Source organism: Anolis carolinensis, chromosome 3 (assembly GCF_035594765.1).
Source record: "Anolis carolinensis isolate JA03-04 chromosome 3, rAnoCar3.1.pri, whole genome shotgun sequence".
Classification (NCBI taxonomy): domain Eukaryota; kingdom Metazoa; phylum Chordata; class Lepidosauria; order Squamata; family Dactyloidae; genus Anolis; species Anolis carolinensis.
In genome coordinates this window covers 276,637,428-276,689,422 of record NC_085843.1, presented here as the reverse complement: position 1 = coordinate 276,689,422, position 51,995 = coordinate 276,637,428, and the positions used below count along the sequence as shown (strand labels likewise).

The 51,995-nt window shown below is 41.0% G+C and overlaps 2 protein-coding genes across 2 annotated transcripts; both read left to right on the top strand.

The window, feature by feature from the left end:
• Positions 1 to 22,431: 22,431 nt before the first annotated feature.
• On the top strand, positions 22,432 to 30,386 carry ahsg (alpha 2-HS glycoprotein). Its single transcript, XM_003225699.4, has 7 exons — positions 22,432 to 22,715; positions 24,283 to 24,393; positions 24,734 to 24,818; positions 26,545 to 26,711; positions 27,005 to 27,112; positions 27,966 to 28,073; positions 29,440 to 30,386. The coding sequence occupies exons 1-7, from the start codon at positions 22,500 to 22,502 to the stop codon at positions 29,695 to 29,697; spliced, it is 1,053 nt and encodes a 350-aa protein (XP_003225747.1). The 5' UTR covers positions 22,432 to 22,499; the 3' UTR covers positions 29,698 to 30,386.
• Positions 30,387 to 37,414: 7,028 nt separating this feature from the next.
• On the top strand, positions 37,415 to 49,770 carry fetub (fetuin B). The gene is made up of 7 exons (XM_003225700.4): positions 37,415 to 37,662; positions 41,228 to 41,341; positions 41,853 to 41,940; positions 43,286 to 43,452; positions 45,262 to 45,375; positions 45,818 to 45,907; positions 47,047 to 49,770. The coding sequence occupies exons 1-7, from the start codon at positions 37,453 to 37,455 to the stop codon at positions 47,761 to 47,763; spliced, it is 1,500 nt and encodes a 499-aa protein (XP_003225748.1). The 5' UTR covers positions 37,415 to 37,452; the 3' UTR covers positions 47,764 to 49,770.
• Positions 49,771 to 51,995: the final 2,225 nt, after the last annotated feature.

Genomic DNA, 51,995 nt, shown 5'->3' with positions numbered 1-51,995 from the left:
ATATGTTCTGTTCTTTGAGAAAGGAGGATTCTCTGGAGGCCACAATATTTGGGGACCTGGGAGACTTAAAATTAATTAATTTCATTTTGTTTTTTGATCTCAAAGCAATAGGGATTCACTAAAGGGTGGCACCCATCACTTTTATAAGATAAGCATGGTTGTTGTATGCTGTTATTATTTGCTTTCAACTTTAACTTATGGTGATTCTATGAATGAGAGACATTCGAGAGCCCTGGTCAATAGCCATGCTCAGATCTTGCAAGCTCAAGGTCGTGGCTTCCTCAATAGAATCAATCCACCTGTCATTCAGTATCTCTTCTACTACTACTTTCCACTTTACTGAGCATTATTATCTTTCCCAATGAGTCATGTCATTTCAAAGTACAACAGCCTCAGTTTAGTCCTCTTGGTGTCTAGTAACAGTTCATGCTCAATTTGTCCTTGGACCTTCTCATTTGTCTTTTTGGATGTCTGTGATATTTATAGCTCTCAGGCACCACATTTCAAACAAGTTGATTTTCTTCACTGTACAGTTTTCCCTCCCATACAAAGAAATGGTTTTGATATTTAAGAATATATCATAAAATCATAGAAAACACTGAGTTGGAAGAGATCCCAACGACCATCCAATACAACCTCATTCTGCCATGCAGGAAAACAGTCAAACCACTCGGACAAATGGCCATCCAACCTCTGCTTAAAAACATCCAGAGAAGGAGACTCCATCAGGCTCCACGGCAGCATATTCCATTGTCAAACACCTCTTACTGTCGGGAAGTTCTTCCTAATGTTTAATTGGAATATTTTTTCCTGTAATTTAAATCCATTGTTCCATAGTGTCCTGATCTCGGTCAACAGAAAACCCACTTGCTCCAATGATCAAGGGTCTGAAGAACAAGCTCTATGAGGAGCGGCTTAAAGAGCTAGATATGTTTAGCCTGCAGAAGAGAAGGCTGAGAAGAGACATGATAGCCATGTATAATTATGTGAGGGGAGCAAGCTTGTTTTCTGCTGCCCTGGAGACTGGAACACGAAACAACGGCTTCAAACTATAGGAAAGGAGATTTCACCTGAACATTAGGAGGAACTTCCTAACTGTGAGAGCTGTTCAGCAGTGGAACTCTCTGCTCCATAGTGTGGTGGAGGCTCCTTCTTTGGAGGCTTTTAAGCAGAGGCTGGATGACCATCTGTTAGGGGTGCTTTGAATGCGATTTTCCTGCCTCTTGGCAGAACGAGGTTTGACTGGATCGCCCACGAGGTCTCTTCCAATTCTAGGATTCTATCTTCAATATTAAACAAGGCTATTGTGTCTCTTCTTAACTTTCTCTTCTCCAGGCTATACATACTCAGCTCCCAAAGCCAAAGTTTATGGTTTCCATACTTCTCACCATTTTGGTTGTTCTCCAAGTATATAGCTTTGCATTTAAGGATTTTGTCTCATTTCTTCATAGTTAACCATCAAAATCTTCGTCTACTTCTAATTTCTGGACAATAGTGTCCATTTGGATGGATGATTGAGCTAAGGATGATCAGTTTTAATCACTACATGTTAGAGCAAGTGGTTTACCAAGTAGGAAGAATCACAGCACCCGCCCCCCCCCCCCCTCTCAATAAGTGGAACAAAAAACAAACTTACCTAAAGAGTATGAGCCCTTTCGCATTACATATTTAAAGCACTACATTTGCTTCTTTTAAAAAAAGCTGCTTGCTTTTCTAAAGTAGCTTTCCAAGCTTTGGAAAGCCTAGTATGTTTTTGATGTAGGAGACCAAAAAAAAAAAAAGACAAGTCACACATGCTAATTGCTGGTCAGTTATTTATTCCTTTAAACATCCCGCCAGAAAAGGAAACTCACAATTGAAGAGGCTGTTCTGAAAAACATCAGTCTTGCTTGTTGCTCAAACCATTTGGCTGCCTTTCTGTTTCTTCCTCTGTTCACCTCTTTAACCTTCCCTTCTTCATCATTTATCTGTGCCAGACCGAAAAAGTAGAAGTTGAAAAGCCTTAATACATAGACTCTGGGTTCTTTCTCTGCAATGACAGTAAAGCATCTATGAGATGAGAAGTCGCAGATCTTTCACAGCAAAATGATGAATGCTCCCAGAGCTGAAAGTCTAATGAAAGTCCAGGGCCTCATTTGTTTTAAAAATATCATGGAGAGAAAGGGGAGAAGACTGCAAGTGGGTAATGTGAGGGGGAAATAGACAATCTTCATTACAAGATGGAAGGGATTGCTGGTGCTTACCAGGTCATTCTTCCGTCAACTTTAATGCTTGGCCTCTGAATGCTTTTAGTTTGTAGGCATCATCCATAATGGCATCATCATGTAGCAGGAGGAGGATACTATTTCTGTTTAGAGAATAACAGAGAGAGTTAGAGTTCATCTACACTGTAGAATTAATGTATTTGACACCACCTTCACTTCCATGGCTCAATACTATGGAATCAGGGAAACTGTCGTTTTACAAGGTTTTTAGTCTTTTCTACCTAAGAGTCCTGGTACCTCACCAAGCTACAAATCCCAGGTTTCTATTGCAGTTGCACCATGGCATCAAAGCAATGCCAAACTGCATTAATTCTACAATGTAGTACAATACACAGGGCTCATGCAATTTGATATCGGGTCTAGAAGTCATCTACGGTTCATGCAACTCATGTTTCCTCCTATTTAGCCTTAAGAGCCCAGTTCATATGACAGTAGTGGAACAGTGACTACTGGAAGACTCTTCTTTGTAGACCCAAGGCTTACATGGTTTTTTGATACACACCTGTAGTTTGACACCACTTTAACTACCATGATTCAATTCTATGGATTTATGGGCTTTGTGGTTTGATGAGGAATCCAAACTCTAGTAGAAAAGGCTTGTAAAACTACAACTCCCGTTGATGAATTATTTAAGCTCTGCAAGACCTGTGGTTTCAGAAGCCGGCATATCAAGCTCCCCAAAGACAGAATAAGATAGGATGAAGGTAAAGAACAGAGGCGTTTATTTACCTTAGCCAAAGTGCATGTCAGGAGAATCTGCACTTCAAATATATATATAACTTTATGTAAATATACAGAAATGTTTATAAATCTCTGACAGCAGTTTGAAACAAAGGACTTTGCTTCCCTGATTACTAATTGGTCCATGCATTAGTTACATCCAGAATGGACTACTGTAATGCACTCTATGTGAGGCTGCCTTTGAAGACAGTTCGGAAACTGCAGCTAGTGCAAAGGTCGGCTGCCAGATTACTAACTGGGGCTAGATATAAGGAACATACCACACCCCTACTAAAGCAACTCCACTCTGTTTTTTCCTATAAAGTCCTATATGCTTCTGGTCCAACCTAACTTCAAGACCGCATCTCTTTCTATGAACCGGCATGGGCTTTGAGATGGGCAGGGGAGAACCATCTCTCAGTCCCACCACCACCCCAAGCGTGGTTGGTGGGGATGAGAGAAAGGGACTTCTCAGTGGTGGCTCCCCGGCTCTAGAATAACCTTCCAAAGTGATTAGATTAACCCCCACCCTTCAGTCCTTCCAATTCAGCCTTATAATGTTGTTTTATACTCATGTATCATTTGATATTATATGCCACACCTGGAGTGCCTTTGTAAGCCGGCCTGAGTCCCTTTGGGGAGATGACGGCTGGCTATAAATAGCATTTATTATTATTATTATTATTATTATTATTATTATTATTATTATTATTATTATTATTGCCTGAAGGGACGATTGGGTTTTCCTATGTTTCATCCTGTTGAGTGCTTTTGAAACTAAGAGTAATCTGTGGGGATTGGCTCAAATTAAGTCCTGGGTGAAAGGTTGCTTTGGGCTTGACTATTGAGACCTTTCCATGGCCATGTTTTGAAGTCCTCCTTGGGGTCCCAGGGTTTCAATAACACAATGATTCCATTCCATTGAGTTATGGTGGTTAAAGTGATGTCAAACTGCATTTATTCTATAGTATAGATGCACCCATCTGGGTGGATAGAAGCCCAACTTCTTCACAACTTACTGTATTCTAGGTCCCCAAAGCACACAGGACTGAGCCCAATAATACCTCTGTCTGCTCTGATACCAGTTTCCTCTTTTGCTGTTAGGCAATAACCAAGAATCCACTTAATGTTCCAAGCTTATAAAGTAGGGCCCTGCTTTCTAGAATCTTTTGGTTGTTACTGGAAGGGTCAATGTCATTTCCCCAAAGCCTCGGTTCTCTAACAAAATGACATTTCAAGCTCTGAATCAGCCCGCTCAAATCCTAAACATCAAGAAAAAAGGACAGCAAGAGACACACTACTCTCGTTTTACCTTCTTCTTCCATTTACCACATTAATCGAAGTGGCAGTCAATTAATCTGGGTTTCTCCTCCCATTTGTTCCTGCAAGTGTAACAAACTCATCCAGGCTTGCTTTGACAAGGGCTTCCTGAGCCATATCTAGTCTTCACATATCAATGAGGCTGACAAAGAGAAACAAAGTAAAATTAATTGCAATGGAAGCGGCATATATTACAGTATAGGCCAAAATTCATAGGTGTTAACAAGCCTCAATGAGAGCCATGATGAATATTCTAGACAAATGCCCAGCAGCTATGATCTATTGCATCACTTCTGCTGAATGGCACTCCATGTATCTTTCATGGGAATCAAAAGTCTGTAGCCAAAATGCAGAGAACAGAAGAGTTCAGCACAAGAGCTGGAGTTAATCTTATGGAAGAAGTCATCCTTCCTCATATATTGGTTACTTCTATAAATTTATGGGTGTTGAAGTCCAACATAAAGGTAGAAGATACAATGCTTGGAAAGTTTTTAATAAAGCAATTAATTGCAGCTATCTTTCCAAGCCCATTCCCCCTTACTAATAGTGTTACTTACGCTTATGTGTGTGTGTGCTTTTTCAAGTCGCCCATGGAGTTATGTGACCCCATGAACTCAGAGGTGATTTTGCCAGTTTCTTTCTCTGAAATAAAGCCTACATCACCTTTGTCTCAGGTGCTGTACTAATGAGGGCTGATCCTGTTTAGCTTCCAGGATCAAACAGAATCTGCTGCCATTAGGGTATTACGGTCTTTGCCTTAAAAACTTTCAAGATCTGACAGAATCTGACAATTTGCTAGGCTAGATGATGATGATGAGAACTAGAATTCAACAACATCTGGACGGTGACCTATTCCCTTCAAACAGCCCTGCACACTACACAATTGTGGCTTTTTAATGCAGCTTTAACTGTCATGATTCCATTCTGAGCCTTCCTCTTTATGGTGGGGCATTTAGAGTTCTTCACTAGTGAGCCATAGTCCCTCCCCAAACTCAAATCCTTGTATTCCATAGGTTGTTACCACCTATAGCATCACAGTGCTATATTTAAAATGATATGCACCAGGACTATTTGTGGTGATAGTCTACCACTAAATCGACTTCAAGATATGGCAAGTTATGAATGAGCATTCTGCAGGAGCTCAGGCCATCAGATGCCTTGTTCAGATCATGGCTTTCTACCTGGGTGTAGCACCAGCCTCCCGTTGTTTCTACTGCCTCTTGTTTTCCCAAACTTTCTTGTCTTGATTTTTGTAAAGAACACTACCACAGAAAGGTAGGACTAGAAGGGGACTAGGCATTTACATTGTAGAATTAATACAGTTTGACACCACTTCGACCGCCATGACTCAATACTATGGAATCATGATATTTGTAGTTTGATGAGGCACTGGTAGTCTTTGACAGGGAAGATCTTGTAAAACTACAACTCCCATGATTCCATAGCATTAAGCTGTGGCAGTTAAAGTGATTTTATACTACATTAATTCTGCAGTATAGATGTACCCATAGGTAGCTGTTTTCTTTCCCCTGTCAGAAATTTAAGTTTAGGCTTCTTAGCTTTGCTGAGGCTATTACAGATTTGAATCTGTGCTATCCATCAGAGCCTAAACAACTTGAATTCAGAAACTGGATCATTCCCAAATCTGAACATTACTTTCACCACAAGGCTTTCTCCATCAAGGAAAAAAAAACCCTGTAGGACAGTTGATTAAAAAAATAAACATGTCTTGCCTCTGGGAAAATATTTTTGGCCTTGAATTATGCATTGAAAAATAAGGAAGATAATAAATAACACTCTTTTTTTCTCCCTTTGTGTTGGCTCACCCACATTAGACTGATGAATAGGTCTTGGTAAAAGAGCAAATGGAAGGCAACAGAGTCTCTTTTTACTTTTAAAATATCAGTTTCGGTAGTAAATCTAAACAAGCCAGAACATATGCAGATGCTCTTTGCTAGGTAGAAAACACTCATAAATAAATGGAAGGAAAAAGCCAAGAAAAGAGATCTTGATAAGGAATGCATCATTACTGGTGACATTTTTTCTTTTGTTGTTTTTTCGATAACTCCCGAGTTATCAGAATCGCATTAGGCTTTGGATTAATATGACAAAGTGTCTCTATTTTTAAAATTGAGTTTGTGTCTTTATATCAGTCTCACCAATCCCACTGGGTGTGTGTGTGTTGGCAACTTCAACTGTGGTAAGAATCATAAAAAGTAAATCTATTAGCTTATGCGGCCATTTATCTTGACATTTGTTTCTTCCTTTCTTCTCGGTCTCCCTGGGGACCACCTGAGAGACCTGGGGGTCATCTATATTGTAGATTTAATGCATTTTGACACCACTTTAACTGCTGTGGCCTCATGCTATGGAATATGGGGAGTTGTAGTTTTACAAGGTCTTTAGCCTTCTCTGTCAAAGATGTTGTTGGATTACAAGTCTCAACAACTCTAGCCAATATGGACAATATTCAAGAATATCTGGGGGTTAACATGATTTTTATACTAGAAGTACTGTCAAGGAACATCTTCTGTTAGGGTGGGATGAATGGCCATTTTAGCCATGGCAGCTTAAAATTATGTAAATCACCAGCAGTAATAAGATCTACCAGCTGAAAGGTGACCAGTTCGAAGCCCGGTCGGGGTGAGCACTTGATCGTCAAGCCCAGCTCACTGTTTACCTAAGCAGTTCGAAAACAGCTTAGAGCTGTAAGTAGAGAAATTAGGTACGCTAATTAGCAGGGAAGATATTTTACGACACCACAAAGAACAAGACCAGAAATGTGATGACCAAAAGGAAGGTGGAAGGAGGAAGTCCTGATGGCTCTTTGTCATAGAGAACGGAGCAACAGCACCCCCATGACTGAATCCGAACTCAACCTCCAAGGCATCGAAACTGGACTTTGAGACAACATACCTCCTTTCTTTCTGTTCTGTTCTGTTCTGTCTGTCCAAATGGCACTGAATGTTTGTCATGTATGTGTACTGTGATCCTCCCTGAGACCCCTTGGGGAGACAGGGTGGAATATAAATAAAGTGTTGTTGTTGTTGTTGTTGTTGTTGTTGTTATGTCAAAATGTGTTAACTCTACACAGTGTAGCTACACCCTAGATCTTCAATATGTCTGAATCCAGTCTGATATGGGTTCTACTTTGCTTATCCATCTCTTGGAGGGCTTTGATCCACTAACAATTTGTGTCTCCCACAACAGTGGCATGATGAATCCACATCAGGTTATAATCTGAACTTTGAAGGAGCTCTCCAATGTGTGGAAGCTTTTTGGAGGAGAAGCCTCAGGGCCTTGGACAGCTCCATTCAAGCTTGGACTAAAACCCAGAACGGACTCAGAACCTCACTGACATGGAAGCCAGCAGTTGATGAGCCAAATTGATACAAATCTGCTCTCAAACCCATCATTCTTTTGACTGTAGATCTGAACTGGAATGATAGTTGTACAGGTCGCTTTGGGAATCTTTCTCCCCAAACAACATGGCACAATTTGATTCATTTTCTGGGTGGAACATCTAGTAAGGGCTCTGATAGAAATAATAATGAAATTCAGATTTATTCTGACAAGCTCCTGCTATTTTAAATGGATTAATGTGAATCGCTCCTCTGTGCACCGAATAGGAGGAAGAAATCTCTCACTTTAGTGGATAACTAACATGCTAATGGAATATATTCCAAGGGTCAACTGCTCTAACAGCTATAATGGACTCCAGGTCAATAAACCCAAAGGGACAGACCACGGACTGAGGGAAAAATTACTCTGAGCTCTCTAGGCTGATCTAATTCACGCCAAGCAATCTGAGCCAATTTGTTTCTATATCCTCTGATCTAGTTTGATGCATACATTGATCAACCTTCAACAAGGTGTCTTCCAGTTTAACGGCACTCGTTTCCTATATTTATTATGGCAGCTGAGCTTGCAAGAAATCCAGCAGACCATTGCTAGCGTTGTTATTCAAAGAAGCAAATATATATATTGGCAGAGAGGTCTTTTTAAATGCATCTGTTGGAGCCAGATCACAAACATTGCAGCAAAGATGACCAGATCGTATCCTTTCTGCAATAAGCAGGCTCAATCTGATCTGGGTCTCACCACCCCCCCAAATCTGTGTGATACGTACCCCAATTTATTAGTAGATATTATTATTGTCCATTTATGTTTGGATTTTTTCAGTTAGCATCACTAGGAGGGTGAACTACACATCAGTGGTGGATGACACCAAAATGACTGTCTATAAAATTGTATGCAGTAGTTCATCAGAAATCTATGATTTTAAAAAAATAAAAATGACCCTGTAGCTAGCTATAACCACAAACACATTTTTGTAAACCTATCTATGTACTGTATTAACAGAAATAGAGCTACAGCTGAACATTAAGGATTCAAGAATTATGACCACAGATCATTTACATAACATTATAATGAATGATGACTAGATAAGAGCTTCAAGTACAAAGATGTATCACTGAATGGCAAACTCGGGATCATACATGCTGTAGTATTTATGATTTCTTTGTACGTATGATTCTGAAAGCTGGACAGTGAAAAAAAGCTGTCAGAAAGATAAATCGATTCATTTGAAGTATGGTGCTTGAAGAAGGTCTACAGATATCATTCACTAAAAAAATATCCAATAAATGAGTCCTAGAGCAAATCAAGTCTGAACTTTGCCTAGAAGCCAAACTGGCTAGATTAAGGCTTTTGTATTTTGACCACATCATGAGATGACATGACTCATTAGAAAATACATTAATGCTTGATGAAGTGGGAGGTAACAGAAAAAGATAAAGCCTACATTGCTGTGGTCCTGTCAGCGGTTGCCTTTATTGCTTCGATGGCTAAAGAAGGATGCCTGGAGAAAAACCCCAGATCTGACATGTCTTTTGTTTAAAGACATCAGTGTTTTATAGACATTTAAGATACAGTAGAATCTCACTTATCCAACATTCACTTATCCAACGTTCTGGATTATCCAATGCATTTTTGTAGTCAATGTTTTCAATACATCATGATATTTTCGTGCTAAATTCGTAAATACAGTAATTACTACATAGCATTACTGAGTATTGAACTACCTTTTCTGTCAAATTTGTTGTATAACATGATGTTTTGGTGCTTAATTTGTAAAATCATAACCTAAATTGATGTTCAATAGGCTTTTCCTTAATCCCTCCTTATTATCCAACATATTTGCTTATCCAACATTCTGCCGGCCTGTTTATGTTGTATAAGTGAGATTCTACTGTAATAGGAATTGTATGGTTGAAGTCTTTCGTGGCCAAAATCATTAGGTTGCTGTGTGTCTTTCAGGCTGTATGGCCATTTCCCAGAAGCTTTCTCTCCTGACATTTTGTCTACATCTGTTGCAGGCATCCTCCACAGATGCCTGCCATGGATGTGCCGAAACGTCAGGAGCGAAAGCTTCTGGAACATGGCCATACATCGTGAAAGACTCACAGCAACCTAGTGATTCACAGCAACCTAGTGATTCTTTAGCTATCAAAGCAATAAAGGCAACCTCTGACATCCCGAAAGACTCAAAGCAACCCAATAATAGGCATTGTTCTGATTGGTACAAATTATGATCCACTGTCTCATTGGCTTGATGTACATAAATTGTTATCATGTTTTACAACTTGTGATTGGCAGATTATATATGGTAAGAACTTTAGCAAAGTTTTTATTGGAAAAAAACCTGAGTCGGATGCCATGTTTAGGTTCATACTCTTTCTGCAGGTAGGGTCTTTCCAGGTGTAGAAATGGGAGTTTGTCCATGACAGTGGGGATGTGGTTGCTGATGGGGTGAAATTACTCTGGGTGAAATGTCTCTTAGAGGATGGGATTTCCTGATGGGAAATGGGACAACAGGGGGCTGGTTATGGTGATCACCTAATGAGATTTATTATGTCTCTGAATGATCAGCTACAGGTTGACATCCCAACCTATTGTTCTCAGCCTGGGTGTTTGCCTAGCGGTTGGCTGATGGAGAAATTCCTGTGACCCACTTGTGACCTGTGCCCATTGTGATGATAGTGAAAAGGAGAAAAAACAAGTGAGGTTGAGCAGCAGGGAGTTTTCTGCTTCAAGCTGAGAGGTCATCCATCTGAGCCTTGATCTCAGGGCTCTGACATTTCAGTGTCCGTGTTTTGGATACCAGTCCTGAGTTTGCAGGGCTAATGATGGCAGAGTGTTTTGAGCCATAGGGTTGCCATAAGCTGAAATCAACTGGATGGAAAGTAACAACAACAAATACCACAGTGAACTTTTCTCCCAAAATATTGAAAACATGTAGATCTGTGGGACCTGGAAAATGCTGGTTTATTCAGAGACTAGCAAAGCAGCTTCTCAGCCAGACACATTAGTCTTTACACACATATGAAAATAAATATGCTTCACCAATGCTGTCCAAAATGCAAATTAATCCTCATGAATCAAGTCTGTGTCTGCAGCAAGAATGACGAACCTAGAAAATAAGACCGAAAAAGAAGCCAGCATGGGCAGGCTGAGCGAGAGAGGCTGAAAGAGCAAAGGGGAAATTAAAAATGTATTCTGAAGGAAGAAAGCACAGTGCTATTCCAGAAATAGCCTAACCCTATGTTTTCTCTTCTTAGCAGGGGGGCAGTTCTAAGCGCATCTCCTTTGCCATGCAAGCTAGAGAGAATTTTTGATAGCTATCTGCAAACGGATCTAAAATTCACAAAGTCCGCCCTGCATTTCTTTATTGCACTCATCTTCTGTCCCTCCAGAAGCAATGCAGGATGGGGGATTAAAGTGATTCCCAGAGGACTGGCCAGGTATAAAATTGTAATGGCTCTTCTCAACATCATATGAGGAAAAAAAAATGATGTGCAATTGTATAGCCTTGAAGCACACAGCCGAAGGAAATGAAATTTGCCAAAAACTCCATTAACTGCTTTAGAAGGGAGTATGGTGAGAAATACTACCACCATCTCCTGGTAACAAATCAATACTGCAACTTACTTTTGAGTGCATCCAGACTGATTTAAAAGATCAGAAAGTCCAAGGTTTTGTTCCTGTTCTTTCTGATTTTATTTTGGGGCTCCAAATGTACTTTATTTGCCCCATAAAATATTTTCTGCCATCTCCCAATGAAATCAGGGGGCTTATCCAGGCAGGAAAAGAAGTCCTTGGAAGTATTGAGACTTTCCATTTCTTTTTGTTATTATTTCACCTGTATATTTATGGTTTTTCATTCAAACTCTTCAGTGCCTCACCAAAATACTAAGCCACTAAGCCAGGGGTCCCCAAACTTTTTAAACAGGGGGCCAGTTCACGATCCTTTGGACCGTTGGAGGGCCGGACTATAGTTGGCCACCGAGCAATAATAATAATAATAATAATAATAATAATAATAATAATAATAATAATAACAACAACAACAACAACAACAACAACACCACCACCACCACTTGGGAAGTGTTCGACTTGTGATTTTGTGATATGAAATCCAGCATATCTATCTTGTTTGCTGTGTCATAATAATAATAATAATAATAATAATAATAATAAATAAATAAATAAAGAGGGTTGAAAGAGACTCCTTGGGCCATTTAGTCCAATCCCCTTCTGCCTTTGTGCACCGAAAGCACAAGCAAAGCACCCCTGACAGATGGCCACCCAGCCTCAGTGCTAATAATAATAATAATAATAATAATAATAATAATAATAATAATAATGTGATTTTGTGATGCGAAATCCAGCATATCTATCTTGTTTGCTGTGTCATACAATATAATAATAATAACAATAATAATAAGGGTTGTAAGAGAAGAAGAGACTCCTTGGGTCATTTAGTCCAACCCCCTTCTGCCCTTGTGCTATGGGGGCCATATAAATAGCTTCGATGGGCCGCATCTGGCCCCCGGGCCTTAGTTTGGGGACCCCTGCACTAAGCCATGCGAGTTAAAGTGGCATCAAACTGTGTTGATTCTACAGTGTAGAATCCTATAGTCATGTCTTAAGCCGACCACATCCGATGGAGCCTGGGGGGAGGGGGGAAACATAGAGAACCCGGCGCCCCACACCGTCCCTCACCTTATCCCATGGGAGGGGAGCATTGCCTCCTGGCTTCTCCCTGTTGTTTTATATGCAACAAGGGAATCTTCCCATGTTGCCCATGCTGCCTCCTGCGATGCTTGGACCTCTCCTTAGGTATGAAACCCTACTGGAAGCAGATCAACGTCATGTGATAGAATTCAATGTGCTCCGTTCCTGGAGAGAGGTCCAAGTGCCATCTGATGAAGTTCTTAGACAGACTTGCAGTGGGGAGATTGTCACTCTTACCTACTCGGGCAATCCTTTTCTGGCAACTTGTTTAAGCCAAGAAGGGCATAGGTCCAACAGGTATGATGGCCTTCAACTTTCCAAGAATTCAATCTACATTATTAGATTCACAGTGATAAGGGGCAATCAGGGACAATGATAAGGGACAGTCAGAAGCCAAATTTATATGCACTGTACTCAGGGTTGTAGCCAAGGGGAGGGTTAGGGGTTCAACCGCCCCCCCTGAAATTTTTCAGGATTTAAAAAAAACTGGTTTACTCATGAATTTTAACTGGTTAACCAAAGCCCCATGAATGTCCACTGAAGTTTATTGATAGAGCCTGATTTCTAAATTATTTTGCATTATGGAACTACTCTTCATGATTCGCTAAATAAAATTGAAATTTTTTTTCTGGCTATGACCCTGACTGTACCTGTATCATCTATAGCATCCATGTGAGAGTGAACTTGAGCAATTTTGTCTGCTATGTGTTGTGCAAATTCTTCACAGCAAGCTGATTATTTATTTATTTATTTATTTACAGCATTTATATTCCACCCTTCTCAGGATCACATTACACATATAGGCAAACATTCAATGCCTTTTAACATAGAACAAAGACAAGACAAACATAGGCTTCGAGCGGGCCTCAAACTCATGACCTCCTGGTCAGAGTGATTCATAGCAGCTGGTTGCAGCTGGCTTGCTCTCCAGCCTGCGCCACAGCCCGGGCCCTGTTGGGTGGTCTCTAGTTTCTTCTTCTAGGGCAGAATGTAGATGGACCCAAACTATGAGGGATATTTACTACATTTACTATATTTACTGGGAAAATGCATGGGGGTTAAGAAATAAGCTTTCATTGCTGCTACTTTCACCTTCCAAGACTTAGCCTTTCTTGTTCTGGTTTGTTCTGAATTTTTCACCATCGATGCTCTAGTCTCCAGCCTAATAGTTTTGTCACTGCAAACCCCATAGTAAACAAGTGGACTAATAGGCCTCTACTAGACACATGGGGCAATTCAAGGTTTTTATAGAAACCATAAAAATGCCATATTATTCTAAATTCATCAGCCTTATGGTCTAATATCTTAATGAGTACCGCTCAGCCTTATGGACTAACATATCGATGAGTCCCCCACACCTCCAGTCTTCAATCACAAATACATCTAAACCTCACCAAGTAATGATTAGCCCATGGCAACAGAACTACAGAAATCCCTCTACGTCCACATCACCAGCTTGGAAAATTAGGTCTAACAGCATAGGTGGGACCAGCTGCTACTTATGACCTCATCAAATAGGCAAAATTTCCCAACCTATGACAGTTAGACCCCACTTCAGGCACAGATTCCACTGGAGCCTATCACACGACATTGATCCATAGAGAAGAATGGGGAGAAGCTGGGCAGTGATGCCCCCCCAATGGGATGAGATAAGGGATGATGTGAGTGATGCGGGCAATGGGTTCCTCCCACCGGATTCACCACGACCCATGGCGAATCCCCCTGCTATCGCCTGGCTTAGTGATGGGGTCCTTAGGCAATCCCTCTGGTTATCATGGAGGATAGGAGGTCTTGAGTTGCTCTTGAGAGAACTGCCTCAACATGGATATTGCAACTCTCCAGCACATCAAGTTGGGAGGACTCTCCATTATACCATTAACAAGAAAGCCCCAAAAGCTTAGCAATATACAACAGAATCCATCTTTTGTTCTGACCTATATGCATATTCCCCCAAGTTGGGGGGAAACCCTAAGCTGGACCATGATTTGGTCTTTTTCCTAGTTAATCTAGGGCTAAAGTGGCCTTGCCCAAGGTTAACCAGGATCAGACCCCTGCGGCATTTAGCCTCCAGAAGGCTGATCCATTTCCACATTGACCTAAGCAGTCAGTGTAGAAATGCCTTCTATCTTTCCATCTCCAGGCTTTGTCTGCTGTTGAAGGGAGAACCCAGAGCGAGAAAGGTGGACGAGAATGACCAAATCCAAGGCTCCTTCAGCCAGGTCTACATATAAACAGGACTCTTGTATATTTTGGTTACATGCACTGGTAGGTTTGGTTTCTATTATATGTAGGGATTGTTTTTAGTTTGCACTAGCTGTGCCCAGCCACACGTTGCTGTGGCAAAGTGGTGGTGGTATTGGTTAAAAGTTGTTGTGGAATTTTTATTTGACGTCATTTGTATTTTTAAATTAATTTTATTGTAACTTATCTTTTTATTTATTATATTTTACTATTTTGTTGTATTATTTTTAGTTATTTTGTTATAGTATGTTATTGTATTAATTTTTTAGTGTTTTTAATTATTTGTATTGTATTATTTGTATTTATTTTATTTTTTATTCTTTTATTAACACTGGGCTGAGTGGGTTGCTAGGAGACCAAGTGGGCGGAGCTTAGCCTTCTAAATGGCAGCAATTGGATCAAAACAATTATTGCTCTCCCTCTAAGTAGGACTTTATTTTTCTTTTCTTTTTGTTGTATCAACCTAGAGGCATGGATGATGGGTTGTGTTGTCAAATTTCGAGGTTGGGGGGCCTGTAGTTTTGTTGTTTTGTGGGTCGCCGTGATGCCATCACTCATTTATATATATAGATTTTGTTTGGGTGATTTGTTTTGCAGTTATATGGCACAGTATCGTGTGTTATTTCTCCTTCCCTGTGCAAATGTGTATATACATATACTTTAGCCTGAATACCTTTCACAAGATCAGCTGGTTTTGGTTGGACTTTTTATTGTTGATATTATTGTTATGGATCAGGTCCTGATTCTCCCCGCCCCCCATTTACTGCCCTTACATTGAATTGTAGCATTTTCAGCACAGGAGTCTGTTGCCTGGAATATGCAGGACCCTTTGATTCTCCCCTCTCCCACGGTGATATAATCCAGAATTATTCCAGAATGACAATCCAGCAAGATGACAATCCAGGAAGATAACCTCCTGGCCTTGGGCAGTCCAGAGTTCTTAAGTTCATTATATGTGGGCCTTGGCCCCATTTCAAAAACACACTGCGGATGATTACTTTGGACCTCTGGCAAGCACTCTCTGTCCCTCTCTTGGTATAGGGCCAAATGTGGAAGAAGTGGAAAGAGCAATGGGAAAGAGAAGAGACCTAAAATGAGAAATACAGAACAAAAAGAGGTGGAAGAGAGAGAGGATGTGTGAAAGAGAAAGACAGGGAGAAAAAGTGGGGAAAAGGGGGTGATGAGAAGAGAAAGAAGGATTGGCAGAGTGAAAGACAATGAGAAAAGAAGTGGGGAAAAGAGAGAAAAGGGGTGATGGCAAAAGAGACAGAAAGGGTGTCAAAAGAATGAGATAGAAAGATATGGAATGAAAAGAAAGAGGAATGAGTTGCTGTGAGTTTTCCAGAATGTATGGCTATATTCCAGAAGCATTCTCCCCTGACTTTTCGCCCACATCTATGGCAGGCATCCTCAGAGGTTGTGAGGTCTGTTGGAAACTAGGCAAGTGGGGCTTGTATATCTGTGGAATACTGTCCAGGGTGGGAGAAAGAACTCTTGTCTGTTTGAGGCAAATGAGAATGTTGCAATTGGCCACCTTGATTAGCATTGAATGGCCTTGCAGCTTCGTAGCCTATCTGCTTCCTGCCTGGGGGAATCCTTTGTTAGGAAGTGTTAGCTGGTCCTGATTGTTTCCTGTCTTTAATTCCCCTACTTTTTTTTATCGTGTTCTTTATTTATGTCCTGATTTTAGAAGTTTTTTAAATATTGGTAGCCAGATTTTGTTCATTTTCATGGTTTCCTTCTTTCTATTGAAATTGTCCACATGCCTGTGGATTTCAGTGGCTTCTCTGTGTAGTCTGACATGGTGGTTGTGAGAGTGGTCCAGCATTTCTGTGTTCTCAAATAACATGCTGTGTCCAGGTTGATTCATCAAGTGCTCTGCTATGGCTGACTTCTCTGGCTGAATTAGTCTGCAGTGCCTTTCATGTTCCTTGGTTCATGTTTCCAACAGACCTCACAACCTTTGAAGATGGCTGCCATAGATGTGGGTGAAACGTCAGGAGAGAATGCTTCTAGAACATAGTCATACAGTCAACAACACAAAGAGGAGTGACATCGAAAATGGAGCTATGCAGATAGTGAAAGAGAAAAAGACTGACCCAAATTATGGGAGAAAAGTATTAGCAGGAAGAGAAGGAAAAGGTTGCAGTGCAGAGAGAGAGAAAGAGAAAAGGGAAAGTCCCCATTGCTTTGGGTTCTGGCTTCATTCACAGCTGGATTTCAGGCACTTCTTGACACATTAAAATGCAATAAAAACAATAGTAGTTTGAATTGTAGTTTAATTTCACCATGACATCCAGCAGAAGTTGACCATAAGATAATTCCAGAAAACCTAGAGATTCCTAGAGAGAACATGGTAATCAAATAATGAACTACATCAAAGTTAAATCTTTTTTCCCTTGACATTAAAGAAGTTGGAACTCCAATGGTGCAGCGGATTAAACTGCTGAGCTGCTGAACTTGCTGACCGAAAGGTCAGAGGTTCGAATTCGGGGAGCGGGGTGAGTTCTCATTGTTAGCCCCAGCTTCTGCCAACCTAGCAGTTCGAAAACATGCAAATGTGAGTAGATCAATAGGTACCACTCCAGCAGGAAGTTAACGGAACTCCATGCAATCATGCTGACCACGTGACCTTGGAGGTGTCTATGGAAAAGACTGGTTCTTCGGCTTAGAAATGGAGATGAGCACCAACCCCCAGAGTCAGACACGACTGGACTTAATGTCAGAGGAAAACCTTTACCTTTACCTTTAAATAAAAAAGTTAATTTTTAAAAATTAAAAAAATATTCAGAATATGTGCAGAAATTCTCAACCTAATACGAAGGAAATGTCTCCGATTATATTATAAGTGAACGAATCCAAAGGGTGCTCACCAATGATTCTTCATCACCCTGGAAAGAAATAATAAGTGCCATAAGCAGGGTTCAGTCCTGGGCCCGGTTCTGTTCAACATCTTTATTAATGACTTAGATGAAGGGTTACAAGGCATGTTCATCAAGTTTGCAGATGACACCAAATTGGGAGGGAGAGCTAATACTCCAGAAGGCAGGAGCAGATTGACAGATTAGAGAGATGGGCCAAAGCTAACACAATGTTCAATAGGGGCAAATGCAAGATTCTCTTCTTAGGCAGAAAAAATGGAATGCAAATATACAGAATGGGGGACGCCTGGCTCGACAGTAGTACGTGTGAAAAAGATCTTGGAGTCCTCATGGGGAACAAGGTGAACATGAGCCAACAATGTCATGCAGCAGCTAAAAAAACAAATGGGATTTGGGCCTGCATAAATAGGAGTATAGTGCCTAGATCCAGGGAAGTCATGCCCCCCATCTATTGTGCCTTGGTCAGACTACACCTAAAATACTGTGTCCAATTATGGGCACCGCAATTGAAGGGAGATGTTGACAAGCTGGAATGTGTCCAGAGGAGGATGACTGAAATAATCAAGGGTCTGGAGAACAAGCCCTATGAAGGGCGGCTTCAAGAGCTGGGCATGTTTAGCCTGCAGAAGAGAAGGCTGAGGAGACATGATGAGGGCCATGTATCAAGATGTGAGGGGAAGTCATAGGGAGGAGGGAGCAGGTCTGGAGAATAAGATACGGAACCATGGCTTCAAACTATAGGAAAGGAGTTTCCATCTGAACATTAGGAATAATTTCCTAACTGCGAGAGCAGTTCAGCAGTGGAACTCTCTGCCCTGGAGTGTAGTGGAGGCTCCTTCTTGGTAGGCTTTTCAGCAGAGACTGGATGGCCATCTGTTGGGGGTGCTTTGAATGCAATTTTCCTGCTTTTTGGCAGGGGTTTGGACTCAATGGCCCATGAGGTCTCTTCAAATTCCATGATTCTATGATTCTGTACCATGCCTGTGTAGAGGAATGACAAAAAGCAAAGATTTACAACTCTACAGATTTTTACAGAGGGACTGCAGTCATCAACAGAATTTTCTTAACTTTTTGCTGATGGAAAAAAGTGTGTCCCTATTGAAGAGGACAGTGCCTGATAGTGAAGGGAGTGTCTAGTTCCATAGTTTTGTTCTCAGGACATACAGTTGTTGACTGTGCCACATCTATGTGTTAGATCGTAGTCCATGGTCAATAGATGCATCCTCAGTGGAAAAATTTGAGACCTTTTCCTATTTTGTACACAGACACACTCCACTCGTCCACCTACACGCTAAGTTAAACTGTCACTCAAGGTGATGAGATAAGATAATGCTAGTAGGAGGAAAACATCCTAATTTCTTCACTAAAGTTCAACAGGTTGCTTGTAGACTAAGCTTTTTGTGTAGCAATGTTCATTCATGGAATTTTACAGAAGGTGCAATTCTGTTGATTTATTGTGTCACCTTCTTCCTCATACCACCTTCTTCCCAAAACTGGGACTTGAGGCAAATTACAATTTTTTAAAAAAAAATACAGCTAAAACTTTCCAACAATAATAATGTTAATGGGATGAAGCCATTTGCAATATTAAAATGATTCAAAACTATATTTAAAAAAAGAAAATGCGCAAAAGCCTTCTGGTTTTCCCACTACTTCTCCCATCTTTTGTTTCTACTGCAAAATTCCCCTAAAACAGACTAGCTGCTCTGTTGTTCTGGGTGCTTTCCATTTGCAATCATCCATATGGCACCTGTCTACATTAGACAGCTGGGGGTTGTGGTTTTACAAGTTCTTTAGGCTTCTCTGCCCTCACAAAACTACAAAATTACAAATCCCAAGATTCCATAGCATTGAGCCAGGGTTATACTGCAGTCCTGTTGGGAACCACAGTCTCCATTCACTCTGCACATGTAGAGGAACTTAACTTTGACCATGGCATGTTCACCAAGCTTTAAACATGTTGGTTGGCAACCTGTTGGTAAGTCAAACTTTCATAGTTTTAAGCGGTTTTGGGATCATTGGGAGGGTTGGAATCCTGTTCAGACCATCCAGTGCCCAAAAGCTCTCTCTCAAACTCACCTTGTTAGTTATTCAACCACCCATTTTCATATTCTCAGGGAGCAGGAGGAGATCAGCAGGATGCATACAACTGCAAGGATTCTTGGAAGTGAAGAAGCATCAACACTTGTATATAATGCAATTAGGGACATAGAGAATCCTGTAGTGCAAGCCATCTGTCATGTTTTTCATCTGTTTCTTGGATCCATGTAATTCAAAGTGTTTTGCTTCCTGCCTGCATGAAGAGCTCACTCCCCCATTCTTCCCAAAAGTCTTTGGTACTTTATTACCCTTTGTTTGAGAAGGAAGCATCATGAGGGTTCTCTCTCCCGCAAAATACCTTACGCTCAGGCATGAGAGTCAGTGTTAGTAACTCCTCTACTAAAGTTAGGTGACTTTCTTTTATCTGTCTCCTCTTTTGTGTGAGATGTATGACAGCAACAATTAAAGTAAGTTTGTAATTTCTAAATCTTACCAGAGCATCTTGCATAGTTTCTTCTTTCCTGTTTCCTACCATAATCTCATATATAGTACTGCTGTAGATACCAAATATTTCTACAAGGATATCATCTAAAGCAGGCATCGGCAAACTTGGTCCCTCCAGGTGTTTTGAACTTCAACTCCCACAATTCCTAACAGCCAATAAACTAGCTGGGATTTCTGGAAGATGAAGTCCAAAACACCTGGAGAGCTGAAGTTTGCCCATGCCTGATCTAAAGAGACTTACTGAAGACTATCAGTGATCCCTGGGGGTGCCTATTATAACACATCCAGCTACAGGAAGATAGCTGGAAGCATCTCTGATGGTTTTTCCAACTCTCCATAACAATGGCTGTGTTGGAGGAGCTGTGGTTCTTACAAGGTGGTTTTGAAGGGGTAGCATTAGGAAAGGTAGTTATGGAAATCTAGCTGCATGAAATGTATGTTTCCAAATGCAGGATCTCAAGCACTAGGTGCTTTAAAGGTCATATGGAAGATAATGTTGCCTAATGCCAAGTCATTAGTCCATCTAGCCTAGTACTGGCAGCTCTAAATGGCAACAATGGCTTTCTAGGAAGTTCGAGCATGATAAACTTAGATGGAGATCACCAGCATACTCTGTCAATCTTCTGCCTGAATACCAACTCAACTCAACCAACCTTAACTTTTGAAAGCAGGCAAGATCACGCATGTCCCAAATGGTGTGGTGGTAACATGGGAAGGCCTTGCATTTGAGAAGATAACCTTGCTAAATCTGCATAAAAGACAGTTTCTGCATATATCTGACCATGAACCGCTAATGTATGACATGCAGTCCCATTAGTTTTGGCCACTTTTCAAAGGAGTGGGCCAATTCTGTTGACTTAAATCTTGATCATTAACCCACATTTAAAACTCAGCATTTCGATGTCCTGGCTGATCAGTAGAATCCCTATTTGCATTACATAACATATAGTTAATAATCCTCCATTTTACAAGAGATAATGCTAATTTTCCTTGCTCAGTCACCAGAAAATATGACAACCCTACTCAATCAGGACAAAAGACCACCAAGACCCGTGTAACCAAATTAATGATACTATGAAGGAATATAGGAGGGATAGCTAATACTCCAGAAGACAGGAATCCTCTCACCTCTCAATTATTTACTTTTTTTGGCCATATCACACAGATAGATCTAGTACCTTATCTGAGCTAGCATGGTGGTCTAAGACTGATAATTCTTGCCAACTTCACAAAAGCTGCCTTGCTAACTGAACATATTCCTTCCTGTAAGCAATCAGTGTCTGGGGATGGAATTGAGCAGCAGCCATTTGGGTGTTCTTGGACAAGAAGGAGGAGCTTTTCCAAAAAACAGAATACATTGGCGTAGAAGTATCATGGCCCAATAAGATCCCTTGTCTAATTAAATCAATATGCCACCAGAGTATTAGCTTACAATGCTTTTCTTAAAATCTAACTACTCGTGTGTGATTCAGCCCACGTTCTGCCAAATATGTGAAAGTGTGGTCGAGATGGTGCAAATAACATAGCCTGTTAAAGCAGAAAAGTCAAAACTTGAGCCCGCTAACTTCCAGGGTAAAGACGATAGTTCAAGGGCTTCTAATAAGGCTGATGTTATTAGAGGTCATCTTCACATGAAAAGATGAAATAGCTGAAGATTAAGATCCTTACTGTGATTATTACCACCAAAAAATAGGTCTAGACCATGGTTTTCCAAATTACCTATTGTGGTTCAGCCCTTGGTATCCATTGGAGTCTGGTTCCAAATCTCCCATTGATACCAAAACCTGTGGTTGTTCAGGTCCCAATATATACAATGAGACTCAGTAAATGTAAAATGGCATCTCTTATGTAAAATGGCAAGATCAGGGGTTGCTTTCTGGACTCCTTTGAGTGGTTGAATCCATAGGTGCAGAATCTGTGGATCCAGAGGGGCCACTGTACATCTAAAGGTTTTTCATTGGTGGTTGGTGGCTTCCTTATCAGTGAAACTATCAACTTGGGCTTTAAAGTACGTCATTCATACTTCCCAAAATGTATCCAAAACCTTGGATAGCTCTCTTAAAGTTCAGACTAAAACACAGAACAGATTCACACTACCCAAAACTTTCAACATAGAACTCACTAACTGCCACCTAGTTCTTTTCAACTAGAAACAGGACTCAAGCATGGTTTTGTATCTTTTGCTCATGTCATCTTTATTTTAGCAGACTTGGCAATTCCCCCCTTCTTATCTAGTAAAACTTTGACTCAATGTCCCCACATATTTGTTTTTCTCTTTCTCTTGTTTGCCATCCTCATCCAGACCTGGGACAAAGATTGCAAGCTTTCATGTTTGCAAATGGCGGGGTCTGTGGTGGGATCATCTATAAATGGGAGCCCTGCTTTGGCTCCCACTGCCTTTCCCTCCTCCCAGAAGAACGTCGCTTCTCTAAGCCTTCTGCAAACTTGAACCATGAAATCTCTGATAGCTCTGGTCCTTCTGGGCCAGATCCTAGCATCCAAAGCCACCTCTGAGCCTTTCCCTCCACTCGTCTCCAGCCTTCCCGATTGTGATGACCCCGAGTCTGAAGCTGCAGCCAACTTTGCAGTGGATCACATCAACTCCCACTCTCTTCATGGATATAAGTATACCCTTAGCAGAATCGAGAACGTCAAGGTTTTACCAAGGGTAAGTGCTACATAAATAAAATGTTGGGATAAGCTAGGAAATGATTTCCTGTCTTGTCTTACTCCAAATTTAGGCCAATTCCCTTTTTGTGGACTACCACTCCCAGAATGCCCCAAGTTACCTGTCCAAACTCCAGTTTTAATATATAAGTAACAGCCGTGGTGACTTACATTCATTTTTATAGTGAATGGCCTTACTGCAGACAGGAAAGAATCTCTTTAAATAAAAAACATGAATTCCTTTATTTACTGCAAAACGTAGCAAGCAGCCAGTCCTGCTACTGGATTTGGAGATCTTTGTGCTCATGAAGGCCAGCCCTATGATTAGGTAGATTGAAATATCCATTTCAGTAGAAGTTCAAGGGCAGGGATAGCATCCCTCTGTTCAGTAACATGTCAGTGATCGGAATGACACACAAGTTATCCAAGGTACTGAATTGACTTGGAGTTAGAATTCAGGACCTTGGATAGTTCCTTTAAAATTGGACTACAACTCAGAATGGAATCACTCTGTCCTCCACAGCAGCCTGCATTGTCTCTGGTCATTTCTGATCAACCATTGGGAATTCCCTTCCTTTTGAAGTGTGCCCCATGGCCTGCCCTACAGTCCCCAAAGTAGCCTGCTGACTTCATGTTTGCTCCACTGCCAGTCTTGAATAATGACTCAGCTGTCAATTCAGACAGTTTCTGTATGTATCATGTCGTGCTTTACTTCTGGTGGCCAAATATCTTGGGGAGCCTCACTGCTGCTCATTTTTCTGGGTGACACCAGATTTTATTACAAAATCATGCAATTCCAGTCCGATAGTCTCAACCTGAAATGGAGTTTCCCACCCTCATTCTAAGAAAGTGTTTGATTTATTTTCCTGTAATCTGGGTTTATTATTCTGTATTGCTCTGTACAACAACCCAGGTAGGGCATTTGTGGACCTTGATTCCCTTCAGTGTGACTCTTTATGTTCAACTTCCAGCAGATGTTAACTGTAAAATTGTGCTGGAGGACCTAGACATTCCTAGATATCACATTTTAATGAAATCCGTGAATAATCCAATCTGTAGACATGAAAGGTTAACCGTTCACTTCACTTCCTCTCTTCCAACTTTACAATCCTGTGATTCTTTCCTTGCCCTTTGTAAAGGAACACGTTCCACAAGAAAGTTCCACAAAAATGCCAAGTGACTAAGAATGGTGTGCAGATATTTCTCGGTCTTCTTTCAGATTGGGTACTGGGGATACTGGGATCAGGAAGCATGCTATGGCATGGGCTTTAAGTTGTATGTTCACTAAGCCATATCAAAAATGTATTAATGAGGGAGGGAAAACAACAAACAGTTCCAATAATCTGTTTGTTGTTTTGTTGAAGGCTTTAATGGCTGGAATCACTGGGTTGCTGTGAGTTTTCTGGGCTGTTTTTTTTTTTTGTCTCCCTCATAAAAACATTTTGGATATGGCTAATGGGATGAAAAGTAGGGCCAAGGATTTGAGGCACAGAACTAGCTTACCTGGAGTCCCTTGCAATCTACACTGATTTCACACTGACCACAAAATATGTTTTGTTTCCTCCCAGAGGCCAACAGGAAAAATTTACTTGCTTGAGCTAGATTTAGCGGAAACCAAGTGCCATGTGCTGAGTCCAACACCTATTCAAAATTGTTCCGTAAGAGCAAAAGTAGAACATGTAAGTATTGCATTTTGCCATGATAGAGCTAATGGGACTGACTAGTTAATACAGGCAATGGTAAAAATGCCAGAAGCTAATGTCCATCAATATCCATATGATTGCAACTCTTAGTTTAGTCTGTACTGTAAGTCTGTTCCATAACTCTTATCCCTTTCTCAGAATAGAATGACATGCCTCTAAGTTTACCATTGACTTATTCACAAGTCCTATCAAAATCCATAATTTGGGCTCCAAAACCTACCCTTGACTTATACAAAGGATCAACTTATAAGCAAGTATATATGGTACTTATTTCATCATTCCTGCCCCCCTTAATTCTAATTTTTTGAACTTCCAGGCTGTGGAAGGAGACTGCGATGTCAAAATGCTCCATCTTGACGGACAGTATAAGGTGCTCTCTACCAAATGTCACTCATCTCCAGGTAATCAATTGTATTGCTTTGGGCTTAGTTATGCTGACAGACAGAGAGTGAATGACAAATGGTCTCACTATGCTTGTTTAGAACTTGGAAAGGGCACCTTATAGACTACAAATCCCAGAATCCCCAAGCTACAACATCTAAAAAGTAGCTCTTCCACCATGTACATATCTACTGCTTACTTATGATGCTTATCATGAACAGTTCCCTTTTTTTTGATAATTCCCCCTTTTTGCATATCTATTTCGGCATGCGTATTGCGAATATGAATGTACAGTGTTGATCCCCCAACCCCATTTCCTTTAGATCATATGGGAAGCATTTCTGCTACCTATTGTGTCCCTGTCCCCATCCCTGATCAATTTAATGCCAGGATATGCTTTTGTTATTGTTGAGTGCCATCATGTCATTTCCACTTTATGGTGCCCTTAAGATGAATCTATGACGGTTTTCTTAGCTGTGCCCACTATTCTCCCAACTGGTGGGATTTTCACAGAATGCCACACGTTCCCATGGTTTGGTATTCATTGGAGTACGGTCACTAAAGGCCTATATCAACTGCACACCCAGAAGCCAAGTCTTTCTATCACAGGGCGTGTAAGAAGGCTTTTGTAATTTTAGATTAACTGCAGTAAGTAGAAGTGAATAGAAAGCCAGACTTAAATGCAGCCCATACTTCAGGCGGCCACAAAATCACGAGGCTTAGTCCATCATTGGTCTTGCACATTATCAACTCAGAGCACTATGATACTCTTTTAGCCACCATAGCTGCATCCCATGGAATCCTGGGATTTGTAGTTTGACCAGAACTTTCCGGCAAGGAATTATAGACCTTCCATTTTCATAGGGGTGCAAAAGTGGACAAACAATGTGTTTAAAATGATCTTACGTTTAACCAAAGAGAACACCTCTTTATTAATCTGTTTCCTCCAAGCAAATCTATGGTCAACTTCTGCCAGACATTGACCATAGAATTGTGCTGGAGAATCTAGAGATTCCTATAGTCATACTGGAAGACATAGGGATTCCTGCAGAGAACATATTTATCAAACCCGTGAATAATCAAGTCCGCAGAAGTTAAATCTGCAAATGTAGAGGGCTCATTGTGCTTCTTGAAACTAGCATTCCTAGGATCCCATAGCATGGCACTATGACAATTTAAGTGACACCATAGCACTATGATTGTGAAGTGTGGAAAAGACCTATTACTTCAATTTACCTGAGTGGAGCCTCCGGTGGCCTAGGGGACAAAAGCCTTGTGACTTGAAGGCTGGGTTGCTGACCTGAAGGCTGCCAGGTTCGAATCCCACCCGGAGAGAGCGGGGATGAGCTCCTTCTATCAGCTCCAGCTCCATGCGGGGACATGAGAGAAGCCTCCCATAAGGATGGTAAAACATCAAAACACGGGCGTCCACTGGGCAATGTCCTTGCAGACGGCCAATTCTCTCACTCCAGAAGCAACTCCAGTTGCTCCTGACATGAAAAAAAAATTACCTGAGTCAAAGTTTATTGTGAAGATACAGCACTCTGAATTTGTTGAGGGAAGATTGCCAAGACAATGCAGTAAGTAAATAAATATAACACTCTTCTCTTTGTTTTGCACACCACCAGAAAAAGTCATTCCAAGAATTGATTAGCTACCCTAAATCCTCAGGAGATATTACCTGGAAATGTTACCTGCTGAAAGATATATATGAGTCAATCATGTGTTTCTCTTTTACTTCCTTAGACTCAAGAGAAGATTTTGAAAAAGTTTGCCCCGACTGTGCACCCTTGGCGCTTCTAGATGACGTTAACGTGGTGAATGCAGTCAACACTGCACTCGCGCAGTACAATACTTACAATAGTACAGACCATCACTTCGAGCTCCTTGAGATTGCAAGAGGAAGGAACTCTGTGAGTATCAAAAAGCCTTTGAGATTGCCCTGAGAGTCCTTCCCTTTATCTGAGGACTGGCGAAGACGGCCCAGGCCCTGAGATGGGAAAACTCCCACATCCTAACACAAAATAAGGCTAATTCACAACCTGGCTGGGGTGCACTGTGAAGCAAATACCACAGCTATATTCAACCACTCCAGTGCTGCATACAACAGTGTATATTGTCCCATCGTTTGACTGCTTTATGCTCAGTTTTGAAATGGTTCCTGTCCGAAAGACAGATAAGGTATGATCTGCTCTCTTTCTCCCAGCACATGCCTCCTGGTACCTTTGTGGAATTTGCCATTGCTGCCACCAACTGCACAGAACAAGAAGCAAAGGAGCACAAAGATTGCCATGTCATGACAGGAGAACATGCAGTAAGTGCCAGCAACATGGTTTTAATCCTAGTGAACTGAAAGCAGAATTATTTGGGGGTCAAAAGTGGCTCTTTTTTTTTTTTTTTTGCTAAATATGCCTCCTATGCCTTTAATTGGATAGGACAATGATGGGCAACCTTTTGCATTTGGTGTGTCAAAATTCACCAAAAAACCAAGCATGACTTGGGTGGTGTGTCACTTCGAGAGAGAAAAAACCATAATTTCACAATATATATAGTTTAAATAACAAAAATATATAATTGTAATATATAACTGTATTTAATAAATCAAAAACTATTGACTACCATTATGTCCATGTACCTCTATTATGTCTATGGTACCTCTTGCAGTTTCCACACTGATTTCTCTCTATTCTAGTTTCAATGTAGTCATGAATAATGAATAATATAATAATAATATAATAGTAATAATATACTACAATAATATATATATATATATATATATATATATATATATATATATATATATATATGTAATGTGCATAATTCCCATGGAGTAAACAACAAGACCACTAGACCAAATCACACCAAATTTGGCCACAAAAGACATTAGTCATCCAATCAATCTGCATGTGACAGCGTGTCAGCAAAAATGGCTAGGCGTGTCAGTGCTGACACGCGTGTCATAGGTTGGCCATTACTGGGATAGGAGGACTGGTGAGTGTTAAAGTGTATATCCGCCATGTGATCTATTTTCGGAATCCAGATTATCTGCTTTGAATTGGATTATATAGCAGTGTAGATCATTTTCTATGGGGAAGGTGATAGTGTGAGATTTTCTGTACTTTATCCTTACACCTGGATTGTGATTTGGACTTCTCCTCTTTCTCCAGCAATTTGGATTCTGCAAAGCCACCATTTTCAAAAAGCCTTCTGGTGAAGGTCCCGCTCTTTTCGCAATTTTCCCTAACGTAGTGATTTGCGACATCTTTGACAAACAGGTATAAGCACTAAACATTACTTTCAGGAATTGCCTTTTTTTAAAAAAAAACATAAGAACTTGTTGTTGAAGTCTGAAAGTATATAATCTAACAGCTAATACAAGACACCACATGGTTGGTGCTCAAATACATAAGGCAGACCCTGCAAGAGAATCACCTTGAGAAAAGTTATTTTTGGACTATCCTAAAAGTCCACCACCTCGCTGTAAGGGCCATGGGGAGGTGCGTTCCAAAAATAATTTTCCCTCCAGATTCTGCACTAATCTTTACAATATGTCCTTTCTGGGTTGTTAGAAAGGAGCCCCTGGTGCCCCAGCAGTTTAAACTGCTAAGCTGCCAAACTTGCCGACCGAAAGGTTGGTGGTTCAAATCTGGGGAGTGGACTGAGCTCCTGCTGTTAGCCCTAGCTTCTGCCAGCCTAGCAGTTCGAAAACATGCAAATGTGAGTAGATCAATAGGTACCACTCTGACAGGAAGGTAACAGCGCTCCATGCAGTCATGCCGGCCACATGAACTTGTAGGTGCCTATGGACAATGCCGGCTCTTTGGTTTAGAAATTGAGATGAGCACCAACGCCCAGAGTTGGACACGACTAGATTTAATGTCAAGGGGAAACCTTTACCTTTACCTTTAGGTTGTTAGAACTCAATTATTCTTTAGTTTTTTCCAACTTCAATGCTTAGGAAAGGAAAATCTTTGGATTACAAGTCCCACAACCCCCCTGCCAATATCTATGTAGCTGGGACATTCGGGAATATTATATAATGCAGCGTATGGGTTCAACCTGCATTATATGACAGTGCAGATCCAGCTTCAATTATGATAATCCCCTCTCCCAAAAAGCAGAATCTGCCCTTTCTTTGTTTGGTGGGATGGGGTTGGCAAAAAAGCATCCAACTATTTTCTTAAAGCTGGATACTTTGGGGCAATGAATCATGGCTGCAACTATTATGTGAGGAAAGCAAAAAGATACAAATTTAGGAGGTCAAAAAGGGGGTGCAACTATTACACAGTTGAGACCATTATGTTGTGAAATAGGGTAGCTGGGTGGTGCTTTGTTTTTTTCCCTCCTCTTCACAAACCTGGGGAAATGGCCAAGTTTGCAGGGCAGCAGCTTAGAAAAGATTGATGGGAAACTAGTGTGGCTACATCTCACAATTATGGGTGTGTCTACACTGTAGAATTAATGCCATGACACGATGTTATGGAATCCTGGGAGTTGTAGTTTGATGAGGCCCCAGCACTCTTTGACAGAGAAAGCTTGTAAAACTACAACTGCTACGACTCCTCAGCATTATGCCCTTACCTTAAAAGAGACCCGACTCAATGACACAAGCAGACGCCTCATGATGGTTTTCTTTTCCAGGTTGGACATTCCCATACCCACCTGACTAAGCATCATTTAGGGAAAAAGATCCCTTCCCCTGGAGCCGGCTACTCTGTCCTGGACCTCATCCATTCCCACAACAACACGCTTGCATCGCACGAGTCCCACTCGGCCGAAGTGCCAGTGGTTCAAGCAAGTCCGGTGGTCAAAAGAGCCGCAGAGGTCCCACCAGTGATCCAACCAGCATTACCACATCTCCAACAGTGTCCAGGAAAATACCGACACTTTGACATATAAACACAGAATTTGCTGAGGGTATATAGAATCAATGGGAATGTCCCATTAATAAACGGATCTTTGATGTCCCCCTAAACCTGAACTCAAGGAAGACTTTACCCTGATAAGTCACAGCAATAATTGGCAAACATTTACTCCCTCTTCTTAGCAGGGCTTTATGGGTGATGTCTCCATCCTGGTGCTTGTCACAGATTAGTATCTTCTACTGTTTCTATCATTTTTAGTTTATTATGAAAATAAGTTTTTAAGCCTCGAGATCATCAACTGGGAACATGGAAGTAGTCATGGATGATATCATGTGAGCAAGAGAAGAGCTGGACAGATTTTTGGATATTCCATATCTGCCACATAGTTTCCTAGCCTTTTCCTTTCAGTAGCAGAAATAGAAGGAAGTGTACAAATGATATAATATCATAATTTACAATTCAGATAATTAAAATATAACCGAATCTGTTGTTCCACATAGAATCAGTTCTGGGTGATTTGTGTTTGGAAGGAAGAATGTATACAACATTGGACAGAAATGACCACAAAACCTTTACTGGGTGTCTTCTCTGTATATGATTTTTTCCCCTTTCCAGTGTCCAAAAATGCTATGTGATATTGCAAAGGCAATGCTGGAAAATCTATATTCAGAGCATAAGACAACCAAACCATGGTGCTTCTAAAATAAAATATTAAATAAAGAATATCCTTGCCTTTTTTTTCCTTCCCTGTTTGCTTCTGGATCCTTGGAATAATAGTAGACAGAGCTAGAAATCCTTCAAAAAAGAGAGTGGTCTTGTTAGAGAGAAAAAGGAAAGAGCAAAAACATATACAATTATAAAAAAGTGGAATATAAATAACAGAAAATGAGCCATTTGTTTTTACCTTCATGTCATTTTCAACTTATGGCAACCTTATGATAAATCTATCATGGGATTTTCTGGGACTAAAAGTATGTGACTTGATCCAAGTCACCCAGTGGTTTTCCAGGCAGAGAATCAAGCTGTTCTCAAGAATTGTATTCAAATGCTCAAACCATTACAGCAAACACATTTAATCAAAATGTATGACATTATAAAACCATATTAAATTTTAAAAGGCTTTTGGGGGAAGTTTTGACATGGGATTTTATAACAACAAAAGAAAGACTGTATAAAGATGGGATGTATTTATTTATTTATTTATTTATTTCTATCCCGCTTTTCTCCTGTGGGTGGGATTCAAAGCGGCGCACAACATACAAAATTCATACAAATACATCCAACCGCAGTACAAAATCAGATTAAAACATCATCCTAATATAAAAACCCAATTAACATATCAGATAAAACAATTTTAAAAACTTGCAGCAAGCACCATTTACAGATATCTATAACCAGTGTTAAAATAAAATAGGGTGCTTCTGCTACTGCGAAGGTGGCACCACAGTCCTTAGTCTATTGTCTATACTTTCAGAAAGCCATATTCAGTGGTTCCCAACCTGTGGTCCATGAACCACCATTGGTTCCCAAGAACTAAAATATGATCCGTGGCCTCACCGTTACTACACTGTTGCAATGTGAAGAGCGACTGGTCTTGCGAAACCCTCTTATAGTGCCAAGGCAATGGGGATGTTGGGAGGAGAGAGGCTGACTACCCACGAAAGGCACGACAACAAGCCTCCTGACTGCTGCTTCTCCTCCTCCCTCCCCCTGAGCGGAGCCATTCCATGTGGCACCTGGAAGCAGGGGCGCCTTGGTGACTTTGTTTTTAGGTGTGTTTCTGGGGGTTATTTGGGGTGCTGATTCAAATAGCCAAACTGAATCTAATGTTGACCCCAAAAACTGAATTGTACCCCTTTTGATATTAATGTTGGAGAGGGGTCCCTGGTCAAGTGGTCCCTGGTCAAAAAAAGGTTGGGAACCACTGGCCGTATTGAAAGTATCCATATGTAGAAAGACTGGAAAGAGCACAAAGAAAAAAGTATAGAATCTCATAGATGGAATACATCTCCCAACCTTTACTAGGAAAAACACACTCCACGGTGCCACAAAATACTGATGGAAATAAGGCAAGTTACATTCCCATAATTAGACCCTAGCTCAAAAAACAACATGTAAAGGGCATTGAAGAATCTTAGTAGAACACAAGCTGAACACAGTCAACAGTGTGATGCAACAGCTAAAAAAGCCAATGCGATTCTAGGCCACTTTAGTAGGAGTATAGTGTCTAGATTGAAGGAGGTCATAGTGCAATGATGGGCAACCTTTTGTACTTGGTGTGTCAAAATTCACCAAAAAACCTAGCATGACTTGGGTGGTGTGTCACTTCGAGAAAAAAAACATAATTTCCCAATATGTATACTTTAAATAACGAAAAGGTATAATAGTAATATATAACTATTTAATAAATCAAAAACTATTTCTTACCACTATTTCCATGTACAACAATCTATGCTACCTCTCGCAGTTTCCACACTGATTTCTCTCTATTCTAATTTCAATGTAGTCATGAATAATGAATAACATAATAATAATATAATAGTAATATGATAATATACTACAATAATAGAATAATAATAGAATGAGATTCTCTCTCTCTCTCTCTCTCTATATATATATATACACACACCCTGTTTCCCCGAAAATAAGACATCCCCAGAAAATAAGACCTAGTACAGGTTTTGCTGAATTGCTAAATATAAGGCCTCCCCTGAAAGTAAGACCTAGCAAAGTTTGTGTTTGGAAGCACGCCCTCCAAACATAATACCGAGGCATGCAGGATCAATAAATGTATGTACCATAGATTGTTGTACATGGAAATAATGGTAGTAACAAGACATTCTTGATAGGATTCAAAGTTTGTCTGATTATGCTGGTTTGTGATGACAACTACTGTACAGTATATAATAAATGTTCATTTTTTGTTCAACAATAAATGTGAATTCTTCTTCATGGAAAAATAAGACATCCCCTGAAAATAAGACCTAGCGCATCTTTGGGAGCAAAAATTAATATAAGACACTGTCTTATTTTCGGGGAAACACGGTGTGTGTGTGTGTGTGTGTGTGTGTGTGTGTGTGTGTGTGTGTGTGTATATATATATATATATATATATATATATATATATATATATATATATATCAATCATAATTCCCATGGAGTAAACAACAAAAGCACTGGACCAAATCACACCAAATTTGGCAACAAAAGACACAGTCATCCAATCAGCCTGCATGCGGCAGCGTGTCAGCAAAAATGGCTAGGCATGTCAGTACTGACACGCGTGTCATAGGTTGACCATCACCGTCATAGTCCAACTCTATTCTGCTTTGGTCACATCTATGCTGATCACGTGATCGGTTTGCAACTGGATTGGGAGAAACTGGTTTGGATTGCAACGGCTGAAACTGGTTTGATAACATTTACCAGGGAGCCTGGCCCCAAACTACTATGCATGGTTTTTCCCCATTTCCATGAGAGATTCACACCAGTGCTTCAGAGCTGCAGGAGGTGAAAAACAAACCAGAAAGTGACAGCAGTGGAGGTAATCAGTTGGCCCTCCCAGGGGATTAATTACCCTGTGCCCTTGGGGTGTTTTCGGTAGGACTCTCATCCCACCCTGAAACATTTACAAAGTGTTCCAGTGTAGCTTGGGTGTCTATAAAGCACTTCCCAATCTGCAAAGCCAATTGCACCATATGATGTGTTTCAGATTTGGCTCACTGACGCACATTAAGGGCTTAACTAGGACCTTCAACTAACTTTGCTTAATGTTCCTGACTTGATTTGCACTGCAGCATGCTTTGGCCGTGTGACTTTTACAGAATTCTCCCTGTGTGAGTGAGAATCATCTCCATCGTTAATAAAATGCATTCTCCTCTGCCCTCCTGCCCCAGATTTAGCTCTGCTCTGGGGGCTTCTAATTATGTCTCCCTCCCTTTTTCCATCTTATTTAAATTCTATCTGTTCAGTGGAGTAGCATTTTCCTTTCCAGTGCCTCTTTGGTCTGCTCTACGTAGAAGACCTAAATACATATACAGTAGAGTCCCACTTATCCAAGCTAAACGGGCAAGCAGAACGTTGGATAAGCGAATATCTTGGATAACAAGGAGAGATTAAGGAAAAGCCTATTAAACATCAAATTAGGTTATGATTTTACAAATTAAGCACCAAAAAATCATGTTTTACAACAAATTTGACAGAAAAAATAGTTCAATACGCAGTAATGTTATGTTGTAATTACTATATTTACAAATTTAGCACCAAAATATCATGATATATTGAAAACATTGACTACAAAAACGGCTTGGATAATCCAGAAACTTGGATAAGCGAGTCTTGGATAAGTGAGACACTACTGTATATGCCTGTATATTTCATATGTGCAGACTTAAGAAGGAGCACAGCTCTTAATGGAAGGTACAAGGAAATATCCTACTGAAAAAGAAGAGAGCATATTTGTGTTAGTCTAGTTATTACATTTCAGAAAGCCTGCATCAAGCAACAAGGACTGAAATTTTTACAGATTTAACTTCTGACTATGTTGTTACTGTGAGTTCATTTTATGCAATTCTATCTTTATTTGTAGTGATTTGTTAGTAGCCAATGTTTTGTAGTCAATGTTTTCAATACTTTGCGATGTTTTGATGCTAAATTCGTAAATACAATAATTATTACATAGTATTACGTGTATTGAACTACTTTTTCTCTCGATTTGTTATAAAACATGATGTTTTTGTACTTAATTTGTAAAATCATAACGTAATTTGACATTTCGGGGCCCCTGATGGCACAGTGTGTTAAAGCGCTGAGCTGCTAAACTTGGGGACCAAAAGGTCCCAGGTTCAAATCCTGGGAGCGGAATGAGCGCCTGCTGTTAGCCCCAGCTCCTGTCAACCTAGCAGTTCGAAAACATGCCAATGTGAGTAGATCAATATGTACCACTCCGGCGGGAAGGTAACGGCGCTCCATGCAGTCATGCCGGCCACGTGACCTTGGAGGTGTCTATGGACAACGCCGGCTCTTCGGCTTAGAAATGGAGATGAGCATCAGCCCCCAGAGTCGGACATGACTGGACTTCACGTCAGGGGAAACCTTTACCTTTACCCTCTTAACTTCTGACAATGTTGTTACTGTAAGTTCATTTTATGCAATTCTATTTGTTAGTAGCCAATGTTTTTGTAGTCAATGTTTTCAATACTTTGTGATGTTTTGATGCTAAATTCATAAATACAGTCATTACTACATAGCGTTACCGTATATTGAACCGCTTTTTCTGTCGATTTGTTGTAAAACATGATGTTTTGGTACTTAATTTGTAAAATCATAAGATAATTTGACGTTTAATAGGCTTTTCCTTAATCCCTCCTTATTATCCAACATTTTCACTTATCCAACGTTCTGCCGGCCTATTTATGTTGGATAAGTGAGACTCTACTGTAGTTTGCCTTGCAGGGAAAAGGAGGTGACAGCATGCCAGCAGGAGAATTGGCTGTGTCCAATATTGCAGCAGGGCCAGAGTTGCTTCTTCACTACATGGATCACAAGAAAACAAGTGGGAAAAAATCAACCCACATTTTCAGGCATGTGTAGCAGCAGTAAAAACTCTTCTTAGAAGGATGCAAATATCAGCTTCTTGTTTAGATCTTTAGAAGGTAGTATTGAAGGCCTGTTCTATGCAAGTCTATATGTATAACTTTGCAGAAATGCAAGAAAAAGAGGATGGAAGTGGGCAGTGTGGACAATACACCAGCTTGAATTAACATCAGTCCCGGTGTCCACACTAAACCCAGAACGTTTGGCTGTTCCAGAATTTCGGGACCATTCCCCCACATCCCCTAAACTGGAATAAAACCAAAATAACCGATTTTAACTTCCACATTATGGACTGGCCACCCCTGGATGTCATATAGAGGCCCAAGAACAACTTCTGGTCAATTCTGAGGCATACGGCTTGTGTAGATCAGTGCTAGGTTGCATGTAACATCCACCCACATAGTCCATAATGAAAGTTCATAAGCAATTTTCTAGATTGCATGCAGTGGTTCCCCTTCTCCCCCTGGGCTATAATAACCCATACACATCAACAGGAAAATGATATTGGTTAGGTAATATATATTCATTGCCTGTTTGCAATTCTACGAGGGTTGAATGAAAAGTAATGCCTCCTCCTTTGTTACTTGGGTTTGGATGGGAATATTTTAATAAATCAAACACAGAAATAATCCTTAGAATGTGCTCTTTAACTACCACTATTCACTTTTCCACATAATCACCAGACAATTGCATACATTTCTGCCAACAATGAACAAGTTTTCTGAAGCCGTCACGGAAGAAACTGACACTCTGTTTCCACAACCAGCATCTCACAGGACCCATCGTGCACAGATCTTCTGATAGCCAAGCAAAGTAATAATGTGACCCACACATTCTTGTGAAATGCCGATTATGCTTGAAATTTCTCTCTGAGTGATACGATGATCGTCCTGGATAAATTTGTCAACCTTTTGCTTGTGAAACACGGTGGTTGCTGTCACAAGACATCCAACTCTTTGTTTGTCACGCAAGTCAGAAGTTCCCACCTCAGCATCTTCAAACGTACTTGCCCAACGACGTACAGTACTCACATCAACACAATCACCATAAACAGCTTGCATTCTCTGATGAATCTGCTTTGCGGTGACACCTTCTGCTGTCAAGAATTCAGTGACTGCACGTTGCTTAAGTTGCATTGACCAACCGTCTGCGCAGGGTTCTATACTTCTAACAACACAACCGTTCAATGCTAAGGCCTCCCCACCTGCGCAGGATTCCATACTTCGCACTTTAACAACATAACCACTCAATGCTAAGGCTTCCTGCCAAATGGAACTGTAGAGGAGAGTCTCCTGAACAAGCCAGGACCTGCCGCATACTCGTACTGCCATATGTTGAGGAGTTACGAAGGTGGAGGCATTACTTTTCATTCAATCCTCGTAGACAATATTACCCCTGAGAAACACCTGGGATACAATGGGACACACTTCTATATATATCTATAGGTGATCACTCATGGCCTAGTATGATTGTCTTCCAAGGGTAGGGTCTTGGTGGTGGATGGATCTTTAAGTGACTGCAGAGGTCTATTCTGGATCCGCATGGCCTTTCGCAGTGAGGACATTGATTTCCAGATGGAAGGCAGTCCCAACAAGATTTGCTTGAGGTGCCTTCCTCTTGGTACATTTCTCCCTTTCACCCTCTATTTGTGCCTCTTCAAAATCCGCAGTGCTGTTCGAAACAGCATTGTCCATAGACCCCTTCAAGGTCATGTGGCCGGCATGACTTCATGGAGCCCCGTTACCTTCCCGCCGGAGCGGTACCTATTGATCTACTCACATTTGCATGTTTTCGAACTGCTAGGTTGGCAGGAGCTGGAGCTAACAGTGGGCGCTCACTCCGATCCCGGGATTTGAACCTGGGACCTTTCGGTCTGCAAGTTCATCAGCTCAGCGCTTTAACACACTTCACCACCGGGGATAGTTTCTTAGTTATCCTAAATTATTTTTAAAATGCCACTGTTCTCAGCAGGGTTTCCTTGGTTTAAAGCCAAGGACACGGGCTCAGGAGTGAGTTGCATCAACTTGTGCATCTGTAATCTTCTAATGGCTGAGTTATTGTTTGCGGTCACCATGTCCAGGTTTAAAGGTGAGGGTCATTGTGCAACAGAGGAACAAATATTCGTAAACCAACTCGAGATATATAAAGAATCTTGAATACATTTCTAAAGCACACTCTTCCCAGGCATTTCCAAATGGCCCTTCCAATTCTTTTTGTGCTTGGGCTCCAGGTATTTTGTTGCTTGGCTCGACCACCGCCCCCCTTTCAGTTAAATTCCCCAGCATGTAATTCTTCGGTAGTGGAGGACATCGCAGAAGAGGCCCTCAACAAGCTGAATAAACACCGAAAAGAGGGCTATGTTTTGGGTCTCCAACGGATCTTTGATGCCCGTGAAATGCCACAGGTAAGCAATGACTTTGTTCTCTTCACTCCATCCAGAGACATCTAAGAGGTCAAATGAATGTTGGGGGAAAGGGAGGAAAGACATGGGATCCATTGTTGGTCAATAACTGAGCAGAAGCTGATAGTGGCACAGAAAGTATCAACTTATCCAAATGCATCCCACAGATAAGTTATGCACAACTCACTCCAACATTACAGAAAAACTGTAATGTGTTTAGCAATGGAAGAATATAGAGATGTAGCTGAAGAGTGCTGGAACTTTAGAGGACAAGGGAGGGTTAGGACAGGAAAATAATAAAGTGATTACTAAAATATGAAAATTTTCTGGAGGCTTTCCAAGGAAAGGCTCTTAGCAATGCCAATATTATTCACTCTCCAGATATTATCTCTTTTCCCTTATGATGTGCATTTTATCAAGTCTACTTCCAAAGAAACACTGTGTCTCACATCTGGTCCTTATCTGCTTCTGAGTTTTGGAAATCATGCCTTGCTTGTACACATACCCTCTTATTATATAGCAAACATGGGCCAAATTGGTCTCTCCAGGTGTTTTGGACTAAAACTCCCACAATTCCTAATGGTCTTTCAGGAATTGTGGGAGTTGAAGTCCAAAACACCTGGAGGGACCAAGTTGGCCCATGCCTGTTGTATATAGTGTATTTGCATTGTGGATTTGTCCACATTTTTTTAAAAACACACACACACACACAGACACACACACATTTTTCTATGCATACTTTTTCTGAATGTGAATGGTTTATAGGGTACACTCACTTCTATCTGACAATATATATCTCCGTCATTAAAATGGTGTAGATGGGGCAGGATAATGCCACGACCAGAATAGTGTTTAGAAGTAATCTCTGTATGATATTATGACAAAAAGTACAACAGCCATACGATTTCAGGAAATCAAATCAGAATAACAGAGCTCAGAAAAGTTACTTTTTTGGTCTACAGCTTTCAGAACACTCTGGCCAAAGTGCTGGTCATGCTATTTGAGGAGTTATAGAAGTTATAACCAAAAAAGTAACTGTTCCCACCTTTGTGATATTATCAGCAAGTATGAAAACATACTGGTGGTGGCGCAGTGTGTTAAAGCGCTGAGCTGCTGAACTTGCAGACCGAAAGGTCCCAGGTTCAAATCCCGGGAGCGGAATGAGCGCCCGCTGTTAGCCCCAGCTCCTGCCAACCTAGCAGTTCGAAAACATGCAAATATGAGTAGATAAATAGGTACCGCTCTGGCAGGAAGGTAATGGTGCTCCATGCAGTCATGCCGGCCACATGACCTTGGAGGTGTCTACGGACAATGCTGGCTCTTCGGCTTAGAAATGGAGATGAGCACCAACCCCCAGAGTCGGACACGACTGGACTTAACATCAGGGGAAACCTTTACCTTTACCTTTATGAAAACATCAAATGTCTTAAAGCAGCTCTATACCAATTCTTTGATGGCAGTTGTGGAATTTCTCTCCTAATAGGTTTTGTAGGAATTATCAAATCATATGTTGGGAGCGTTTTGGGATATAGATACCCTCTATTATCCCTTTAAAATTCTGTGGATCTGTGAAGTTAAGGTTATGATCAAAACCCATTTTGTAAATGGAGTTACTTCAGAATCTTTAGCCAAGATTTCTGTTTTAATTTCCAAAGATGAAGATACGTTTTCTGCTTCTCTGAGCATGTTTGAATGGCATGCTGTGATCAAGTTTGGTTACTCCTTAATCCTTAACACTCAATGGCTGTCAGTAGGTTTTGTCCCAGAAACCTCAACATCTGTGATGATTCTGAACTAGTAACCCTAATCCATTGCTATTTCTAGGTTTTCAAGCACAATGGGTTCTCGGTATCCACTGAAATTGTGGTTCCCGGTCCCCTTTTGGATACCAAAATTTGTTTAAGTCCTTTATATGATACTAGCTGTGCCCGGCCACGCGTTGCTGTGGCTAAGTATGGTGGTATGGGAAATAAAGTATTGAGGAATTGGTGGTAGTTAGGTAAAGGGTAACGGTTTTCCCGTGACATTAAGTTCAGTCGTGTCTGACTTTGGGGGTTGGTGGTCATCTCCATTTCTAAGCCGAAGAGCTGGCGTTGTCCGTAGACTCATGTAGCTGGCATGACTGCATGGAGTGCGGGTACCTTCCTGCCGGAGCAGTACGTATTAATGTACTCTCATTTGAATGTTTTTGAACTTTAGGGTTGGCAGAAGCTGCCTAAGTGAGGCCTAACTCTGCCTGTCCCCTGGGCTGAGTGGGTTGCTAGGAGACCAAGTGGGCGGAGCTTAGCCTTCTAACTGGCAGCAATTGGATAAAAACAATTATTCCTCTCCCTCTAATTAGGACTTTATTTTTCTTTTCCTTTTGTTGTATCAACCTGGAGGCGTGGATGATGGGTTGTGTTGTCAAATTTCGAGGTTGGGGGGCCTTTAGTTTTGTTGTTTTGTCGGTCGCCGGGATTCCATCACTCTTTTATATATATAGATGGTATAATAAAATGGTCTCATATACATCTTAGATTAATAAGTACCGCTCCGGCGGGAAGGTAACGGCCCTCCATGCAGTCATGCCGGCCACATGACCTTGGAGGTGTCTACAGACAACGCTGGCTCTTTGACTTAGAAATGGAGATGAGCACCAGCCCCCAGAGTCAGACAAGACTGGACTTAACGTCAGGGGAAACCTTTACCTTTTAAACTTATATAAAAAGGGTAAAATCAAGGTTTCGGGGGGGATATTTGGGGGGAGATATTTTCAAACCATTGATGGTTGTATCCATGGATACAGAATCTTTTAATGCAGTGGTTCCCAACCTGTGGGTGCCCAGATGTTTTGGACTTCAACTCCCAGAGATCCTAACCGCTGGCAAACTGGCTGGGATTTCTGGGAGTTGTAGGCCAAAACACCTGGGGACCCACAGGTTGAGAACCACTATTTTAGTATAATATTGAATGCTTACACACACTTCTGTCCCTCTTTGATTAAAACGTGCTAAGTTTTAGTATTTATTTATTTATTTATTTATTTATTTATTTATTTATTTACAGTATTTATATTCAGCCCTTCTCACCCCGAAGGGGACTCAGGGTGGATCACATTATACACACATAGGGCAAACATTCAATGCCCATAAACACATCAAACAGAGACCGAGACAGACAGACGCAGAGGCAATTTAACCTTCTCCTGAGGGTATGTTCGATTCTGGCCACAGGGGGGAGCAGCTGCTTCATCATCCACTCTGACGGCACTTCCTCATTCCAGGTCGTAAATTAGGTAAACTTGCCTCCCCACTTTTTATAAGTGGTACCTTATTTCCTACTTGATAGATACAACTATCTTTCGGGTTGCTAGGTCAGCAACAAGCAGGGGCTATTTTTTATTTTTAATTGACGGGTGCTCACCCTGCCATGGGCTGGCCTCGAACTCATGACCTCATGGTCAGAGTGATTTATTACAGCTGCTCAACAGCCTGCGCCACAGCCTGGGATTTGTTTCGTTTGGTTTGGTTTTCCTTTGACTCTTCTCCGAAATTACATGCCATCAAGACTTTTCTGTTTCCATCTGTAGGGACCTAGAGGAGGGTCTCTCTTCTATCTCACGTTGGATGTTCTGGAAACTGAATGCCACGTCTTGAGTAGGAAATCATGGAAAAACTGCACTTTCCGTCAACCACATGAGACCGTAAGTATTGGATCTGCCTCTGAAAATGACTGAGCAGCTTTCCTGATGTCCTGAGATAGAATTCTCAAGTGTCTGGTTTTGTTGCAGAACTCCCACTTACAAAATGCTATCCAACTTTCCATTGCTCCAGAGGGCATTTTGAGACAAGAGGAGATAGATTAATGGATGGGGAAAGAAAAGATGAATAGATGAATGATTGCATAGCCGGATGGATGGATTGAAGGATGGACAGATAGAACATACAGGCTTCAGATGGACAGTTTAGACCAGGCATGGGCAAAGTTGGGCCCTGCAGGTGTTTTGGACTTCAACTCCCACCATTCCTAACAGCCTCAGGCCCTTTCCTTTTCACCCTCAGCCGCTTAAGCGGCTGAGGGGGGAAAGGAAGGGGCCTGAGGCTGTTAGGAATGGTGGGAGTTGAAGTCCAAAACACCTGGGGGGCCCAACTTTGCCCATGTCTGGTTTATACTAAATTGTTCTGTAAATATCTACTACCATTCCATTTTTCTAGGTTTACGGGCAATGCAAAGTTATAGTTCAAGCCAACAAGAATAAAGAATTCGGCTGTCTGTACAACTACGACTGCACTTTACGCACAAGTATGTATGTCTATATATTTCTTGGAGTAGAACACAGCAAGCAAAAATCATGCACGGCACACTTCTGGTCACTCTGCAGTTGACGACATGGTAATTGTGTTAATCCATTGCAGAAAAAAAATTAAAACTCAGAGAGTCCGGTGACCCCTTAAAGATGAACACATTGGTAGACATAGGTGTTATATATATATATATATATATATATATATATATATATATTTACAGTCCATGACCAGTAACAGAAAATGTACAAGCATCAGAATAGCATAGAAACGTATACAATTAGATATTAAGAAACACAGTGACGAACAAGGTTAAAACACAGTATTGAATATGGTAGTTAAAACTGTATAAAACATTTATATGCTAAAATGGCAAAGGTAAATGCTGAAGTAAATATTAAAATCCTCTAAAACTGTGGCAACATCTTGCACCGACAAGCTATCGCTGCTGCACAAAAGCTAGCAACTTTGGCAGTAATTTTGGAGTTTTGGTCTGCCAAAAGATAATCAACATAAAACCTTACAGATCTCCCGGGTAAACTTTCTAAAATTGGATTTATAAAGTGTTTACAAAGGTCTCGATAAAAAGAGCAGTACAACAAGACATGCTCCACAGTTTCCACTGCCTCAGCTTCTGGACATAGGTTTTTAATCATGTCAGAAGTCACTTGCGAACATACTGCAAGTTGCTTCTGGTGTGAGAGAATTGGCTGTCTACAGAGACGTTGCCCAGGGGATACTCAGATGTGTTACTGGGAGGCTTCTCTTATGTCCCCGCAAGCTAGAGCTGACAGACGGGAGCTCATCCCATCTCACAGATTTGAATCTGCAACCTTCAGGTAAGCAGATCACAAAGGTTTAACCCATCGTGCCTCCGTGGCACAGTGCATACTAAACTAGAAAGCAATACATTTATGAATGTAATATAAATACGAATTCAGAAGCACAAACAGATCCAGATAGCTTTAGTCAAAAAACAAAGTTTATCCCAGCATATCAATGTTCCCAGGAGTGAAGGCTTTCAGTCACATCAGTGGTTCTCAACTTGTGGGTCCCCAGATGTTTTTTTGGTCTTCCAGAAATCCTAACAGCTGGTAAAATGGCTGGGATTTCTGGCAGTTGTAGGCCAAAACACATCTGGGGACCCCAAGGTGAGAACCACTGAGCTACATGATATACTTCAACACAAAGCAGTTCAGACGTTTCCATGGGCTTTTTTCTCATCCGCCAACAACTTTTTGAAAAGTTTCTCACGCTAGGATAGAAATTGCTGAAATGACTTGTTGCCATCAAGAAGTTCAGCCTTATATCCTTAATTTCCTTATTTTTTCCCCCCTACACAGTTCCTGCTGTGACTTTTGCAAAAATATGCCCCGACTGCCCAGTAGCTGGTGACGTAACGGAAGCCAGGTTTCAAGAGGCGGCATCTGAGAGCCTGCTCAAGTTCAATACAGAAGCCAATCATCGGCATTACTTTGCCATCCTCAATGTAACCAAAGCAACTTCACAGGTAAGGTTAGGATTGCCTATTATTTAAAAAGTGCTTTGGGGGTGTGCCAACACTATAGAACGAATTCAGTGTGACACCACTTTAACTGCCATAGCAATATGTTACAGAATCATGGGAGTTGTAATTTGGTGAGGCGCCAGCACTCTTTGGCAGAGAATCTGTATCAATGAATGGTTTCTAATGAGTTGTCAAAACCAAACAAAAATCAATCCACAACGAAAAGTGAAATATATACCCTAAAGAAAAGACAGAAGAGAACCTCAGTTGGTTTATTCTAGACTTTTTGGCACAGATGCAAATGCATAAAGAATTACTATAATTTAAATCAAGTTAATGCATTTCATTATAGTGGGAAAGCCTGTAGACTTCTCTTTCACGCTATAGTTAAATCACTCTGAAACCTCTTTAGCTGTCATGGAATTCCACGACTTTAGTTTCCTCCCTGGAGTTTACACAGGTTTAGATACATATGAAGATTGATCTTCTTGGCTTGTATTAAACAACTTACTTTTAGCATTAATATTAACATCCAGTAATATTAATGCCATCTATTAATACTAATGTCTGACATCCTATGCCCATGTCCATTTTCATTGCTGTGGAAGTCAACACTCCCTTCTTCCTTCTGCATCAACCAAAACACCCACAATCTGTCATAGAGACACTGAAGCTCTCCACACATGGCCACCCATACCTGGGAGATAATAGGGCAGGTGGCCACAAAAGCAGCTGGCTATGTCCCTGTAGCCAGATGAAAAGCAATTGCACCATAAGGATCACACAATCATAGAGTTGGAAGAGACCACAAGGACCATCTAGTGGCATGTAGAAACACACAATCAAAGCAGCTCTGACAGATGGCCATCCAGTCACTGTTTAAAAACCTTCAGAGCAGGATGCCCAAACACATATTCCACTGTTGAACAGCTCTAACCATCAGGGAGTTCTTCCTAATGTTTAGTTGGAATCTCCTTTCCCTGCTTCATATCCTAGTTTCTAGAGCAGGCATGGGCAAATGTCGGCTCTCCAGGTGTTGGACTTCAACTCCTACAATTCCTAACAGTCAGTAGGGAGTTGTGGGAGTTGAATTCCAAAACACCTGGAGGGCCAAAGTTTGCTCATGCCTGCTCTAGAGCTTGTCCTTTCCTCAATATGATATCCTTTCAAATATTTAAGTATGGACTTCATGTCCTCTCTCAGTCTTCTGTTCAAGTTGAACATATCCAGCTCCCTAAGCTACTCTTCATAGGACTTGGCTTCCAGACCATTGACCATTTTGGTTGCCCTTTTCTGGACACATTTTAGCACGCATTAACATCCAGCTGGATTGAAATCTTAAGCTTTGTTTTGTTTTAATGTTCTGTTTGGATTTTTTCGACATTCTGACAATGCCTCCAACACATATATTGAACTCTTTTTCACCTGATATTAGGATGTCAAGGTGCATGAGAAATAGCTTTTGTTCTATGCCAGACAATCTATATATATAAAAGGGTAATGGAATCACAGCACCGGACAAAACAACTAAACTAAACGCCCCACAACCTCGAAAATTGACAGCACAACCTCTCATCCATGCCCCTACGTTCATACAACAAAAAGAAAAGAAAAATTAAGTCCTAGCCACAGCAACGCGTGGCCGGGCGCAGCTAGTGGAATCACAGAATCATAGAATCATAGAATCGTAGAGTTGGAAGAGACCTCATGGGCCATCCAGTCCAACCTCCTGCCAAGAAGCAGGAAATCGCATTCAAAGCACTCGCATTCAAATGCAAAACCTCTAACTCGTAATGCATTAACTTTACACAGTGGGTCGTTGGTCCTTCAAATTTCGTGGAATTCACCATCCAGGAGACATCCTGCCTCAAGAGTGAACCTGCCTCTGACATCTCCAAGTGCCCACTCCTCCCTTCAAAAACTGCAGTAAGTGCTAATTCATCTTGCATTACCTCACAGAAAAATGTAACTTTATAGAAAGTTGCCACTTTGAACCATTCCTCCCTCCCTCAAACCAACACAAAGCAACAGAACCACACTGCAATATATCTCCATTGTATATCCCTTCAAGTAGGTTGGTTTTGCCAAAAAATTCCAGGGGAGCTGAACATTTCTCTGGCCTCGGTCCCCCCCCCCCCTCAATCTCTAGGGTTACTAGCGGAGAACAAATAAGCTGAATAAGTTTAAGTCACATCTATGGATGTGTCTGAAGGCTAGTGTGAATGTGCGAGTGTATCCATTGCTGCAACACCGAGCTCAAATATATCATACACTATTTCAGGTTTTAGATATTCAAAACTGATATGTGAATTTTTTTTGTTGGAATGACCTGCTGATAGAGAATATATATCTATATATTTTTTCCTAGGTAACAGGTCTGTGCAAAGGCTCTGTGGTGGAAAGTCGGATAGAAAACCGGAAATTTATCACTGTAACGTGCACCCTCTTCCATCCACAGGTATGGTGCTCAATTACACATTGTTGTCGGACAATAACAGCAACAGTAATGAACCATAGAATATAAAGATGAATAGGACTTGGAAAAAACAATTTTCTTATAGACTATTATTCCCAGAATCCCCTAACAAGTAAGCAAATTGCCCAAAGGATTCTGGGATCTTGACCAAAAAAGGCAACGTTGACAAAATCTGAACATTATCACATTGTTTATCAGCAGCAGGCATTAGATTAGCTTCTGAAATATGTATAAAAATCACAGTCATCCCCTCACATTTGCAATGTGACTTTTTTGGATTCAGTTGTTCAACATATTTGATTGTAAATGTTCTCTTTAGGAATTTCTAAGTCCTCCAGTGTGATTTTATGGTCAACTTCCTCCACACATTGTGGACAACCTAAAGATTTCTCCAGATAACACTTTTGTAGGAATCTTTAGGTTCTCCAGTACAATTCTATGATCACATTCCAGTGGAAGTTGACCATAGAACGGTGCTTCTGCAGTTTTCCACTTTCACAAGGGTCCTGAGCCCCTAACCTCAGTGAATGTGAAGAGTTGACTGTAATTATGTATCGCCCTCTCACAACCTTCTATTTGGCAGTGGAGTAGAGAAGGCACCCTGCTTTCATGGGTGTTAGAGATGGAGGACACACACAAAAATGGGAAAAATGGTAATGATCTCCTCTTATTTACCAGAGAAGACATCTCCCTAGGAATCTTTAAGTTCTCCAGAATGACTCTTCTAGTGAAAATTAACTCTAGAATCACTCTGAAGGACCTACAAATCTCTACCAAATGCTAAGTTCTCCAGCATGATTCTATGGTCAACTTCCATCAGAAGAGTCACAATGGAGGACCTAAAGATTCCTAGGGGGCTGTTCTCCTAAGTAAAGAAATTGTGCATTTTTATTCAAGGCTTTTCCACTTTCATGGTGACCCAGGCGACTGCATTTCTGAGTCATTAAAAGCCAGTTGTCATAATGCATGCTACATACAGTATTCTACTAGCACTGAACAGACTTCCAAGCAAAGAAATATGCCCAATTTTATCTCATCCATTGCGTCTTGATCCATACACAGAAGGGCACTCTCTTAATAACAGACACTGAGCAGATCTTTCTTATGTATGATGCTATTAGGCACAAGAAGGTGGTGAACAACAATCTGGACTACAACCGGGCAGAGATGGACACCATGCAGATCGCGAAAGCCATGAAGATGGCCATCATGACCACGGCAGAAAGAAGGGAGATCATCACCGTCATGGAGATGGTCACTCTCAGGATCGCGATCATGGCCACCGCCACCGTGATAGGGATGGCCACCACCACCCTGATAGGGATGGCCAACGTCACCCTGATAGGGATGGTCAACGTCACCCTGATAGGGATGACCACCCACACCATCACGGTGATCACGGAAGGCACCATAGCGATCATTCACGGGATCATCAAGATCTCTCTTGTGACAAGGACCATCTGAAAACAGTAGGGCATGTGGTAATCCTTCCCCCTTCAAATGAGCATGTGTCTCTTCACTCCTTGCCTGAAACTGGAGCAGAGTCACTGGATGGGAAACCTGTCCCTCCTCAAGTGCAGCAGCCCCCACAACTGCCCAAGTCGCAGCTTCCAGGTAGTCCCAGCCATCCTGAGGAAGGCAGCCATCCACCACAGAAACCAGCAGGGCGGCCAGGGTTGACCAAGCCCATGGGCTCAAATATTCCTCCCTACCCACCTGGGTTTTCTGGATCACCCACCTGCCCAGGAGAGAGCAAAGAAAACATCATTGGTCTTGAGTTGCCTCAAAGGCCTGTAGTAAAAACACCCCCTGGAGGCACACAATCCCAAACTGAGTAAGGTGGACGATTGGTAGATTAGGCAACATGAGACACAATGTATTTAGAAAATGAACGTGAAAATGAATGGCTTTGGGGATTTCTCAATACAAATAGTAACTGTCATTTGGATTTGGATTTGTAGGGTTTTAATTCACACAGAGACACCAAAGCAATCCCCGAGGTACAAACAGTAATACCAATTTGGACAAGTGAGGTCCCACTTGCACTTTTTGTTTAGTCCAACCGAGATAGCAGTAGATCAGCTACCCTGTTTTCCCGAAAATAAGACATCCCCAGAAAATAAGACCTAGTAGAAGTTTTGCTGAATTGCTAAATATAAGGCCTCCCCCGAAAGTAAGACCTAGCAAAGTTTTTGTTTGGAAGCATGCCCAACGAACAGAACACCAGAGCATGCAGGATTGGTAAATGTACCTACCATAGAGTATTGTACATGGAAATAATGGTAGTAACAAGAAATTCTTGATAGGATTCACAGTTTGTCTGGTTATGCTGGTTTGCGATGACAACTACTGTACAGTATATAATAAATGTTCATTTTTTTGTTCAACAATAAATGTGAATTCTTCTTCATGGAAAAATAAGACATCCCCTGAAAATAAGACCTAGAGTATCTTTGGGAGCAAAAATTAATATAAGACACTGTCTTGTTTTCGGGGAAACACGGTACAATATTGGTGGTGGTGCATGGCTCCAGTGTCATGCTGAATCCATACCAATTTTTAGGTGCTGAGCCCTTGGATATCTCCTCTACAGTTTGGATTGCAAGCCCAATGTAGACCTATTACCCTACTGAAACCATTGCTCACTGCTAATTTTATCCAGTTGTGTTCCCTGTTAATGTATAAAGCTTGGGTTTGGGTCATTGGGTGTTTTGTTTTCAAATGTGTGTGGACTGCAAGAAGAAGTTTATGATACTACGGAGCACGGAGTGCGGAAGGACAATTCAGCTCAGCTCACACTTGGGCATGTTTGACTGTAGAGTTAGCTACCCAACCCATAGATACTACAAGCGGGATGTATAAATAAATACACTTCTGCATTAGACTTCACCTACTAGTCTGTGTGTAGATTATTGAATGCAGGAAGCTCAAAAGGAGTGTTTTCCTGTTTGACTCAGATCCAAAAGCCAGAATATAAATGGTTTCAGCATTCAGCTCCTTCTGTTTCCCTATCCTCTTGCCTTCCCCATATTTTTTCACTGCGAGCCCTATAATCCCCAATAGGAAATCTCTGCATCATTTTTAGCCAAGGAGAGGATTTTCAGGAAATGTAATCCCAAAATGAACATTTCTTGCAGTCTCTTTCTCTTTCCTTTTCCTCATGTGGGTCATCAAGGCAAGAATAGTATCGAGGACAAGTGAAAAGATTTCTTTTTCACCTACATATGGATGTCTTCAATCTGAAATATCTTCCTATGGATGGCTCAATGAACAAAATGCTGAGTTAGATCATATTTTGGTTGGAATCTAACATGGCTTTCCTTATGTTTTTTATGGCCTCCCTTGAATTTATTTTTTTAAATGTGGATTTTGGGAAGATGTTCTCAAAGAATAAATCCCCAGTCCTCTACACTGACCAACTTCATTAGGCATTTATTCCATGTGCAAGTGTTGGAAAGTTCTTATCAAAAATAAGCAAATGTCAACCTGTCCTTGATTATACATCTGAGTTAAGCAATTGGACTTTCCAAGTGTTGTTGCTTAACATCAAAATGAAACAAATTCAAACAAAGAACAAAAATTGGAAACGGCATCAGCATTCCAGCCAGAATACTTGAAAGCTCAGCTACTTCAAAAGTCAAGGTGGACCTCTTGGCCACATATGTCTGGGCAATCAGGGAGTGTTTTCCTCCAAATCCAAACACTGTGCTAGCTAGGGAATATTTTGCCATAATTTTTCTCATTTGTTTGGACATGGCAGACGTCTTCATTGTGATGTGAGAAAACTGACTCTATTCTGTGCTCAAATGTATCTTACAAACACTTGATAAATGATGGCTGCAACAGTACTGTCTTTCTAGTGGCTTTTTGTGTGTGTGGGATGGGGGAGGAAATCAAGGGAGGGAATCAAGCCTGAAGTCTAGGGGTGGTTTGGGGGTTCAAACCACCCCCAAAATGTTTCAGGCCAATTTTAACTGGTTAACCACATCCATATGCCAAATATATGAGAAGCAAAAATTAGAGTCCCTCCAGAACTACATCACTATCTCAGCCAAATTTTAATCATTCACACTATTCTACCAATCATTCACCTTTCTACCAATTTACATTGCAATAGCAGCAATAGTTGACATTGTAGAAGCAACCAAATTGGTCTACCTGCAGCAGGCCTGTAAAGCCTAAGGCATTGAGGAAACTGTGGAAACTGCAGTATCTCTCACTGGTTCATCTAATCCAATGTTTCACATCCTGTGGGTCCCCAGGTGTCTTGGCCTACAACTCTCAGAAATCCCAGCCTGAAATCCCACAGGTTGAGAACCACTGATCTAATCCAAGCCTTGCCAAAGAAACAATGGAACAGGAGCAAAGAGAATAAGCTGTGTCATTGTTATATCTTGGGCTTTATATGAACATATCTGTTTCTGATGACCAAGTAAAAGTTCAATTAGTGCAAAATAAACATACCCCATTGGCAAGATATGTATTTCCTGTGGATAAGAAGAGGCATCTTAAGTTTTCAACCCAAATGTTTCAACAGAGTTCCTTAGTTAACCTACTCACTGCATGTACAAGGTGTGCTCTGTAAGTAAGTATGGTGTGGTGTTTGGAGGAGAAGTTGGGGGTAAAGGTGGTCATCAAAAGCTTGGTACATTGGTGGTTAAACCATTTGTACAATGGAAAAATGCAATAGATGTCTTCGACAGACACTAAAAAAAAGTACCATCAGAATAATTTGTTTGGCTGAAAACGTCTTTCTAATTCACAGTGGAAAGTGTCTTGATGATAAAGGAAATAAGAAGAAAGCAAAAGAAAACAGAAAGAAACTTCTGCCAATTGTGAAAACTATTGTCCTTTGTGGCCGACAAAAACTAGCTTAAAGAGGGAGCAATGATTCAGGGCCGATTACCTGTGAAGAACTTTTTCACAATGATGGTAATTTCAGGGCCTTGTTGAGATCTCATGCCAGATCAGGAGACACTTACTTGAAAAGTCATCTTGGGGAGGAAAGTTTCGACATGAAGTATGTCTCCGTCCCCCACTCTTGGGGTTGCAGGAAAGTAGCTCCATGTCTTCCAACATTTCAGAGATGGAAACCTTGACAGCAAAATGTATTAATGAGGAAGCACATCCAATCTGGGAGACCCTGTAGCATTTTACTTTTGCCTTAGTCTACTTGGAAGGGCAAGACTCTGGTGATCTAACTGAGTGCAAACTACTTTTGTACATTCTTTAAACCCAGTAATCAAGTTAGCTGATGTGGAAAATAGAAGAAGAGAAGCTTGGACATTTCAAAAGTAGCCGGATAAGTAAGATTACAGGGGATTAACCAAGACTGCCAAATCAGGACATTTGAAGACTATGAAACTACAAATCTGTGATAGGTAGGTTGGGTTTAGAAAATTACTTGACTCTATAGATAACAAGAGCTGTAACAGGATTTCCACATTCCATTTTAATCTTAACAGGGAAAGGCAGCCTTCTGGCAAAGCTTAAACGGCTGAGGTGGGAAAGGAAGGGGCCCGAGGCTGTTAGGAATGGTGGGAGGACCCAAGTTTGGCCTTACCTGTGCTAGTGGGAGCTCAAATTCTTCTTGAAACGTCTAGAAAGGTTTAAAATGAAAATCAGGCATGATAAACAGTACAATTAATATGCGGTAAGACCTCCATATCCATGGGACAACAAAAACAATGATGGCAATAATACATTTTATTTATTACCCATGATTTCACTCACCTGAATCCAAAAAAATTATTTTCTTGCTAGACATTTTCCAGCTCTTCTATGACAATTATATAGTAGGCTTACAGAAAGTTTGCCATAGTCAGACTTAGATAGCTTTTCTAATTTTAATGGACTACTTACAATAAAGCTTCATTTGCTTCTTCAGCCATTTGATATCTCTGCTTCTAATTCAAAATTGCTGTTCACTGCACGTGTACATTTGCCTTCAGTAAACTCATTAAATTGGTTGCATAGAGTTAGAAGAGGCAGAACGTGCAGGCTTGAAACCAAGTCTTCTGCAATGGGGAGAGGAGCTTGATAGCTAATGTGTTGTCGAAGGCTTTCATAG

Bases quoted from the DNA above. Each gene is read 5' to 3' on its own strand.
- ahsg (XM_003225699.4), top strand. From the start codon at position 22,500: ATGAAATCTCTGATAGCTCTGGTCCTTCTGGGCCAGATCCTAGCATCC. The intron at 26,712-27,004 runs GTGAGTATCAAA...TCTTTCTCCCAG, and splicing joins TTGCAAGAGGAAGGAACTCT to CACATGCCTCCTGGTACCTT. The intron at 28,074-29,439 runs GTATAAGCACTA...TTTCTTTTCCAG, and splicing joins GCGACATCTTTGACAAACAG to GTTGGACATTCCCATACCCA.
- fetub (XM_003225700.4), top strand. From the start codon at position 37,453: ATGGCCCTTCCAATTCTTTTTGTGCTTGGGCTCCAGGTATTTTGTTGC. The intron at 41,342-41,852 runs GTAAGTATTGGA...CCATTTTTCTAG, and splicing joins TCCGTCAACCACATGAGACC to GTTTACGGGCAATGCAAAGT. The intron at 45,908-47,046 runs GTATGGTGCTCA...TGATGCTATTAG, and splicing joins GCACCCTCTTCCATCCACAG to GCACAAGAAGGTGGTGAACA.